The following is a 71,350-nucleotide window of genomic DNA, read 5'->3' on the forward strand; positions in this document are numbered from 1 at the left end:
CATCAGCCTGCTTGTCGCACTGATGGGGGATCCTGTCGAGCGCCCAGCACCCCCGCAGAACCCGTTCTCGGAACTCCAGGGTCCCTCTCCCCCCACCCTACAGACCCCCAGGAGCAGGGGGATGTCAGTGAGTGGGGGTCCCAGCTAGAGTCCCCACCTCCCCATCCTAGTGCCACCACCTTCACCAATGGCCTAGCCTCCCCGGAGAAGACCCCGAGCTCCAGTGGGCTCCGTGGGTCCTGCTCTGGCGTAAAGAAGAAGCTGCTGTCCTCCAGTGACACCGGGGAGTCTTGTTCGGAGGACGAGGGCCCCTCCACGTCCAAGAGGAGCCGCCTGGCACTGCTGGCCCCGGGGCTCGGGCTGGCCTCGTGCAGGGGCACCGATGCCAAGGCTGCCCCCTTCTGGAACCATCTCCTGCCTGGGGCGCGCCACCGCGACCTCCCCAAGGTGAGGAGAACGGGCACCTACGGAGGTGTACGGCGCACGTACGTGTGCAGGAACACGCATACACACACACACCTGAATGCACACACAGAGGCTATGGTGCTGGAAACAGCTGAGGCGCTCCAGAATTAGGTCTGTAGAGAGGCTCTCTATTGTTCCCCCATGTGGTCTGACTGCCTGCCTGTGTCATTGTCCCCCCCCCCCTCCCCACACACACAAAACCTCACACAGGTCTTTCTGGCTACCCCCACTCCGATCCAAACCCGCTGGCTTCCAGAATCACTTCAGAGGTGTCCTAAATGGCACCCTGTTTCCTGTTTAGCACACTGCCTCTGAGGAAGGCCATCGGCCTGCGTCATTGGGAGTGCACTACATGGGCGTCAGGGTGCTGTTTTAGACCCGACCTAGGTAGAGGATGGGGGGAGGGGGTTGCCGGTAGTGACAAAGGGGCTTGGATGCATTAGTTTTTCTGTAGATGCAATACAACACGTCCAGAGTAGAGATCATTACAACAGTGGATGTCCAGTGGTCAGGTAGAGGGACAGACAGGGAGAACCGAGAGAGGGAAAGGGAAGTTGGGAGGGAGATGATAGTTAGGAAGACTGGATGGGAGAAAGCGAGGAGAGACTAGAATCTTAGGAGGAGAGTTGGAAGAAGAGAAGATCAAAGAGACCGAAACCAGTAGGGACCATAACATGTCAGCAGTGGTTGAGAGTGAGACCGGGGGCAGGCCTGGCTGACAGCGCCCCAGCGGAGGGGCTAGCTACTAAGTTGCTAGGTACTTTGGGGTTAGCTCGCGAGCGGTTAGCCAGAGGGAGGCTAGTGGTTAGGTTTTGGTGGCGCTACCTACTGTCGCTATAGGATTGACCTGTGAGTAGTTAGGCGGTAAGAGGCAATTAACTGAAGGGCCTGGCTACTCGGTCGTTAGCTAGTGGGAGGCTAGCTATGGAGGGTTTAGCCGGTGAGGGGTCGGTGTCAGCCCACCTGGGGGGCCCGGAGTGGGTCACACCTGGCACGAGCTGTAGTCTGGACATGGGGAATGTGTTTGTATGTGAAGCAACGCCAGGGAATCTTTGCCCAGTAAGTAGTGGCTACACACACACGCACTCACGCACAGTTTTCAAGATCACTTGTCCACAAGTCATACCTTCAAAAGTTAACTGCATTTCCTTCATGCCATTATTTTGTTTGTGTACGTATGTACAGCATGCAGTAAGCTATTACATTTGTGTGAAAATTAAAAAATATTTTTATACACCTTAGATTTGTGTGCTGCTGCTGCCATTGTGGCCCTAGTTTTTGTGTGCCCTAAGCAAAATTTTATTTTGGGGCCCCCTTTACCCTAGTGGTCCAGGGCTCACTAGCAGTTTGAGGCCCCCTAGCGATCTGTGGCCTTAAGCGACCGCATATGTTGCTTATGCCTAGGGCCGGCCCAGGCTGCCGTACCAGTGCAATGAAATGTGCAAACAGTTATTATCTCTACTGTGTACTGGAGCATTAATAAAAATATCAACAATTCGATTTTTATTGAGATTTACGAAAAACATTCTTCACCTTTTTCCCTGTTTTCATTCTCTCCTTTGTCTCGTTCTGTCCATATGCCAACCCGTTGTTTTTTCTGTCGTTCTTCAGAGTGCGTTGGAATCCGCCAGAGCGAGCAGGAGGCTGAAGAGCGGGATGCGACTGAAAAGGTATTTTCACCTTTAGTTTACCTTTCACCTTTAGTTTACCTTTCACCTTTAGTTGACCCGTTTGATTTACTGCCACATAAAAAAAAACACATCACAATGGACTGTGTGACTTAAATCCGGGCGTGTGTGTGTGTGTTTCTCTCCAGTCGACAGCTGCGCAGTGGGAGGCGTACAGACATCTCTGGTCGCTCTGTCCGGTCAGGCTGGCCCCCTTCTTCAATCAGCCGGTCACTACTGGGGAACTTTGAGGTACAACACACACAAGCAAGAATGTAGATCTTTTCCGAAACCCAAGCAGCCTTGGTTCATGTAGAGAACATTCTGGTAACAAAGCAATGTTGACATTCTTAGAGTAGGCTGTCTGTCACACTGAAGTACACAGCTGCTAATACAATGTTTTAGAGGTCATTTGTTTTAACCGATAACGTAAGCAGGCGCTCCTTCTTCCCTGACTGCAGTGGCCCATGCTGTTTCCAATCGTTGTTTCCTGGGGGCCATGCTGGTCGCTGTCCCTTCGAAAGGAGCTGTGATTTTGGTTGGTGGTTTCAGGCGGAGCCTTGGCGGTCGCTGACCTAACTCCACCCTCTTGCGGGTTTTGTTTTGCTTCTCCAGGAGTCGATCCTGAAGGGTCGTTTCTCTCCGTCGGGTCGCATCGAGGGCTTCACGGCGGAGATTGGTGCCAGCGGCTCCTACTGCCCCCAACACGCCACCCTGCCTGTACACGTCACCTACTATGACATCTCTGAGCACAGCGCACCTTCACCTTTCCTGGTGAGCATGGGTGCCTGTCTGTTAGAGATCTGAGGGGGCCTTTGAGATTTTAAGATATGACTGTGTTATATTCTACCTCAGTTTATTGCAACTCCCATGAAGACACCCAATGTCTCTGTTGTAGGGAGTGGTCTCCTTGGAGCCTCTTGGAAAGAAAGGATACAATGTACCCAAGACTGGGACCATACAAGTGGTACACGTCTCTATGCCTCTGCCTCCCTATTTTTACCTTCTGTTTCTTTCTATTGTCCAGATCTTCATGTTTGTTTCAATCCCCTCCCTGTTTGATTCTTCTTCCTATTTTAATTAAATACATTCTTTCTATATATTGCTTATTTTATAATTAATAAACAATTTGCTTATGTTTGGAGTTTTTGTTGGTATTATCCCCAATGTTCTTAGGTGTTGTAATTGAAAAAGTCCCTTGACATAAATCATCTTCATTTAGGTCTATTAGAAATGTTTTAAAATACATTATATATAACAATATATGTTCTCTCCTTTAGACCTTATTTAATCCCAATAAAACTGTGGTGAAGATGTTCCTGGTCACCTATAACTTTGGGGACATGCCCGTCAATCACATGACCTTCTTACGTCACCGCATCTTCCTGGTTCCCGTTGAGGAAGTGGAACCAGGTGGGAAGGGGGAGGGGTCTCTGGAGCCCAGGGCCAAGCCCACAGAGAGGAGGAAGATTCTCTGCTACTTGATCCACCTCCGGTACTTGTGACTGCTGAGTGATTTGTTGTTTGTTTGTTTGAGTGTTTCCTGTGTTATTATCCACTGTGTGATATGTAGCTGCTAAACATTTAAAAACAGGGCTTTTTTTGTTGCAACAAATGTGATTTTAACTCAAAGCTCTTTTTTAAACCCTTATAATTACCGTGTTACGCAATCTAGCTCTAACTTGCCGATAATTCTCAGTTCCTATGTTCTTTGTTTCAATACCTGAGTATACCTGTTGTATTTATTTTATCATTTAATGTTTTATTTCACCAGGCAAGTCGGTTGACGACAAATTCTTATCTAGCCTTGTATGGCAAAAACCTGTGTGGCATTTACAATGTCTTTGTTCAGATTGTCCGTCTGATTGCTCATCTCTGCATGCATCCGTCCATCACGTTTGTGCGCAGTACTTCATAAGCAGAGGTTTTACATTCTTCAGTTGTTATCGCTGTGCCGAGACACCTCTTAGGGAGAACCTTAGAACACACAACGACACACACATGCAGTTTTTAATCTGAAGGTTATGTTTTATTTTGACTATAGATTCCAGAGCTCCAAATCTGGGAAGATCTACTTGCACAATGATATCCGGCTGCTATTCTCCCGAAAGTCTGTAGAAGTGGACACAGGGATCCCTTATGAGCTCAAGTCTTTCACCGAGGTGCCAAGAAACCCCAAATACTCCCCCCGTGTGTGACACTGCGATGAGCCCTGACCCCATCGACAGCACAGCCCCTTCCTGGAACCACAGATGAACAATAAGACTGCCTCGCACGTGGACGAGAAAAGCTTGGAAAGACCCAGAAGCGATACACGTTCTCCGCACAGACGACAAGCATATATATATATTTTGAACGATTCATGGTCCCGGGCTAAGCAAACTCGTATCCGTACACAATGGACAGGACATAAAGAACACTTGTGGTGGTGAAACTCTTCTATCTAGAGTTGAGTTGTTAACATGCATGCCTTGTGACTAACTTAAAACCAGTTGTTCTCCAGCGCTGTTCATTTTTCAAACACACTGTCCTTCACTCTGCCTAACACCGCCTGCCCCGCAGTGGACCAATGACAACCGATCCCGCCCAACCAGCCAGCCAATAGGAAGCCAGCATGCCTCTTATGGCGCACATGTGGGGGGACTGTAAAGCATTAAAGCGTTAAGCGAGTAAGTCCCATTGAAGGGTGGAGGGGCATAAAACAAATTATCAAACCCAAAAACAGATAAGAGACAGATCAACACTAGTGAAACACAAGGATTGCAATTAATCCATGGAAGAATACAGAGCTCACATGTTGGACTCACCCTGCAATCGCATGCAGAACCATTTGGCTACACTCAGGACTTCACTGTACTGTATTTTGACGGAAGCCTACAGATGAACCCATGAACCCTTCCCCCCCATTTCAAGCATTATGGTACAGGACACAGGATGGGAGTGTAATGAGGAGCACACCATGGTGGGGTTGGCAGGGGGTGGTTGTCCCCTTCTCAATGTGGACAGACTGAGGGACACTGTTTTTTGGTTTTTCAGTTTTGTTTCTGTTCAAATGTGTCCGAAATGGGAGCAGAAGAAGAAAAAAAACCACAACAAACTGTAGTATTTAATTTATGTTCGCAAATGTCTTAAAAAGCAATATGCTGCACAGGTAGAGAGTGTTTAGCTGGACATGTTTTGGCAGCGTCCAAAATGACACCATTATACTCCCAGCGTAGTTCAGTACTTCAGACCACAACTCAATGTTCCCCAGTAGAACCCAGTGCACTAGGTAGCTCAATGGGCCCTGGTAGAACCCAGTGCACTATGTAGCTCAGTGGGCCCTGGTAGAACGTAGTGCACTATGTAGCTCAGTGGGCCCCAGTAGAACCCAGTGCACTATGTAGCTCAGTGGGCCCCGGTAGAACCTAGTGCACTATGTAGCTCAGTGGGCCCCGGTAGAACCTAGTGCACTATGTAGCTCAGTGGGCCCTGGTAGAACCTAGTGCACTCAGTAGGTGATTGGGTGCTACTTGGGATGTGGCCTTTTCTGTGGAGGAGGTGTTGACAGCAGACATGACATGGATGTGTGGAGATGGGGGAGTGAGACAAGGGAGGGGAATGGGGGAGGGTTGGGAGGGAGGGGTATTTAATATGGTTAAAAAAAAAAGTATATGTATATTTAAATATTAAACTCAGCGACTGGCGAGTAAAACCTGCGTCTTGACTTTGTTGTTATGATGCCTATTGCAATGAACAGCTTCAGTGATTCTTCACGTCTCTGGAACTCCATTCATACAATAGATATTCCCTCATTTGGTATTTTGATGATGAGGATGATGATGATGGTGGTGGAGAACGCTGTCTAACACACTGGTCCCATAGCTGTTCAATTGGGTTGAGATCTGATGACTGCGAAGGCCATTGCATTTGATTCATGTCATTTTCATACTTATCAAACCATTCAGTGACATCTTGTGCCTTGTGGATGGGTGCATTGTCCACCAGGAACCCAATAATTAACTTTTTGCCATCTTGATCCAAAATCAATGACTGGGCCTGCTCAGCATGGTTGGACATACCACGGAGCATGTTAAAATGTTTATTGTATCAAAGAGTACACCTGTATGGAAACATCTTAATTTGTTCAGTTTCTCCACTCATATATTCAGGTATTTCTTTTAATTTGATGGGTGTGGGTGGATTTGCTACTCTAAAATGAATCTAGGTCAAACAATCTTAAATCTTAAATGCAGATGTTAAATGGGATTCAAGTCCAGGTTTGGGCTGGGCCACTCAAGGACATTCCCAGAATTGTCCCAAAACCAGTCCAGCTTTGTTTTAGTTGTGTGCTACGTTGACTTGCTGCTAAGGGTGAAGACTAATCTTCACCCTGGTGATCTGGATCGGATTTTCTGTAAGGACTTCTCTGAAACCTGACCAGTCTCTCAGGCCAAACTGCTGAGAAACATCCCCATAGCATGATGCTCCAACCACCACGCTTCCCAGTAGGGATGATATTAGCAGGTTGGTGAGCATTACCTCGTTTTCACCAGGCACAGTGCCTGGTAATCATGCTTGACAGAGATTTGGTGTCATCAGAGACATTTCAGTTTATGATTTTCAATAAACTGGCATGCATTTCTAAAAACGTGTCAGTACTGGGGATCGTATGTAGATTGGTTGCAAAGAAAACATTCAATCAATTATAAATACTACTGTACTACTAGGTAATACTAAGTACTACAAAATGTGGAGGAAGTGAAGAGATAATTCTCCCTGATGGCCACTTTGGACTGCTTTATATTTAAAAAGACATGTAACATGCTCTCGCTTTGTAAATATTTCTGGCACGCCTGATGACTTCGTGAACAATAGTTGATCCTGAGCGTCTTACAAAATACAATTATTCTCAAAATACATCACTGTAGTTACTGTTCTATTGTTAGTTTAGGCTTGATGACAGCGAGCAATACTTCATCAAATACAAAAAGTTGATTTTCAAATAAGGTAAGGTGACAATTTGGGCTGCGTGAAGGGAGGTAGGGAGGCTCCAAAACCCTCTGCCAAAATCCATACCCCATTAATTCAACACTGATTTATCCAAAAATTACTTATAACTTGTTCTGTTTAGTGTTTCTTCCTCAATAGAAATTTAAAAAGTTGTATTTCATTCGAGAGTTCACTTTAATATAAGAGGTACAATATTTATGTCAGCCACAATTTATTAAATAGGATTTTTCCAGAAGTAAGCAATTGTATTGTATTATAATCTTATTTTTTCTCCCTAACATCAACACATTCTATAGGTTTATTTCATTCTGGAGATGTTTTTTCAATAAACAAGGGTGCAGGGTTACTGTCAGCCATCAGCAAACTCTGTGTCCCTAGTTTTTAAATAATTGACAATTAGTCCCACATCAGAATCATACCCACTACCTCTGCATGGCAAAAGACACGCTCAACAAACTGAGCTATAAAGTCATGGGGAATCCTCTCGGGTTTATCGTTCATTAGCATGATTAGTGTTTCAGCAGTTCACCTTTGAAACACTACTGTCTTTGTTACCATTGGTTTTATTTTTAGGTTTTCAGAGTTCACTGGTAATATTATAACTTGTTTACCTCTTTTGATAGAATACGGAAGACCAAATGATATTTGAAAGTGAATTTAATGCTGATAAATGTTTAATATATATATATATATATATGTCCACTTAAGAGTCTTATCATTAAATATTCTGTAGAATTTTGAGAAATACCATCAATCATTAAAATCGATGTAACTTAACAGTAACAGGTGTTTCTATTCTGATTTTAGATGTTCACATCGTATAAAACAAGCAATACTTTAGGAAGCTGTATAAATGTCAGTTGTTTGGGGAAGATAACATTTGTTTGTCTAAAATACACATTTCCTGATTACAGTAACAGTTCGCTGACTTGGTTCCTATTGTATGTCATTATTTAAAAGGGCTGTTTCTCAGCGTAAGATGTATTATATTTTTAAATAAGGCCATACTGAAATTATACTCATTAACACAACAACAGGTCTTGATCCAATAAGAAATCAAACATTCCGCTTAGGCTGGAAAGGGTTAACATCATCATAGGCTTTTCTGTTGGAATTGTACTTATCTAAGGACTCATACCACACACTTGTTTGAATGTGTCCCTAACTGTCCAATCAATTGCATATAAATCATTGGTACACATCTCATTGGTACACATCTCAATCATTGGTACAAAACAATCTCAAGGCTCAACATAAGCGGGCTCTTGCAGCTCAGTCACACAGGGGCACAATAAAATACAAATGTTTATGACGGTTTATGTCTCTTGATCTGTTTGAATCAAAGTGATGAAATACCACAAACACGCTGAGGGACAAGAATCTAGCTGATCTGTAAAGTATGTCTCACTTTGGCCAAAGGGTGGCACTGATGGACTGGACAAAATATTCAAGCAAGTTCAATTGGCTCATTATGTCAAACAGAATTTTGTCAAGACTTGAGTTTAACAATATGGGTACCTCATGGACATATACCAAAGTTGATGGATGTCGCACAAGCTCAAGTGCAGAAATAGATGTGTGAAGTAGTCATCAAAAATGGTATAAAAGTACATGATCCGAAATGATCCGAAATATTTGATATGAATTGTACTTGTGTTCCATGCTGAGTTGTGATAATTGACAAGCATGGCAGGGAATACAGAAGTAGGTTTATGGTTAGGGTAAGCTAGGATTAGGTTAAGGTTTGTGTGTGATTTAGTGGCTCCATTCGAGTATCATGGCTCGCATCAAACTAGAAAGGCCTCCGTTTAACATCTCTTTTCCGTAGAAATAGAATCACTAGAATGACATGTCGAACGTCTCTCCCCTGGGCCGTCCTAAATGACCTCCTCCAGTGTGTGGGCGGCGCCCAGGATGGCCTGACTCAGGAGGGACAGCTGACGGTGGGCCTCCTCCCAGTCCTCGTCTAGTCCTGACAAAGCAGCACGTTCATACGCATCCGCCAGGCCAGGAAAGGTGGGCTCACTGGCCTTACTGGAGGCCCAGATCACATGTCTGGAGGAGAGAGGAGTAGATGAGGAGAGGAGGGAGCAAATGAAAAGGAGAGAGGGAGTGAGAAGGAAAAGGTAACAAAGTGTAAGAGAAGGAGAGGTAGAGCATAGGTGAGGAAGAGGAGGACTGTATGATGTTCGGTGGATGGTAGCAGGAAGAGAGGAAGCAGCCTTAAGTGTGATCATGTGGGACGGAACATAGTTCCCCAACCTGAATCCGTATTGATCAGGAAACGCTGTCGGGTCCAGGAAGGCCCTGTCCAGGAGCATCAGCTGGTCATTGATCCCACGCACCTTCAAGGGCCTGGGAATGAACAAAAACAGATGTTTAGTGTTAATTAATGTGTTTTACTTTTAAGTGTGTGTGTGTGTGTGTGTGTGTGTTAGCAAACTATCGCTCACGTCTCATTGGCCAGGTCCGAATCTCGTATCATCTGGTCCAGGCTGGCTGCTGCAGAGCGGAACGTCTTCACAGCACTCTTCAATGGTTCTGAAGTTAAAGGAGTACATTAATAAATGTTTCCTAGCACAGACCTTAGAAACCTGAGAAACAGAAATGCACTTCTGTCTCTGTCTGTATCCACCTATGGAGATGTTGTGGACTGCCAGTCCTTCTGTATACAGCTCCAGGGCTTTAGCAAGGTACGCCTCCAGAGACTCTGCATAGTCACTGCAGTTGAACGGCAACAGGAGGCTATCGGCCAATCGCATTAACACGTTCCCAGCCGTCCTGGCAACCGTCTGGTGACTGGTGAACCCTGAGAGGAAAAGAGGAGGAAGGAAAAGAGAGAGAGAGAGAGAAAGAGAGGGAAAGGGAGAGAAAGGAGAGAAAGAAGGGAGGGTGAAGAAATTGATAGACAGTCAGGGTAATCGGAGAAGAGGAGAGTTTTGGGGGAGGTGAAACAAAGACAAGGACGGTAACACAAGAGGAATAATAAATTGAGGTTAATTACGTTATGTCATCCTCTGCCCCCCAACCACCCCCTGCTCACCTGGATCTATGAACTTGGAGGAGTAGTCGAACGTGTCGTAGGCGGTGTGGTAAGCCGGGTATATTCTGGCACTGGTTTTGGTCTGGGTGAAATAGGTCGGCCAAGTGACCAGACTTAGAAGACGTCTAACTGAAGAAAACAAAAATGCAACGGCGGTTCTGTCTGGTGTGTGCGTCGTGTCTTACTCTGTCGTAGGTATAGGAGATGTCCATGGAGGTGATTCCTAAGAAGTGGATGAAGGCGGCGTAATCACTCCCGGCCCCTGTCAGGAAGCCTACACTGTTAACGAGAACAACAACAACAAGCAATGAAGCCTCTGCTGTGACTGCCAATGAAACAAACAGCCGACTGACAGATTTCGAAAAAAGACCCTGAAAGAAAATGATGATTTAGACCCCTGAAACCATACGATGGGAACATGACGGTAAGAGACAGATGCAGTGCTCCGTAGAACTACAGGCAGTCGGCTTGCGTAACCCACTTGGGAATGACTCCGTAGGTGGGACTGGTGCGGTTGAAGTAACGGATCCAGTTGTCATAAACCGATGTGGACTCCGATCCAGGTGTTTTCACCTGAAGAAGAACAAACACACTTATATTCCCTGATTTTCTCTCAGGCATTGTATGCTTTATTTTCTCAGGAAGGTGGTGAAAGATAGCGGACAGAGTCTCTGCTGAGAGAGCAGTTAGTCAGATTTGGACCCACACTCCAGCCGGACTTGGGCAACAGAGCCACCTGCTTACACCACTGGACTATCCCAAGCCTCGGCCAAGGTTTGCATAGGGTTCTGGTACACACCATCCTTACCATGTAAAACACTTTCGGGCGCATAGAAAAAGTGCTAAGTCCAATTAATTATCATTAGTGTTCCATGACTTTTAAACAGATTTCTGAAACGTTGCAGGAGACATGGAGAGTCTCAGGCCTCACCTGTTTGGAGGCCTTTAGGATGACGCTCTGAGCCGAGGGCGACCCTGACGCTCTCAGGGTGGCGTTGGCTAGAGCATAACCACAAACGAGTAAGAGTAAGTTGGCGTTTAAACATGGCAGGACCGATACTCCAAACTCCCACTATGCCGGGAAGTGGTTTATCTGCTGAGCTTCTGAACAATTAATTTACTGATCTGTATGGGCACTGTAAAGAGTGCTTTAATAGTTGTTGGGGTACAGTGAAGTAATGAGCTGTAATAACCTCCATCATGACTGTAACAAATATGAATATGTGTATGTTGATCCATCATAGCTGTCTCTTACCAAATACAGATATGTCCACGTTGATGTAGGCCACCGACCGTTCGCTCAGCTTGCTGTAATACTCCTGGAGAGGAAGTGGATGAGGATTGGCCGGATGGTTTATGGAGTGTGGTTAGAGAATTGTAACAATCCGACTTTTTTATTCTATTTCGTTTTTATATTTTTATTTTCATTGTGAAGCACATTGAATTGCTTCTATTTATGAATTCTGCTATATAAATAAACTTGCTTGCATGCTTCAGACTTGATTTTTCCCATTTTGCGTCTCATGTCCCCAAAATATGCTAGTTGTAATCCACAATATATAATTCACATTTCCTGTCCCTACAATCTCAATCAAAACACACCAGAACCTTGAGAATGTCAAGGTTAAATCAGTAACACTCAACACAGTTAGTTCACCTCAGTGTACTCTGCAGACCCGATCAACCCAAACTCCTCGGCTCCCCAGCTGCCAAAGATAACAGACCTCCGAGGCCTCCATTTCCCTAACACACACACACACACACACACGGAAGGACTGGTGATGAATACTATAGGGAGAACTCTCTCGCTGTTCCACTGCTGATGTCTTTGATTTCGCTCACCCTCCTTGACCATTCGTCCCAGCACCCTGGTGACCTCCAGCATGACAGAGGTTCCGCTGCTCGGGTCGACCGCTCCGTGAACCCAGCTGTCTCTATGGTTACCGTATATCACATACCTGTCTGTGGGACACAGCGCGTGACAGTTAGATTAGAACATGTTCATAAGAGACCATTTTTGGGGATGGCTTAACGATTAGTGGATGTCGGCTGACTTAATGTAAATTAACCTTGCCCCAACCAGAGTTTAGATCTGTTTGGTCTTAACACTGCACAGAACATTTTGTTGGTATTGTTTACTTGTGTGGTAACCAATCATGGCCAGAATGTAGTGGGTGGGTAGTTAATTGTAGATGCATGGTAGTGGGTGGGTAGTTAACTGTAGATGCATGGTAGTGGGTGGGTAGTTAAATGTAGATGCATGGTAGTGTGTGGGTAGTGGTGAATTCCTCTCACCTGGCTCAACACTGCCTCGTATCACCCCCATGACGTTGGAGGAGTTCTTAATCTCCCCACGGTTATAAATGTCCAGCTGTACTTGGCTGGAACAGAGACACAAAGGCCATTACAGTGTTTCCGTTAGTGACACAGCGTTTAACATACACTTTACACAGAACCTTGCTGTGGTTGCACTTCATAGAAATGTCCCGTTTCCCACCTCTCTTTAAAGGTGGATGTTGGTTTGAATCCTGGTCCCCCAAGGTTATAGGTGCAGTTGAATGCTCCCTGCCATTCAGAGGGGGCAGGTCGTCCCCCCAACTCACTGCAAACTCACAGATGTTAAATCAAATCCGACAAGCTGGATTCAGAACTTGAAACCTAAATCACATTTGGGTGACCCAAGGTTTGGCTCCCCCCTGAGCCATTAGCGAAACTAATCATCTCCCTGCACACATTGATTACATCACAGTGGACCAACTGTCAACCGGGCCCACCATATCAGGGCGTAGGCATCCTCAAATCCGATTGGTTGAGTTGGAATGGGTGGGATCCCGGTGATTTTCGCCATTGATATTCTGTACGTGTCATCTGGCGGCAGAAGAATCAGAAGTGGGAACTGTTCAATCTAACAGGAAAGAGATAAAGTACTTACTTAATCAACTAGAAGGTGTGGTTACAAAATAGCTGTTCGTTTTATTTTTGGGGTCAAGGACATTTTTCAGACAACGTTTGCAGATTCTGAGGTCAGCGCTTCTTTTAACGAGTCTACAATGCACTGTTTATTACCAGATGGCATTACAATGTGACACCAGACAGTGTTACCTTTAGCGGCCAAATACGGTGTCAGCAAATCTCCATACTGGGTGTTGAAGGATCCCCGCTCCACCCCCGAGGGGGGCATGTACCAGGAGTGGGGGTACGTCTCGTTGGTGTCAGACATCCGGCCGTCATTGATGTCCCGCGGGTCGGTGTACACCAGCACTCCGATCACACCATACGGAGCTGCGTTGATGGCCTGAAAACAAAAGAACACCGGGGGCGCCACGGTCAGCACCAGAACTCCACTCCAACTAGCCTCCATTTCACATGGCGTGTCGCTCTGACCGACCAAAGACCATTGCAAAACAGATGGAATGGCATTCGCAACCCGTTCGGCGGGCTCACTTTCTGAGCTCTACCCTCTCCTCCGTATCGGGTGATGGCGATGGTCCCGTTGAGGTCCAGGGTCTGGTTGAGATGCAGGTAGTCACTGGGTTTCCCTTGGTTGGCGTAGACGAGTTTCCCCTTAACACAGAGATCCCGTTAAAAGGGTCAGACTTCACATTGTATTATAGTAGCTTATTACTTTATTATGTCACAAACAAGCGTTATCTGACCAGGCTAACAGTGAAACACATTGCCATCTGGCCTTGAAGGGAAGGATTGTTTATGACCTGAGGAAAATATGACTGGATACATAACTGATATCCTCAGTACAAACAGAGATAATGAAAGACACCTTTCCCTCCGTTTGTCCTGTCCTCCCCCCTGCCTGTCTGTGTATTATCTCAACATGGTGGACATGGTGTCTTTCCAATCAGCTCATCTACACATGATGCCTTCCCAGGGAGCCATACAACCCAAAGTTGATTAATACTGGATTAAAGATGTGGTGAGCTCAGGACGGGTGTGGTGAGTTCATGACAGATGTGGTGAGTCAGGATAGATGTGGTGAGTCAGGATAGATGTGGTGAGTCAGGAAGGATGTGGTGAGTTCAGGGCGGATGTGGTGAGTTCAGGGCGGATGTGGTGAGTTCAGGGCGGATGTAGTGAGTTCAGGGCGGATGTGGTGAGTTCAGGACGGATGTGGTGAGTTCAGGACGGATGTAGTGAGTTCAGGGCGGATGTGGTGAGTTCAGGACGGATGTGGTGTCTCCCAGACTTACCTTGGGGTGTCCAGCGGGGGCATAGGCGGCGTAGGGCTGGACCACGTCAGGATCCTTCTGGTCTGGGCCGTATTCCTTCTCCTTTTCTCTGGCAGTGTACAGGACCGTGTCCGATGGGTTAACTGCAAATCACACACAGAAGTAAGAATTTATCAGCCAAATCGTATCAACAGAAACAACATCATCAATTACCAAAGCCATATTAACAAGAAATAAGACCATAAGACAGAACATTACATAACATTAACCATTGTGATGGCAATTTCTAAAATTCCAAAGTTCTATGAAAATGGTAGGTAAGACAGGAGAAATCAATTGCGCAATAAACGGTTTTAATCTTGCTTGCAAGGAGAAAGTATACAGGTTACAAAGTAACGGTGGATAGTTTCTAAATAAAAACATCATTTCGACAGTATTTATTACATAGGAAGAAGGGGTGTGGTAAGATGCTGCCATCTGTTTCATGTCAATCAAACACCTTTCCCTTTGTTCTATCACACACGTCAAATGCTATCTTCCCCCACCTTATCCTTCCTGCAATAATGTTTACCCAAAGGGGCAAACTGGCCTTACTCCCCCTGTTGTATATCTTCTCCTATCCTGTCCTAAAACCCATTGATCTGCATCTGGACAGACAATAGATGTCCCCTATGCAAATACCAGGTCCCACACATTCCTGTACCTATCTTAACAGTGCGACTCTATCCTTTATACAATGTATTCTCACTGAGTAAAGAAATTTCCACAACAATCCATCCTCTTGATACCATGTCAAACCTTGGTATCAAACCTTAAACAGTACACTCATTAGGATGTAGACTGCAACAAAACAGTACTCTTTAACAACATGACCCAGTCAATATTATTATCCTTAGTGATTAGAGAACTTAGCAAATCTGAAATGTCTGAATCCTCCTTTACATTCTTCTAGATGATTACCTTCCGTACAAAATCCAAGATCACACATTGTCATCATACAGAATCATAACATAGTACAGCAAAACTTTTATGTTAAAATCATCATAAACACCTATCACTGAATGCATCCTTCAATTTATCACTGCTACAAAGTCCTCTCATGCCAACTGCTCGATTCACTGAAAAGTCCTCTCCATGGTTCCATTTGGATGTTCTTCCAAAGTCATCACAAATGTTCTGCTCTTCCAAACGTCAGACAGTCAGTTATGAACCATTTCTTTGACAGGCCAATGTATATTCCAAGGTGTTGTCCTTCATAGCTCAAATGCAGACACAGCTCTTGTTGTCTCCATTCTAGCTGCTTTATCAGCCAGGCCAGGAGAATCTGTGTGTTCTCCTTTGTGAACTCCAAGATGACCAGTTTTAGCTAAAGGTTCTAGAGCTAAAGGCCATGTAGAAAGTGACTGGTTACTAGCACCCGAAAATTCACTTTTCCCTCAGTGACTTCAATTCACTGCGTCTAACCTTTCACCACTGAAATCCTTGTGTAGCGTGTCGTCGATCCCAGGTTCCTCTCTCAGCTACCTGGACAGCAGATGAGATGTACCTGGTATGGACCCAATCAGCGTTGCATGATGTTGTGCAGTAGATCTTTCCTACGCCTCCATCCTCTCGGTCGGAGGTTGCCTTCTCCATCACATTGCAGAACCAGCAGGACTCAAGTCAGTCCAGCTCACAGGAACTCAGCATCCTGTAGACGTGCAGCACCTAGACATGCAGCGCTCCAGAGTCGACTCCTCTCTCAGCTGTAGGACAGTTTGTCTGTGTGTCTGTGAGATCCATCTCACCTCAGCCACCCCACAGTTGTCCTTTTAAGCCAAGCTCAGTCTCTCTCTGGGCTCCAGCAAGTCCTCTGTTGCCGAATCGCTTTCAAGTGTTCTGTATCTGAATGTGTGAATTATCCTTGAGAAGATTAGTTCCAACTGCACAGTACATCATCACATATGTCCATCACGTTAGCTTGTTGCATCTCGCTGATACATTAGAACCACACACTATCAAACACTCAAACCCTATATTTCCCTACTTCTTTTCTCCAAATAGATTAGAACGGTTGAAATCAATAACAGTATCGTTAAAACATTAACATCTCTGGTGCTTCTGTTCTGCTAGTGTAGCAAAATAACAATTCCACTCTCTTATATAGTTGGTGTAACAACCAACACAAAGAACAGAAGAACACAATTTCACATTTCTCATTACTGTTCCAAAAACTCATCAGTTAAGATAGTTTACTTACATTGAAGTACCATTCTCTAATAGTAGTTCATGAACAATTCTCAGTCCACCTATATGATTTACATCTGATTGTGTTGTATCGGAACTACAATCAAATTCACCCATTGTTTCACATAAAGGACCAAATACCTTATTTCAAATCAAACATTTCACACCAACTTGAAGGTCAGCTAACATAACTGTTATTTAGCCTAATTTCTCTACAAGATGAAACTCAGTGTGAATTCTCCAAGTTTCTTCTTATTATCCTAGCACATCAAACACACTGAAATCCTGTCATAAATCATGACCCCCCCTTTTTACTCCTTTATCACCACAGGGCTCTCCCTGGAGTGGGGGGTGGTTTACTAACCTAAGGATAACAGACCCTGGTCTTGGAGGATTGTCACCTTATCACTAAGGGACACTGTTGTTATCTTGAAACACCCCAGGCATTGACAATAGTAAAACAACCTTTTTTCTCTTCATTCACCTCAAAGAAACCTCTGTTCACCATTAACTTTCCAATGATTGCTTACTAGGACAGAACTTAAATTAGAATTAGAATACCCAATTTTGATAATGTCTGTTTCTCTTCTAAAGAGTCCAAACAAGTTAAAATCCATCTCAAACTGTCATAGAGTGGAGTGCTACAGTGGGTCTGTACCTCTCTTTATGCAATTTAGACTATGTAAGACTTCTCAACTTGTTTACCAGAAATATAACTTGATGCAGAATTATTTTCTCAATATCAATTAAACCATGGCAAAATTTTGTAAACATGTAAGGAATAACAAAATGTGCTCCCTGCACGTTTCTACCCACTTATTCCATAGTGCATAAGATTAATATGATTACTTCTAATCAAATATTAAACTAACTGAAAAGTAACACACCCATCAAATTAGTCATTGCTTAGCCAAACCATTTCAAAAATGGCAAGATGTATTCCACTCAACCATAACCATGTTAGATTTTGCATAAAACATACATTTCAAAAACCCAATTTGACAAACTAGATTATTCACGTAACTTCTTTAAGTACCTATTTAATTTGCTTTGAACTCTAAGTTCATCTCTTTTTCATTTGAACTCTAAGTTCAACTCTTTTCCACTATAGATAATCATTTCATACAATCCCCCCATGCTTTCAAGACAGAAAATGACTTCAAGCTTGAAAGCAGAACCATTATAGGACCGAAAATGAAAAGAAAATTCTAACATGTTTTCAGTAAATGTCGCAAACTGAATATCCAACCAAAACAACCGAAAATAAGAAAAACATCCTTAAAGGAAATTAAAAAACTGTACCACACACACGGTCGCTCGTGTGAAGGAACTTCCAAAGTAGCATATAAAAATTTGCATTTCCCCAAGCAACGGCCAAACTAAGTTGAGACCAACAACATCATGACTCAATTTACCTCCTAAACTCTAGGGAATTTTCTCAATTTTAGATGTAAGTCTACGTCATTCAAAATAGTGGCGGTCACCCAAAATCGCTACTTCCATGCATATCTCATGCAAAGACATCGAATTTGTTCTAGCAATTAACAATGTTGGATGACTCAAGGTCTCCCCCCTTACTACAATTTGATTCGAAATCATAAATGTAAACATTAAAGCAACCAAAAGGAAAACTTATTCTGCTTTCACTTAATGTTTTATCATCCCAAAACTGAACATGCTTGTGTTGGTAAAATTACCACGTGTGAGAACAGGCTGAACACTCGAATTTAACCCTTAGTAATATGCTACCTTGATATAATGTTAAGGGTGGCGGAAGCCATCCCAGTGGACCTGCCCACCCTTCCTGAAGCTCTGAGCTCAACACATATATGGTAAGCCATTAGCAAGGCCAAATGTTCCTTTATGGTCCCCAGACCATCCTCTCAATTTAGCCTACATCGTTCGTTAACTGAAGATTTTAGATTTAGAGTCCAACCTATCTAATATTTTCACAGTTTGTAAAAATGTGCTTATCATTATCTATACAAAAACTCAACATTATGGTGGAAATTAAGAAACTCTTAAGAATGGCACTCCAGGCAGAAAACAGATTTATGACGTCACTATAATCAAGGTACAATAAGAAATCCAAAGGAAACTCAATGTAGCCTTAAACACCTTTACATCAATACCCTATTTGTTCACAAACGTACCATTCCAGAATTTAAATTCCATGAACGAGTATCATGCGTTGGTTTTAAAAACACAAGTATTATCCCAGTTATCGTTGGTAAATACATAGAAGAGAAACTATATTATTTAACCAAACTCAATTTAGCATTTAAAATAGGACGTCTAATTTTACGGGTTTATTTAAACGGGGAATAAACTGGCTTTGGCTATTTGGGGAATAAACAGACCGTAGTCATTTTACACTCTTTTGCAGGCTATGACTATATTGGCTGAATCCAGTCTTCATGGAAAACAGCATGTTATCTTAATACTAAAACTTTCGTTATGGTCTGCATCCCACTCCATACAAGGAGAGAGAAAACACTATTTTAACCCCTCATTACGAAACCATATTTTACCAAATCACAGAATCATCATTATACCAATTTCTAAGCTCTCCCTCTAATTATATTTCGGACAATATTCTCTTAAACACCTAAGTTAGCAGGCTAACACTCCCACGTGTGCCAGCCATCGGGCAAATTCAATTTCAACACAAAGGCAAAGGCCAAAAGAGTAGGCCTCGCATAATAACCATGTTAACAACGCAATGTAAGCGTTCGCCCAAACGCACTCCAAACAAGACGAAACATTGCTATTACAAAACTTCCAAGTTAACACCAACCTCGGTAAACGAGATCCAATATTCTATCAAGGAATACTCAATGCAGCCAATCGGATCCCTCGTGCACAGGGAATACCAAAATGGACAAATGCATTTACTAGACCGACCACAACCAGACAATGACAAATGCCCTTGACTCGGGCCATAACCACATTCAGAACAAACACAAGTGGCGCGTGCATATACAACTTCTGTAGCATACTGACCCAAACCATAAGCTGACCAACAATTGCGGCAATTTACAGGAGCCTTCTACAGGCACTGAAAGTATGAGATCCAATCTCAATTGCATATTTAAGTCCAACCTAAATTGCAGATGTTCAAGCAGTCCAACCGCTTATAATCCAGCACTAATCGCAACGCAATAGGTTAGCAGCATAGGAATGGTTGTCAGGCCTAACTACAGTCGCTATTAACCAAAACACCACACTTCACAAACACACATACAGGAGCACGCTATACTCCATCACGCAGTCCAACTGCTGCACGGGAATTGGTGTCAGGACATGGAACAAAAACGACATGTTTCTAACTACAGCCGCCCTGACTGCAATACTCACACAAAGCCATCAAATCATCAACCACATTGTTTACTAAAGCATATGAAAACTGTATTAAGGAACAATCTCACCGGTTGATGCTCCCTCTGGTCCCCTGTCTGACCGTCCGCACCCCTCCCTCAGGCGGTTCAGCGTTCCTGCGTGTTCCCGTTGAATCACTCGCGGCAAGGCCAAAGAGATTACGGGTGTGTACACCTGGTGTGTACAACTCCCCACTTTTGGAACTTTTCTTGAAACTCGTAGACATGCTCAACACTTCCAAAGCGGAGCAGAAAACGGCCTCCAGCGGCCCACAGCATTTCCACGTTCACAACGAAAAAGTCCACAGAGCTTATGACTCCAACGATGCAGTGTCCCGATCGGGCCTCCAAGGAGACCCACCTATCGGTCCAACTGAACTCCGCGGGGTGGGGTGACGGGCGATCAGAGGAGAACGAGCCATCTAACCTGAGCAAAAAAAAAACTACAACACAGATCAATATACTCCACACTGTCTACACACCGTAGCCTACGCTTTCCAAACAACTTTTCATACGTTACCACGTCCATCTACCTCCAATCAGCCCGACAGGCCGCGCATCCATCACCGAATGAAAAAGCCAGTCGCCGGAAAACCTAATAACGCTCAAAGAAACATTGTTCACATGTCCAAACACCATATACGTCAGTGATAATTTTTGCCGGTCCAGCGTAAACACGAGAGACCGCCAAAGATTTACTGTCGCACGTCCCCATGTTTCAGATTTACCCAGTAAATCTAATTTATACTCAACCAACCAGAAAGCGAAGTCAAGCTCGTCAGCCCACAAATGAGATTTTAAAAAGGTCCAACCTTTTACTGCAGATTTTAAACTATAAAGTCCAACTTTAAGTTTTTAGACCGAATTGCGTTCTTGCCTCCAAATTCAATTTCCGCAGGAAACCTGTACTGATCAAGCACGAGTCACAGCTCCCGTCAGGCACTCTTTCTCAGCCCGTCAAAGGATAAGCCTTTTCTGGACGATACTAGAATTCCAGAGCTTTCTCTGGCCGTGCACGGTTAACCTGTTAGGAAAGGACTCGAAACCGATCAGGATTAGGATCCCGGACGTGCCCCCAAATTGTGATGGCAATTTCTAAAATTCCAAAGTTCTATGAAAATGGTAGGTAAGACAGGAGAAATCAATTGCGCAATAAACGGTTTTAATCTTGCTTGCAAGGAGAAAGTATACAGGTTACAAAGTAACGGTGGATAGTTTCTAAATAAAAACATCATTTCGACAGTATTTATTACATAGGAAGAAGGGGTGTGGTAAGATGCTGCCATCTGTTTCATGTCAATCAAACACCTTTCCCTTTGTTCTATCACACACGTCAAATGCTATCTTCCCCCACCTTATCCTTCCTGCAATAATGTTTACCCAAAGGGGCAAACTGGCCTTACTCCCCCTGTTGTATATCTTCTCCTATCCTGTCCTAAAACCCATTGATCTGCATCTGGACAGACAATAGATGTCCCCTATGCAAATACCAGGTCCCACACATTCCTGTACCTATCTTAACAGTGGGACTCTATCCTTTATACAATGTATTCTCACTGAGTAAAGAAATTTCCACAACACCATACAACATTAACCACACCACATAGCAGACAGATAATAGGATAAACCACAATCAATGAATATACCTCAGCACACAGTGTCTTACGAAGATCAACTGGATGTATCCAATTCAACCTGTACCCCCCTGAGATCCCCTGAGGCCCCAACTCACCCACTGTGACCTTGTTGGGGGTTTTGGGGTCGGGGAAGGACAGATAGACCAGGTACTCCTCCCTCCAGGCCCGGTCCAAACCCGTGTCTGGGTCCTGCCATCTCTTCAGCATGTACTGAACAGTCCTCTCATCTCCGGCCGTAGTCGCCATGTGGGGCACTTTGGTCAGCTCCCTGGAGACGGAGGAACGCAGTGGGCCGACATGAGAGACCAACATGAGACGCGCTGCTAGGGGATCTGTGACTGCGTTGTTGCGTTTGTCATTTATTTACATGCCATTTATAAATTACACATACAGTAGAAGTCTGAGGTTTACATACACCTTGGCCAAATACATTTAAATGTCAGGAATTGTTCACAAGTAATAATTCCTTTTCTTAGGTTAGTTAGGATCACCACTTTATTTTAAGAATGTGAAACGTCAGAATAATAGTAGAGAGAATTATTGATTTCAGCTTTTATTACTTTGGAAGTGTGGTTAAGGTCATTGTTCCTTTGGAAGAACCATGACCTTCCTGTCTGATGTCTTGACCAGAGGACATTTCTTCAAATTGTACAATCTTTGTCCCCATGAGCAATGGCTTCTTCCTTGCTGAGCGGCCTTTCAGATGATGTCGATATAGGACATAAGGGTCAATATAAGACACCTTTTACTGTAGATATAGATAATCTTTTAACTGTTTTCTCCAGCAACTTCAGAAAGTCCTTTGCTATTGTTCTGGCATTGATTTGCACCAAATTTTTTTGCACCAAAGTATGTTTATTTCTAGGAGACAGAACGGGTCTCCTTTCTGAGTGGTCCCATGGTGTTTATACTTGCATCCTATTGTTTGTACAGATGAATGTGATACCTTCAGGTGCTTGGAAATTGTTCCCAAGGACGAACCAGACTTCTGAGGTCTTGGCTGATTTCTTTTGATTTTCCATGATGTTAAGCAAAGAGGCACTGAGTTTGAAGGTAGGTCGTGAAATACATCCACAAGTACACCTCTAATTGACTCCATGATGTCAATTGGAGGTGTCAATTGGAGGTGTACTTGAATCTTCTAAAGCCATGATATAATTTTCTGGACTTTTCCAAGCTTTTAAACAGCACAATCAACATAGCACCAAGAATTTGATGTTCATTTTATTGTATATGTTGAATTGTACCAATTTGTTGCTGGTTTATGGGACGGGATGGGACGGTAAATCCCTGTGTCTCAGTCCCAAGGTCTTATGCTGCTTTATTATTGTGCTGGGGGAGTAGGGTCAGTTCTCCTTCTCTACTATAAATCCTTGTAGATAAAAGGAATGCATTTTCTAAATTTTTCCCTGTCTCCTGCCGTTTTATACTTAGGAGGACATGAGGTCCTGGCACACACATGAGGAGTACCTGGCTTAAAAGACCTGTTTTTATCCCTGTCCAAAGTCCTCCTGGTTGTGTTGCAGATCAAGATGATACCTGACGAATTCAGCTGCCACTGTGCTGACACCTCCCCCTCCCCCGTGTTGTCCCTGTCCCTGTCCCCCGTGTTGTCCCTGTCCTCCCACATGCATTTATTAGTTATTACAATTTGTACTCTTAATATGTTCACCTGGCACAGCCAGAAGAGGACTGGTTACCCCTCAGAGCCTGGGTACTCTCAAAGTATCTTCCTAAATTTCGGCCTTCTTAGTGAGTTTTTCCTAGCCACTGAAATTCAACACTACTGTTGTTTGCTCCTTGGGGTTTAAGGCCGGGTGTTTTGTAAAAGCACTTTGTGACAACTGCTGATGTAAAAAGGGCTTTATAAATACATTTGATTGATTTATTAAATGTTTCCTCCAGTTAGTGCCAATCAAAATCTAATCTATGTTAACTTCTGACCCACTGGAATTGTGATATAGTGAATTATAAGCAGTGCTTAATTTTTGCCGGATCCGGAGCTCCCGTTTGGATCCGGCAAAAATTAAGCTTGATATCTGCGGAGTGGTTGAACCTAAGTGTATGTAAACTTCTGACTTCAGCTGTACATGCCTGTACATGCCCCATGACCCTAACCTGCTTCTTCCAATTAGAAATAAATATTGTAATATAGGTCAACAGAAGAGATCACAGACAAGACTGCCAGCAAACCTGTCATAGGGTCACCCAGCCACATCATTAGATGTTTTTCAGAGCTGGCACACCCGAATCAACTTGTCAGCCAATCATCTAACCCTTAAGTGCTTAAATCAGGTGAGCTAGTTCAGGGCTACAACCAAATTCCTGGATGGCTAGGCATCGCCAGAGGATGTTTGAGAACCACCACATTGCAATGCCCAGCGGCTTTGGGGTCAATTCAAAGTAGCCTTTGAATGTGCTGGAATTGAATTGGAATCAGAACCCAAACTTGTTTACCATCACCTGACCTGAGGTTCTCCTGTATCTCCACGTTGTCCACCTCAGAAATGAACCTCTGGATGAGGTCCTCGTCTACATCCTGGGTCACATCCTGTATCCAGCCGGGTATGGTCGAGCCCCTCTGGATGCCAAAGTGCCCCAGCAGGATGCCTGCAGTCAGGACCAGGGCTGCCCCCAGTCCACCCAGCAGCAGCTTCTTCAGCATGGTCCCCCTGGTCCAGTGAGTGAGCGTGTCAATATCCTATTCCAGCCCTGGTTTGGTGGCTTTATTCCTTTTCATTGACTTTTGAAGTCAAGTTAGCATTTTTTGCCTCAGGATCAAAGAATAGTTATTTTCCCTTCTTCACATCTGTAAATTCTGTTCTTGTTCTGATCCCTGAGAGATGATGTCTGCAGTGATCTGTGGTTCCCTTTCTGCTTAACCCATACCGCTTTTAAATCCATGCCAGTGTATCACTGTCAGGTTTACTGATTTATGGTTTGCTGAGAGGATGGACTTTGAAACGCAAACAAGTGATTCTCATGTAGGGAATTCAGTTGCAAAACCATGAAGCCACTTGTAAAATCCACTGTCACTCTAAACACTAATATGTCTTGTTATTGAAAAACATTGTTTAACACAAGCCTTCATCTTAAAGGAGCAATGTTACAAAATATGTGGTAACTTGAAGCTCAGTAAATTTTTATCAAAGTTTCTTCCCAAAGCAAGATACAGTGGCACTTGAAACACTGATATTTGACTGTACTAACTGTCAGCATTGGCAACGGGTGCACCCTAGTGGACAGCTGTACACATTACATGTCAAAATTCACTGGGTAAATCTGTGTCCAAATGTCAAATCATCATAACATAAATGGTCACGTTTTGTGGACACAGATTAAGCCCAGGACTGGGCTGGACTTTATCTTTGTCTGTGAAACTGGCCAAAGCAGTGAAAGGACAAATTCCAACAATGTGTGATTAAAAAAAGACCTGTAGAAATGTGTGAAGTGGTGGATTCAATCTATTATCTGACTTAAGGAAGCCTTGGAAAATACATCTTCACTTGGGCTAATAACTCTTAACACTTTCCCATATAGATCATTTAAACAGCCACTTGATCTTCACAAACATCTTAGGCTTTCCTGGTGTATGCCTTTAGGCTGTTAGTTCAAAATATTTGCTAAACCTTCAATAAGAATAATGGACTATGATGTCATCAGGATCTACTGTCACAATCTTCTTTTGCTTTTTTGCTCTGAAAAAGCTAAACGTATTTTATTTAAATCTCAGTTGCTAGATTATTTTCCATAACCTAGCATAATCTAGCAACTAGAAACATTTCACAAGTAACGATTAACATCAAGTTAAATCAAAACTTTATTTAAATGGCATTCAACATTTATTTGCAGATTATTTTATTATCTCAAGAATTGAAGACTTGTAAATGAGCCCACTGATATATATTATATATATCTCAGTGGGCTCATATATATATATATATATATATATATATATATATAGTTAGACTTTCTGTAGAACTTGTTTAAAAGAGTATGTTGTACCTGTATGCATAAAAGTAAATAATTACTTGTAGTCCCAATAGAACAAATATTCCAACTATCCTCTTGCCTCCTAACATTTATAACACAGCTCAAGTAATGTAGCACCAATATGTCACATGGAAGCATTGTTTAGAACTGTGCACAGTTGCACACTGTGGCGTATTGTGGCTTGGCAGTCTGGCTGCTTCCGCTGATGTACATATTATGCCGCAGTGAGTGTTCAAGTCCTGCTGCTTTTTCTGCCAGAAAATCATCTTCCTGCACAGAACCACCGTTTTCCTGTCCACAAACTGGTTGAAAATATATCTTTGAAAAAATAATTGTAATTTCAAAATGGCAACATTTTGAAATACATTACATGAAATACATTATACCATACACCTAATTCAGTGTCAATGTTGCACCTGAACAGAAACATAATGCATAATGTTTACAAAAAAATCTAATAATTCAAGACTAATGTCAAGACTTCCAACCAAAATATGCTTCAAAGATAAATTAATGTATTCATTTTCCTCTATGGCCTTTGATGAATTCATGTATTCATTCTCGTCTATGACCTTTGATAAATTAATGTATTCATTCTCGTTAATGACCTTTGTTTCTCCATCAACTACTTACATTGTCTCTAAAAACAGTGAAAACCATAATGCTATTACATTTCTACACTAACCCTATTGTTTAAATCAAGAATGTCCCTAAAGATATAAGATGAAAACAAAAGACAAAAATAAGAACCATTTAGTAGGACATTGTTGCTTCATCTCCGTCCATCTCACTCCATTAATCCCCTTACAGCTTCTTCGGTGGCTTTGACTATTTCCTTAGTACCTGGAAAGACAAGGGAGAAACATCATACCAGTAATCATTTGTAGTGTTATCAAGGTGTCAAAACTACATTCCTCCCATCCTCTCTTATTGGTTCTGTGGTGGAACCTCGGATCTTCCGCTCCGGTGAGCTTTGGAAAGGAAACGATAAGGGGGAACACAGGGAATAAAGGACACAGGTTGCCCTTCCAGGTTAACCCTCGGCGTACGTGAGTTCGGCGACATCTTTGCCGACAGGCGAGAGAGGAGCGTGAACTCACGAGGTGACTGTGCAGCCCGACACCTGGACGGAGGTACCGCTGTACTGAGCACTGCAGCGGACGATGTTGTTGTTGAAGTTGGACTCCGGAACCTGGTGGCCCGGGTTCACGGTGACCTGCACACACACAGGAAGTGTTAGACCAGGCGGCGTCCTGCGGCATCCGGACATGACCACGCCACTGGGACAATAAGTGCGGTTTGCCTCAACGAAGACGTTACCGGCAGTCACTTCAAATGGAACAGAACAAGCATGATATCCGGAGTACACAAAACATAATCCTTAAGAAGGAAGAAGAAGAAGAAATGTGTCCACAGACCTTAAGGATATACTTCCCGGGCGGCACATCTGTAATGTCGATCCACTGACAGTCGATGTCAGCATTGTAGGTGTCGTAGCAACCGGGACTCAACCCCTGAAACAACATAGACTGGTTAAATATAACCTGATGCCCAGATTGCATGTTGTGCAATTGACCGCCATTAAAGACGATCGTTGGGTAATGACCCGGGGCACATCCCAAACTACCCTGTCCCTTACATAGTGCTCTTCATTAGGACCAGTGCTGCATCCCAAACGGACCTGTTCCCTACACAGGCCCTATGGGCCATGACTGAAAGAAAGGGCGCTGACCACGTTTGGACCCAGTAGAAACAGACCTGAGTGTGGGAGGTGCAGGCAAAGCGTCGGTAGTATCCCGGGTCACATGACGTGTCCTCCAGACAGAAGCTGGCCTTGTGTCCTTCTGCCACGCGTCGCTCTGTGCCAGGATCCAGCAGTTCATAAAGGCTGAACTCGTCCATGCTGTGGAAATGACTGGAATACATGGAATGTGTTCACGGCCATTAACCGACCGTAAACACTCTCAACATACCCTTTTCAATATTGGCCTGCTATTGGTACATAAGTAATTTCACACTGGCGCCCTGTGGCAATCAAACCCACTGCCCTCGTGTTGCAAATTCAGTGGTCTTGCCAATAGACTGTTCATCACACCGCTTGTCCAACCTGGTAGCGTATGTCAGCGCACACATGCTGGAGGTGAATGCATTAACCTGACAGACCACCACCGCTGAGCTACCACAAGAAGGAGCTAAAGGGCGACCAGAAAGGGCAGCTCAGTCCGACATTCCACCGGTCCGTCACGGACACTCTCTGCTGGGACCGCGCACACTGTCACTACGCTGCGACAAAGATTCGATCACCTGGACACAGTGGCGTGAACGTACTGCGAGGCAGCCACTTAGAACACCACGCTGCTCAGAGGCCCGGACTTGGAAAGCCAGTTGGATAAGAGCACCACGTGCGTGGACCAATTGGAAGAGAGCAGCATGTGTACAGACCAGGTTCAGAATTCATCCCCGGTGAATTCTCGTTCAGTTCCCGGCGTCAGCGGCAGAGCGTGACCATGGCCTGAAACTTTTAAGTCTGAGGGTGAATTCCTCTGCCCATGAGATGCTAATGCATGCCAGATCTTACAACACCTGGATATGTTTTTTTACGTATCCGCCTACCACATGTTTAATTCAAGCCAGCGGGTTCCCACTGGTACAGTCCGTGACGTGGAACTTAACCATTTGCATGCAACGTCCGGACAGAGAAATGCAACCTCAAAGGTTGTTGTCAGCGCCAAAGGTCTTCTAAAATGGTGGATCTGTATCTTAACATACTGACAAAACACTTAAATATATATGTGTGTATGGATGCCTATGAGTCGTGGAACATTACTCACTGATGGCAGCTGTGCCATTCCCAAGCGTAGCGAGGTTTGCTGGGCAAGAAGTCAGCAGTGCCCTGGTTCTTGACACGCTGGGGGAATCTGAGCAGCACCCGCGTGTCATAGTCCGCCATTCCCCGGGCAGAACTGGAAAGTAACAAGAAAAACACAATGCCAAATGCCAGCCTATCGCCTCTATAGCAAACTACTTTTGATTAGGGCTCTTTGGGAAACTGTCATATGAAAAAGTAAAATTTCCACATATGGATATGTGGGCTAAATTCCAACCATGTTTCTTGGTTACAGTTACCCAATTTAACAAATCACACACATAAAAATGTGTTAGAAATCATGTATGCAAACTGAAATATTAACTGAAATGCCATTTCTTGATGCAGAAAAAGTTAGTACACCCTCATTTGAAATAGCTAAAATTAGAATCAGTTGCACCAAAACAGGTGGAAATAATAAACAAATAATTAGAGAGGAACTTGGGAGAGTCCCGCCTTCCATAACGATCAGAAACTAGGTCAGGTTTGGTTTCTGTGTGATAACTGGGAGGGCTTACAAAGCCATTTGCAAGTGATTTGAAGGACACCAGCCAAATCAACTAAATCTATAAGAATAATGTGCTCTGTACAAATTAGTTAAATGTGGAGTTGTTTGGCCACAATACCAGAAGCCTAATATGAAAAGAAACACTGCCTTTGAACAGAATAACCTTATACCAGCCGTAAAGATTGGAGGCGGTAGCATTATGGTTTGGGGCTGTTTTGCTGCCTCAGGGCCTGGATAACTTGCCATAATTGAGTTAACCATGCATTCCATATTGTACCAGAGAAATACTGAAGAAGATGTGAGGACATGCCAAACAGCAGAACCTGAACCTAGCATGGATATGGCAACAGGACAATGATCCTAAACATACAAGCGTAGCTACAAAAGAAAGGCTCAAAAAGAAGAAATAGAGTTTAGGGAATATCCAGATCTCAATCCTGTTGAAAGGTTGTGGGGGTAGTAGAAGCTGTGCATGCAAGATAGCCATTGAACATGAAACAGTTGAAGCAGTACTGCAAAGAGTGGGCAAAAGGTCCTCCCAATTGATGTAAGTTATTTCAGCCAAAGGGGGCAATACCAGCCATTGAAGATAGGGGTGTATGTTATTTTTTTCTGCATAATGAAATTGAATTTCTCATGATTTTAATTGCATAAAATATTATAATTGTTTTGCTTAATTTGTAAAATAATGTTACCGTTATCAGTGAATGTGGTTGGAATATAGGGTTACATCCCTGGTCTTTGAATGAATATAGATTCTGCACTTCTTGGCCACTGGTTGAAAAAGTGTCAATGTCAAGCCAAAACGTGTCATACAATTTGCCAATATGAGCCTCATGCCATCAGAACTTTTTAACAGTGATTGAAGTAAGAGGTGTCACTGTAATATGAGAATACCTTGCAAGGCAATTTTCCTCAGCTGCACATCTTAGATTGTACATGGGTGACCTCTGTATGTAGGAGGAAACTTGGATGTAGTATGGATCTGGAACCAAGTCAGGGAGACCTGCAAATAGTGTAACAAATAAAAATATTTATAAAAACTATGTGCAAAGCTGTTACAAATGATGTGGCATCAAAATATGTGTGTAAAGAAAGGGAATTTAGTATTGAGGAAAAATTGCTCTTACCTCCTTGTTGATGATAACTTGTGCTATAACCGTTTCCATTGTCATATCTCGGTCTGCTTCTGACTCTAGGTCTGTAGTATGCGTCATAATAATTATAATAAGGATTATAACCAATGTATTTATAGGGGTTGTTAGGATCATCTCCAACCATAATATCCTCCCGTCTCGAATTGATCACAACAGGAGAGTTAGTGTCTGTCGGTTTGTCGTCGCTGTGATTTAACACATTATCCCGGCTCTCTTGTGGTCTTTGCCTAATTGCATCATTAGGATTTCGGCGCGCTGTGCGTAATTGCGCAGCCGGCGCTGGACGCCGCGGAGAGCTCCTTGACGTGGGTTGCCTATTCACGTTAGACGGCTCAGATGTCTCAGTATTGTTACTAATGAAAACTATGGGATTTCGATGAGCTGATCCTGTCCGTTGGCCCGACCGCTGATATTCGGAACCGTGGCTAAGTATACTAAACACCTGCCCATTGTTTTTCCAAGTCATTCTCTGCCTTACGGCACCTGAAGGCGAAGCATCTTGCGTAAGAACTTTTTGTAAAATACATCCGAGGAAGCATAACTGTGTCAATGACAATAAACATGCATTCAAGCCAAGTCCCTTCATTGTGCTAATCAAATAACCGAAAACGAATTATCTAAAGAAGATACCCTCACGTGACAATTTATTAACACGCAAAATCCCGAGACTGAGTTCTTATTAACCGCGCAGAACTATAATGAGAGGAACTATCGTTCAGACTATCTCGCATCTTAAACGCGCGAGCCAGTGCGGAGTGTGTAGGAGGCGTTTGAGTTTTTAAGTTTCTCGAACAGTTACAAAGTTACACAAGTGACACCGGCATGCGCTCTCCAGAAAAAGGGGAAGTGGGTGGCATGGGCAAGTCAGTAACGTCCCAATTTTTCAGTCAGTGTTGAGAGATTCTTATTTTATATTTTATCTAAAGAAGACCAATAGCTTCGCAATATATTTTGTAACAGTCTATTCTTTTTTGTTAATTGTGAACACTTAATTTAGCTATTTAATTATTTAATAGTTAATATATTCAATGATTGACCGGATTGATCAAAATCAACTCTAGGACACATAACTTTTGTGACTTGTGTAAGATTTTTTTATTCATTTTTTATCTCCCAATTCCTCACCATACACGTACGGTGAGGTGGCCTGTCATTTGCGGTGTTCCCTGCACAGACCATGAGTTCTTGGCCGCCTTTCATGAGTTGGTTTCCAAAACTTGGTGTTTATGCGTGGCTTGTCTTTCATGTATAGATATTATGTGTGTGTGTGTATATATATATATATACACACACTTATACACACACATTTATATTATGTACATAAATATATATATAATATATATTTTATTGCTTTGCATTCATACAAAATCTGAGCTTCTCTTTGTAAACATGGAATTATTTGGGATGCTTTAAAATGTTGAAATACAGGCCTAGCTTATCACCCTTTAAGATGGTTGTCCCAGATATAAAGACAAACTGATCAAATTAAATTGGTGCGTGTGAACACACATTGTACAAGTGCTGGATAAGTGTGCTGGTGTGGTATGGATCCCAGGGAGTGGGTCATAGCTGTGGATCAGCCTGAAACTGACCACAGAGCAATGGGATTCAGAAGAACGTCTCAAGTCTATATCAACATGTTTGGTTGAAAGACCAAATACTGGGAAAAAAAATATCAAAACTGTGCTGCCTGTGTAAACTTAGCCTTAGAGGTGGCTTCTGTATTTGTGCATGCAGGTCATTCATTCTTTGGTAATCGGTTGTTTAATGACCAGTCTGTATTTGTGCATGCAGGTCATTCATTCTTTGGTAATCGGTTGTTTAATGACCAGTCTGTATTTGTGCATGCAGGTCATTCATTCTTTGGTAATCGGTTGTTTAATAACCAGTCTGTATTTGTGCATGCAGGTCATTCATTCTTTGGTAATCGGTTGTTTAATGACCAGTCTGTATTTGTGCATGCAGGTCATTCATTCTTTGGTAATCGGTTGTTTAATGACCAGTCTGATCAATACAAAAAAAATGTATATGTGTCACTGGGAAAAGACTGAGCGTAAAAAATATTAAAATGACTTCCTTTGTAATTAATGTTGTTTATTAAGTCAAATGAGAGACAGACCTTATGGATACAACAGCACGCTGTTTCCAACGCCACACAAGCAACCAAGGCAGCTTTCCAAACGACATAGAATCTGCCATCCTGTTCAAGCAGACCTACTGACCCTCCACCCCCTCCCAGAAGCCCCTCCCAGAAGCCCCTCCCAGAAGCCCCTCCCAGAACCTTCGGTAGCCCTTTTTAAGAGTTCTATCATGCTACTCTTAGGAAAAAGTGAGGCTACTGAACAAGGCTTGTTTTATTAAACCTGGGTAAAGATCAAAGTGAGCCCAACTTAATCGCACAATAGGCATTTCCTAGTGAATATACAAGGTGGCAGGGTCTCATTTAAATGAGTTGCAGGTGTGTCCCCCTTTAAATTTAATGACCTACTATAATGACGCAGAAACAGCGCCCCCCCCCCCCCACCACCACCACTGGGTCCACAGGTTGTCTGCACCTAAACGGAAATATAAACTATATGGAAAGATATGATTTAATAGGACTGCTTAAGCCGTTATTGGTGCCTGGAAAATGTTTTGTGAGGAGCTTAGGTCTCCCAGATCTACCCATGATCTGAAAGCTCATCAAGGGAAAATGTAGGTTGTACATATGATTACATGATCATAGTTATTTGGAAGGGCCATGGTGCCTGATGACATGTATGATGATTACAAACAGATTGGCCTGAATACGTTTTGATAGCATTACCTTGCTAAAACTCCAATGAAACCACAGTTAAAAACCAAGAAAAATTAAAATTCCAGTGAAATTCTAGAAAAAAGTGTCCCATGCTAAAACTACTTTGGACTTAAACCCCAGTTAAAATCCTAGTGAAAACCAAGAGCAACCCCAGTTAAAACCCCAATGAAACCCCAGTGAAAGATCAGAGAAATCCCAGTGAAAGACCAACAAACTCCAGAAAACACCAAGTGAAAACCCCAGAGAAAATCCCATTGAAACCCCAACAAACCCTAGAGAAACTCCAGTGAAACCCCAGAAAAACATAAAACAAAACCCAGAGAAACCTCAATTAAACCCCAGTGAAACCCTAGATAAACCCCAGAGAAACCTCTTGAAACTGCAGAGAAATCCAGTTGATCAAACCCACGTGTACTGGGAACTTGTCTTATGTAATAAAACGTAGATGAGAGAAACTTCAGTACCAGTCAAACGTTTGGACACACCTACTCGATCGAGGGTACTTCTTTAGTTTCACTATATTCCACATTGTAGAATAATAGTGAAGACATCAAGACTACAAAAATACCTGAATGGAATTGTGATCAGAACACATCAGAATTCATTTCGTGTTCATTTAACTGGTGTGCCTTGTAAAACAAAAGATGTTAGGAAAATAAAGAAGATGGAGGGAAACAAAACAGAGTCAAAACTCAGAAACAACACAACCAAATAAACCACAAACATTGAACAAAATGCTAAAAGAAAAGAGTACAGTGTACAATTGTCTCTTTTATTTTATACTTTGTTCGTTCAAGATACAGGCCAGTTTTTACTATCCCGGAGAGACACACAGATTAGACTCTTATACTACCTTGGGTACCCAGGCCACAAGTATTTCTGCCAAATCCCAAATCCAACAAGTGTAGGTCTTCGCCTGGCTACCCATGTCAATGAGTGTTACTGCTTACAGCTCCAGCAGTTCATGTTAGCTTACGTGGCTCCCGACACGTGCAAGGCTTCTGTCATCAAAGGGCCTTACTGTCAGATAAAAAAGGAACGGTTTCCCCGTCCCGTGGAGCAATACAAACAGCCCCCTAATGTTATACAAGACACAGTAATGTTACGTACGGCAGCCTACAGCAGTGTGTCTGATTAAATATTTTGTTGGGCTAGTTTGCTAATGGAAGAAACTGTGAAGATTTGTGTTTCAGTGGGCTTTTTCCTATATTCCGTGACATTGTGAAAACTGCAGGTACTTGTATGAGAGGTTATTGATGCTAGCAAAAGTAGGCTTTCATTTTCAGGCTGAAATTCGTTTAAACCCGCCATAGCGACGTATTCAAACCCGCCATAGCAACGTTTAAAGTGCCGTTATGTACAATATTCATCCAATGGCCATAAAATTCCAATTCTGAAATGGAAAGACTACCGGTCAGAGGGCTTGAATTTACAGTATTTGTGCTGCTGTCCGTTTTTTTTAAATATAATATCCAAGACCAGTATGTGAGCAAATTTGCATTGACTCTAAGTTGATCTGGATATGAGCTCCTGCTAAACGACTAAAGCATGAAATGTACATATTGACATTGGAAAAAGACCTACTTATACCAGTAATACGGTGATGAAAATTGAACTGAGTGCATAGTCAGGTCACCGAGGGAGACCCTTAGATAACAGTGTTGTCTGCTGCTGTATGTGGACGTGCAATGCAGATCATCCACGTTATGAAGAACTTTAAACACCCGTCATTTCAACCAGAATTGTGGTGGTTTCAACGGCAATTACCGGTTTGGGATGGACGAGTGAAAATGAAATTGGTCTGAAAACTTGGCAGAGAGTCACCCTGCGTAGTGTTGTGGATTCCACTGAGGAAATTATAGTGGACGTTGTTTTGTTTTATCGCGCAACCACAGATGACAATTTGGCCCTGTGAACATTCAGATACTGTCATTTATTTACAGTGCATTTCACACATTGTGTTCTGACTCGGAATGACACTTTTCTGAAGCAACGGTTTGTCTGCAGAAAATGAGTAGACTAAATGTGTAACGACGACAATAAGTCAACTAATAAGAAATGTACTTAAAAACATACATTCTTCCCTCTGTTATCAATACAGGGGGTCAAACAAATCTTGCCTAGGGCCCCCAAAAAAACTAGGGCCACAAAGACTGTGTAAGAATTTGTGTGCAAACTAACTATTTTCAACAATAGCGTTGTAAGCCTTCAAAACAGAGCATGCATGATTTTTATATTTGGAGACATTGGGATGAACAACAACAAAACATCTTACATGTTACTTGCTATGTAACATTTCTGAAGTGGCAATGACCATCAGATGTAAACAATCTAAATCTAGCATGAGTAACAGTACATTTTGAAATATATTGGTTAACAATGGTGACTGAGTGTTTTAAGGGACCTGAGTGTTGCAAAGTCATTTGACTTGTGTAAAACATATTTTTCTATCCAAGTCTTCCTATTATGTCAGATGGTTAAGCCCATCCTCAGACAACTAGGCAGAACACACGTGACAATTTGGTCAGACACATGTACTATCTTCAATTGAACGCTGTTCTTGCAAATAGAGCAGGGAACGAAAACGTAGAAGCCACATTCCAATCTGCATTTCTTGTTGCTTCGGGACAATATTCCCGTGTTGTGGACCTGGCTCACATGAAAGTCACCTTTGTCAGTGCGATATACTACACTTCTCCTTTATTAACTCAGTACAACACTGCCCCCTATTGGTATCCCCTCTCATCAACATCAGGGCCAGTTTTAAAAGTCACAAACTCTTATTTTGCTTGTCAAATTGGCTAAATAGCATAGAAATATAATGTAAATATGAATCTAATGGACGAACAACTGACTTCATAGGTTACCAGAATATTGCAGCCCTGGTTTGTATTGATCATAAATGGCTTGTCCAGTCTGACAGTAATTTGTGTTAACTTTGGAACAATGTTTTTATATATATATAATTAACCTTTGCAGCACCGGACTGGTTCTATGTTCGTAATTGATGCTATTATTGCTTTCTGATGGATTTTTTACATCTTGAGCTTAGCAATGGGTGGCTAATGTAAATATGTTAACATGTTTAGCCAGTACATACTGTATGTGAATTCCTTCAGAAAAAAAAACATGATACATTTTGTCAAGTTGGATTTTAATATGAGAAACGAAACAAGTAAAAGATAGAAAAGAAAACTGTCATGGGACCAGAGTGCACTTCTCAGTTCCCAATATATTACTATACAAATCTACTCTGACTACACTATGTACAAGTCAGCCACAGAGTTTATAAACTGAAGTGATGAATAGAAAAGAGAAGATCAAGGAGTTTCCCCTACCACCTGACACTAGATCAATCACCAATCACCATCCGCCACGCCTTCACATACTTACACCCGGGGTTTCATACTCACACACACACTTACACAAACGTTTCGTATAGCGACACAAACTCTTAACCACTGTGCACACAAAGTACTCCTCAACCAGTTTACCACAGTTGTGCTTCCATGTCTTCCGAAAAAGCAAGAGAAAGACAGTCCAAAGAGGAACTGCTACAAAGCTCAGGTCAACAATCCGCTTTCAGCTATCCTAAGCCAACCGATGGTGGCCAGGACATTGACCAGCACTAAGGGATAAATCACTACCAACAATAACAATAGCTAACATAGGCTCACTTAAGCAAAGGCCTCTGGGAGACTGAGTTTAGTGGTTTCCTTACGCTCCGACCCGCCCCACCCCTCCCCTCTCCATGTGTTGCAGATTGCACAACTGGGCATCTGAAGATCTCCCGGTTGAACCACTTCCACTCGGAAATTCGATCCCCCCAGTGCATCATGGGAACGTATCCGTGGAGCGCCACCCCACCAGCCAAAAGGCACATGCCTTAAACAAAAACAACCGAGAGATACAGTACAGATGAACAACACAGGGATTCTTGAAAGTCAAGTCGACACTTGTCCAGCTTTTACAGGTGAATTTTGTAGAGTCAGACTATATTATCAATTTTTTAGAGAAAAATTCAAATTGTCCCTAATTTCAAGAATCCCTGTATTGTATGACAATGTTAATTACATAAAAAATGTCAACAGGTGAAACGTCAAAAGCTTAATTCAATTATGAGATCTTTTGTCCCAGTCTCTGACATGATAATGCTCCTAATTGATGATATAACAACACAAAAGATGACTTTAAAATACTGGGCCATATCACTTGGGGAATGGGGTTTTTGTGACAACATTGATCTCTCAAAGGACACTCCAGGAAAGATGTTCTATATCCCTAAATGTAATACCTGGCCGCTGATCAAGCTGCAACATGAGTTCTATACAAGCCAGCTACAATGACAATGTGACCATTAGAATGAGCATCCCCATTAAACTGAATGAGGCCTTGATGGTTGGAGCGGTGGCCAGAAAGCACTAACGCCCGGGATGCCCAGAGTTATGGTCTCCAGCCACTCAACCAGACGACTCCATCTCTGTAAGTGGAAATCACTTATGCTAGCTAATAACTTTATTTCCAACTAACCATATTTCTGCCTAATAACGCTAATGCTAACAAACCATATTTCTGCCTAATAACGCTAATGCTAACTAACCATATTTCTGCCTAATATAACGCTAATGCTATCTAAGCATATTTCTAGCTAATAATGCTGCACAGCTTGGGGTGGTATTTCCAGGGGGACAGTGCTATCCAACGCTCATCATCAGTCCATTGTGGCTCCACAACCCCCTCTGATGCCAGGGTTCTGTTCCAGCTATGATCGTACAGTAGTTCTGCTTCAGCCAAAGGCCTCCTAGTGACCTGGGCACATCCAAACAGACTTGTATAACATTCATATTAAAGAAGGACAATAAAATCTGAGTAAAACAAATAAATCACATCCTAAGTCCAGTGTGGGGTTAATAGATGAAAATATCTGGGATAAATGAAAAACATCAAGGCAGCAGTGCTTCACAAGACAAAAAACACAAAACCAAGACAAAAGCATCTGTCCAGTTGGTTACTTACTAGGCCTAGTTTTAGGTAAAACACAAAACACCGGAAGAAAATGTACATTTACACAAACCGCAACAGAGACAGAAGGGTGAGAGCTTTTCATGGATTTATAAAAGAAAATTTAAAAAATGACGGAAGTCCTTATTTTCCAAAAGTAAAAACGGGAGATCTCGATCCACTTTTTGCGCTCTCAATATAAAAATGCCGCTGCATCCATTATCAGTCCGCGTTGAAGCCGTCTGTCCGCCAGTTCAGCTGCATCCTTGCCTTTCCATCAGCTAGTCAGAGGAGGAGTAGGAGGAGAATTCAGGCTGAATGGACCTCTCGTTCGTGACAACCCGGCGGTTTTACCGGGGTTCAAAGGTCACAGGGCCACATGCGGTCGCAAGGCTTGGTACAGCCCTTCGAAGGTGGGTCGATCGGCGATGTCGCGGTCCCAGCAGCGCATCATCAACTCAAACAGGGACGAGGGGCAGAGGGGAGGAGGGAAGAGGAAGATCTAGGATGGGGAGACAGAGGGGACGCAGAAACATCCCTGTTAGGTCCACATCTAATAACAGCTCTTCTGTGGCATGAAGGGTCACAGAATGTCAGCGCTAGACTTAAATCCACCTGTATTCAGAGTGAAATGTAGCAGCAAACTGGGATTATCCCGTAGCTCAGAAAGTCAGCACTAGACTTAAATCTACCTGTATTCAGAGTGAAATGTAGCAGCAAACTGGGATTATCCCGTAGCTCAGAATGTCAGCACTAGACTTAAATCAACCTGTATTCAGAGTGAAATGTAGCAGCAAACTGGGATTATCCCGTAGCTCAGAATGTCAGCACTAGATTTAAATCTACCTGTATTCCGAGGTAAATGTAGAAGCAAACTGGGATTATCCCGTAGCTCAGAAAGTCAGCACTAGACTTAAATCTACCTGTATTCAGAGTGAAATGTAGCAGCAAACTGGGATTATCCCGTAGCTCAGAATGTCAGCACTAGACTTAAATCAACCTGTATTCAGAGTGAAATGTAGCAGCAAACTGGGATTATCCCGTAGCTCAGAATGTCAGCACTAGATTTAAATCTACCTGTATTCCGAGGTAAATGTAGCAGCAAACTGGGATTATCCCGTAGCTCAGAAAGTCAGCACTAGACTTAAATCTACCTGTATTCAGAGGTAAATGTAGCAGCAAACTGGGATTATCCCGTAACTCAGAATGTCAGCACTAGACTTAAATCTACCTGTATTCAGAGTGAAATGTAGAAGCAAACTGGGATTATCCCGTCGCTCAGAATGTCAGCGCTAGACTTAAATCAACCTGTATTCAGAGTGAAATGTAGCAGCAAACTGGGATTATTGTGTAGCTCAGAATGTCAGCACTAGATTTAAATCTACCTGTATTCAGAGTGAAATGTAGCAGCAAACTGGGATTATCCCGTAACTCAGAATGTCAGCACTAGACTTAAATCTACTTGTATTCAGAGTGAAATGTAGCAGCAAACTGGGATTATTCTGTAGCTCAGAAAGTCAGCACTAGACTTAAATCTACCTGTATTCAGAGTGAAATGTAGCAGCAAACTTTTTAGGAAAGGCTTAAGTATTTTTTCATTTACAACATATTGTGCGCGCTGTTCTCATTATTTATTTATTATTATTAATTATACACAAAAAAAAAATCATTAAATATATAAATCAAACCACCCACCTGCCTGCCCTGGTTTCGGAAGAACTCGCCAGTGTTTTCGATGACCTGCTCGTCGGACAGCAGGCTGTAGGGCTGCTCCTTGCACAGGGTGAATATCTCCCACAGGGTGACGCCAAAGGCCCACACGTCGCTGGCCGTGGTGAACTTTCCCTGCAGAGGAAACACATAATGACGTTTCCCCTGGCTTCAGATCACAGGAGACTGGTTAGGAAAGGAGTGCCCACTACAATGGCGTAAACGGAATGGATGGAATGGAATTCAACATATGGAAGCCATGTGTGTATGAGCCGCCTGATACCATTCCATTCATTCCCTTTCAGTCCTTACCGTGAACGCATCCTCCCTAATTAAGGCGCCACCAGCCGTCTGTGGTACAGACCTAGGACCAGCTATCCGTCCCCCACAATCCTGATCTATCTGTTGCTGGGGAAAACGCTGAACTGACCCATGATCAGTGTCTAGGAGAAACGTCATCTAATCATTAAACCAACCCCCACAGGATATTTTAGAATTTGCAGCCAAAGAGAAAAATTATTCAGGGAGGGGTTACCTGAACTCCCAAGAAAAATTGTGGTCCTTCTTTATTTCTGTGGCCTGTGTTTTGCCATGTTATATTATTGTGCGCACTAATGAATGTGACCTGTCTTTTCCCGATGACCTGTCTGTGGCCCGGCGGTACATAAAGGACCACAGTATGATCCTGGCTTACCAGTAGGATGCTCTCCCAGGCCATCCAACGGATCGGCAGCACGGCCCGGCCCTGGATGCGGTAATAGTCACTGCTGTACAGGTTCCGGCTCATGCCGAAGTCCGCTATCTTAATGGTCAGCCGGCGGTCCAGCAGGCAGTTGCGTGTGGCCAAGTCCCGATGCACAAAGTTCAGGGAGGCCAGGTAGCGCATGCCCGAGGAAATCTGCACCGACATGTGAAGGAGGTCGGACAGACTACGCCGACAGAGAGACAGAGAGAGAGAGAGTTAGAGAGACTGAGTTAGAGAGAAAGATAGGGAGAGATAGAAAGAGTGAAAAAGAACTGGCATTTTATGCTGTGAAAGGACAATGTCAAGTTCACTGGTCATCTGGACAAGATTAACATGGTTCTTCAACGGGCCGTTGGAGGAAGTCAGCGTTCGGGTGGACGGTGCTGTAAATACTGAGTCACTGATCTGAATGGGAAATTCCCATTCCCGGAAGTTACATGTTTATGAATTACTGGAGCTGTTCTAGTTCATTCAGATCTAGACCTCCAAGCCACTTCCACTGAAGAATTTCATTACTCTCTCTAGTCATCGACTGACTTTGATCTTGGGGCAGTTTGTAGAAAGTCAGCTCAAATCTTTTCGCTAACTGGTGTTTTGACCAATCAAAGCAGCTTGAAAGCAGCTAGACTTAGGAGATGGGTGGAGACTGGGCGTGTCTAATAGGCTGAGGAGATGGGTGGAGACTGGGCGTGTCTAATAGGCTGAGGAGATGGGTGGAGACTGGGCGTGTCTAATAGGCTGAGGAGATGGGTGGAGACTGGGCGTGTCTAATAGGCTGAGGAGATGGGTGGAGACTGGGCATGTCTAACGGGAGGACTCACCTCACTGAGGGGATGTTATTGGCATGGGTTAAGGTGCTCTCCATCTCCCTCTGGGACAGAAACATGTTGAGGTCCCCGTTCTCCATGTACTCTGTGACCATGCACAGAGGGTCCGAGCTCACACATACACACAGCAACTGGATGATGTTGGGGTCGTTGAGTCGGGACATGATCTTGATTTCCTTCAGGAAGTCGTTCCTGTGTGTGTGTGTGACAGGAGATGTTAAGATATCAAATGGTCAGGACTTAGCTCAGCAGACACACGTAATGAAGGTGGGAATATTCTCGTTTTCGTGACACTTCTGCAGCCATCATCGCACACACCTGGCATTGTTTGTGGCGTCCGCCCTCAGCTGCTTCACCGCCACGAGTACGGAGCGCCCGTCACGGTCGGGAAGCGGCGCGCCCTCCCCCAGAAACTCGGGCAGACCCTCCGCCTCACACAGGTGGACCTACACGGAGAACAGGCTCGTCAAACTGACCGGAACGGGGGAAGCACCGCTTGGACCTTGGCGGATGACCGCGAGTGCGTCAAGCCGATCTAGCGGGCGGAGCCTCACCTCTCCGAACTGGCCCTCGCCCAGTTTCTCCCTGAAGAACAGCCGGTGGCGGGGGAACTCGGCCACGGAGATGTCCTTGCGGGTGAGCGAGTCGACGGTGAGTGCGGGCACGGCGTACATGTTGCTGCCCGTGACGCCCTGCAGGCTCACGATGTCCGTCTCCGCGTAATGGGGCACGCTGTTATGGAAGCACTGGTGGGGGGTGCACTGGGTGACGTCGGGCTCCGCGTAGCCCCCGCCACATGCTGACGGAGACAAAGATTGACAGTTACGGGGCTTCGATGCTTTGGAAAGCAGCAGAAGGGCTGTCTAGGATCAGGTCTCCCTTCTACGATGACAACGTAATTTAACTCATTGAGACCAAAAAGGCCAAAATAATCCTAGATCAGAACTTAGAGTACGAATTGTATAAATGTCCCTAACACAAAGTCGGGTGACGATGACTGACAGGGAGGAGATTTTTATTAGCGCTCCCTTGATACGCTATAGTTCCATCTGTGACTGATTGACCTAGTAGCTCTACTCTTTCTTGCCCTCTCTCTCATCATTCCCTTACAAGACAATGTTACAAGGTAAATGCAAACATCTCCGAAGGGACGCTGCCATGACACAGAGAACACAGTCAACATTTCCACTGATCATCGGCAGCCATTACGGCTCTTCACAATGGCACACCTTTCATCTCTTACCACAAGAGGGGCAGCCTTAGGTCATGTGATGAGAGGTCAGGAAGAGGTCATAGACAGGATTACTTAGGCAAAGGACTAGAAGACAGAGGGACAGGGAAGAGGACTGGAAGGTAAAGGAGAGAGAACACTCAGCAACAGGTCGGCATGCATAGAATGGAACATTCCCGAAAACACTGTCAGAGAAGTTTATGTATTGAGTGCAAGTGAAGACTGGTAAAGGGTGGATGGACGGACGTGTCGGGCAAGAGTAACGGGCAGCAGTTACCATGCTAACTTTAAGGACCAAGGAGTCAGGTTTCCTTGGATAAGAGAGCAGCAAAGAGGGAGAGGAATGAGAGAAATGCCCGGCATTCACCTGAGGCCTCGGCACTCTGGGACAGTTCGGGCAGTTTGTTCCGGAGAGCCGCCGGGTCCTGATACTGGGGGTCCAGGAGGAAGATGCGCTCATATGGAGGGTCCATCTGAGAAACCCGGGGGGGTACCGGAGGGGTCTGCAGAATGACAGTGTCACTGCTGGACGACAGGCGCACAGTGACCTCCTCCAGGATACGGCGGGGAGCCTGGGAAAGGGGCAGGGAGGAGGAGGGAGGGTGGGTCACTACCGCCTTCTCTAAGGGGAATTACGGCCAATACTGTATCAGCTGTCAGAGGCCAATGGGAGAAAGAGAAGCTCCGTGACAGATGAAAGGAAAAGCCAGATCAGATGCATCAAGGCAGGATTTTCAAACGTTCCTGGACAACTGTTAAACACCCTCTTCATTTCATACAAACACAGTCCATCAAAAGCATCTGCATCCCATTCAGTTCAAACTGCCAAACAAAGGAAGTGATGACGTGAGCGTGTGCGTTCATAACACGGTAATCCTACCTTCTCCAGCACCTTACACACATACTGGCACCGCAGGATCAGGAAGATGATCACCACCAGTAACAGGATGATCGTCACCAGACAGCCAATCAGAACAGGCGTGTTCCCGTTGTCCGGTTGGCCTTCCACTGATGGGTTGGTTGCTGAGGGGGAGGAGTTAAATACTTTTTTGTTATTATTACAACAACAAAAAAACTGCAAAGACAGTATAATTTATATATTTTATATATTTATAAAACTGTGGTGTATCAGACCGTGCACAACAGTTATGACAGAATATAATATTTAGAGTGGCAACCAGTTTATAATGGTAATAAGAATCATCAGAGATTTGTGGTATATTGCCATGTATATTGGCCACATACCAGATCCCCAGAGCCTTTGCTTTGTAAATAAAACTCTTTACAGTGGAAGGGAACCGTTAGATACAGTAAATGGATGCATTCCACATCTGATATTGCCCAAGTCAGATTTGAACAACTAATTGACTGAAAGTAAATTAAGTGTTGAAACATTCAGAGTTGCTGCAAATGGAAAGAGAGGTTGGATTGTAATGTAGGGCTCAGTTTAGCATTTCCCCACATTTGATTACAGTTAGGGTATGCAGGAGCTGATCCCAGATCTGTACCTAGGAGAATCTTTGTCCCGGAGAAAAAGGGACAGGAGAGCGATGGAAGGTTACCAGTCTTTTGGGTGGTGGGCATAGAGCTCTCCTCATTGGGCCAGGCAGAGGTCACCACTGGGGTCATCTGAGTAGGAATTACTGTGTTTACTGCAGGAAAGAAAAGTAAAGTAAAAACATCAAATGAAAACCGGAAAGTAAAATGTAATGTTCATAACTAGGAAATGGGTGATTATTTCCACATATTGCAACTTCAAATGGAAGGGGCAGAGAGCAAATGTCCTAACTGGGAGTAGCTTTATGGCCCATAGGGATGAAAAGAAGTACTGGAACTAAACAGAACATCTGTTTTACGTGAGATATTTCTCTGCTTCTCCTCCATGCCCAGTAAAAGTCCAAATCGTCAGTTGTGTTCACATATATATTACACACACATACACACACACACACAATATATATATATATATAAATAAATAAATGAATGATCACAGTTTCTACAAAAAAAATGTCAGGCCTTTTAAGGTACAGACGGCCACTGTAAGAGGTCTGAAGACCCATGCAGCGGTTTACACATGATGGCTACCGTGGCTGAGATTGGGTTGATTGCCATAGTAACAACAATGCTCTGGTGAAGCTAGGTTTGGCATGAAGTCTAAAAATTACCTTACAGATGTAAAGACAATGACATTAAATAAATAAAGTTGGTTAGGTAAGCCGATTATTTGTGTTCATCCTGTTATAATTATTAGGCAATATTGTTATAATTGTATGAATTATTGTTAGTTGAACAAATATAGTAATATAGTACAAGGCTGAACCAGAGATCACAAGCCCTTTTGGGATCTAGATAACTACACCATTATGTTCATGATGGGTCACACACTGGAGGGAAAACACTGGAGGGAAAACACTGCAGTGCTACAGTCATGTTCCCTCGTCGTCGCATGCAGATACGGAAGAACCTTAAACAGCTGCTTGTTTCGGTGCTCATCAGCAACTAAATTGAAAACAGCAATAATTAATTTCAAAATTTTTGTGCTTTATTTGATTGGTTGACCAGATGAACACAGTTCACTGGTTGACATTGGCGGCGCCCACTCAAGAGCAGGAAAGCAGTGAATGAGAGAAGAACACTCATGCTGACAGGGCAGTGGGCCGGGTTCGAACCCACACCGCAGCAGCATGTATGCACTGGAGGCAGCGGCCCAGCCAGCTGGACCACCTTTGACCCCACCGCCCCTTCTCACCTGACTGGAAAGAGATCTCACTGAACATCATCCACATGTCGGCGAAGGTGAAGCGGCAGCGCAGGGCCTTGGCGGTCCGCCGGCCCAGGGGCACCGTGACGTAGCGAGCGCTAGGGTTGCGGTCGTCCAGCACCGTGTGGAACTCCGCCGGCTCCGCCTCCCAGTTGGCCAGGAGGCGGGGCTTGAAAGAGCACGACACGGAGGAAAATATCTTCACCCCACTTTGGAACATGTTGTTGCAGTGCACCTGCAAACAGGGACCGTCACACAGGAGCTGCATGAGGGCATCCGAAAAAGGCGGACGTTTATTTATGACTTATTGTTTTATTTCTACACTGGCAGCTGAACGGTCAGCAAAGATGAACGTGAGTGTCAGACTTTGTGAATGTTTGTTCAGCAGGTCAGTTGGGGCATCCCGGACCACTCTCAACTCAGAACCTCTGATATTCGAGACACGTAAACGTGTTCATTTCTCTTTTTGTATAATGAAGCCCAAGTTTCCCACTTGGAAAGTATCAGAATCGACCAACAGGAAACGCAAACAACATACGTTCATGAACTCGGAGGTTCTGATTCTCTGGGTCCTTGTGAATGCGCCTCGTCTCTTTCTCTGCCCGTTCAATTCACCCTGCCCTCCCCCGACTCCCAATGCCAGCTGCTCTGTGGTACCTTCATGGAGGTGAAGTTCCTTTGTTTGTCAAAGACAAACTCCATCTCCACGTGGCCAGAGCCGAGACTCCCGTTCTTCCACCCCACGTAGTCGTACCCCTGCCACACATGGTACTGCCGCGTCACCAGGAAGTCATCCTGACCAATCACACCGTCCGTCAGCTGGCCCAACCCGCCTGACAGTTTCCTTGGAGAAGGCACAGTCGTTAAGGGGATGCGCATAGGAATTCTTCCAGCGCCCAAAGCACATCATGTTTCAGTTGGCTGCCACCCACAATGGGTCCAGCCCTAACTGTCTGCGCTGCTGCAGCATGATGAAGTGGAACGGGGCCCGGAGGCCAGTCCCAGAGGGCTGCTCAGGCCTACCTCCGCTCGTGGACACCGTCATATGTGGAGTCGTTGAGGCTGACTATGGGGTACCCAGGAGAGCTGTACATCTGCTGACCTTCGGGAGAGCTGTATGATATCAGGCCATCTAGAGTAGGAGGAGAGGAGCGTGGGAGAAAGGGGAGACAGAGGAGGGGGGGTGGGAGACAGACAGACAGAGAGGGAGACAGGGGAGAAGAGAGGAGAGAAAGAGGGAGGCATAGGAGAGGGAGACTTTGTGTTGAGCCTTGAGTACACATTCCTCATTATAACTGATAGGACAGTATCACACAAACAAAAACACACACACACAAACAGCTCAATGCTTTCTCAGCAAACCCAAATCCCCCCTGTGGTCAGAGGTCCAATTCCACCCAGCTGCCTCATGTCACAACAAGACATGGAAACAGATCACTCCCTTTAACTTGAACACAGAGATTACCACAGAAGGAATTATGCTACACATTTAAAAAAAAAAACATTCATAGTGTGTGTGTGTGTGTATGTGGTAGAGCTTGGTGAGTACAACATCAGGGTTGTGGGTTCAATTCCCAACAGTACAAGAAAATAAGCATTTACTACCGCACTGTAGGTGGTTCTCGATACAGTTAAGTTTTGTTATTTTGGCTGTTCATCAAAATATATTCAAGTTACAGTTAAATAATGATTATGGGCTTAAAGTGTCTCTCAGTCTCTCAGCTTTAATTTGAAGGTATAGGGGGTTTAGGAATTACAGCTCTTTAATATGTAGCCCCCTCTTTTTCAAGAGACCAAAAGTCATTGGACAATTGACTCAAAAGCTGTTTCATGGACAGGTGTGGGCTATTCCTCTGTTATTTCTTCATCAATTAAGCAGGTAAAAGGTCTGGAGTTGATTCCAGATGTGGCATTCACATTTGGTAGCTGTTGCTGTGAACCCACAGCATGTGGTCAAAGGAGCTCTCAATGCAAGTGAAATTGGCCATCCTTAGGCTGCAAAAAAATTCATCAGAGAGACAGCAGGACAATTAGGAGTGGCCAAATAAACAGTTTGTACATTCAGAGAAATAAAGAACACACTGGTGAGCTCTGCAACACAAAAAGCCCTGGATGTCCATGGATGATAACAGTGGTGGGTGATTGTAGGATCCTTTCCATGGTAAAGAAAAACCCCTACACAACATCCATCCTGAGTGAAGAACACTCTCCAGGAGGTAGGCATATCATTATCGAAGTCTACCATGAACAGAAGACATCACGACAGCAAATACAGAGGGTTCAACACAAGGTTCAAACCATTCATAAGCCTCAAGAATATAAAGGCCAGATTTTGCCAAAAAACATCTAAAAAAGCCAGCCCAGTTCTGGAACAGCATTCTTTGCACAGATGAAACTAAGATCAACCTGTACCAGAATGATGGGAAGAAAAAGTAAGGAGAATGCTTGAAACATCATGCAAAGCATACCACATCATCTGTAAAACACAGTGGAAGCAGTGTGATGGCATGGGCATGCATGGCTTCTACTGGCACTGGGTCACTGTTGTTTTAATGATATGACAGAAGACAGAAGCAGCCAGATGAATTCTGAAGTGTATAGGGATATATTGTCGGCTCAGATTCAGCCAAATTCAGCGAAGTTGATTGGACGGTGCTTCACTTTACAGATGGACAATGACCCAAAACATACTGCAAAAGCAACCCAGGAGTTTTTAAGGCAAAGAAGTGGAATATTCTGCAATGGCTGAGTCAATCACCTGGTTTCAACCCAATCAAGCATGCATTTCACTTGCTGAAGACAAGATTTAAGGCAGAAAGACCCACAAACAAACAACTGCCGGTATTTGGCCATGCATTCCAGACATCAAGCAGTCATTCGACAAAGTTTTGAAAATGTACATTTTATTTGTGATTGTGTTTATCTGCCCAATTACATTTGAGCCTTTAAAATATGGGGACTGTGTAGGAAAATGGTTGCAATTCCTAAACGTTTCATACAATATTTTTGTTCAACCCCTTGAATAAAAGCTGAACTGCATCTTGGTTGTTTCATTTCAAATCCATTGTGGTGGGGTACAGGGACAAAATAATGACCATAGTGTCAGTGTCCAAATATCTCCGGGCCTAACTGTAAGTGTAAAACGAGTTAGTAGCATGTTTGCCTGTCATAGTGAAGCACGGAATATTTCACAGATTCCCATGCAGAGACAACATTTTCTTTAGGATTTATTTTGGCTAAGATCAGGATCAGGACGTGTTAGGGTTAACATTAGATGACTTATGTTGAGGTTAGGGATTTTTGGGAAACCACATCTTAATCGTAAACGTGTGTGTCAGCGTATGTTTAGGTTGGGGTGTGTGTTTGTGAGTGTGTGTGCGCGTGGATCTCTCACCATGCCAGGGACAGCCATAGAGCTCCACCCTCATACACACAGTGTTCGGGACCTGGGTGACAGGGATCAGGCGAATGAAGCGGCTGATGACCGGGGGGTGGAGGTCTTTGATCACAGAGGCGTAGGAGTTGTCATTGGCCTTCATTATCTGGCAGAAAAGCATAATCACCGCTGTCAAATTACACACGGCACTGCCACTTGCCGAAACCAAGCAGCCTTCACACCTCATTCTGGTATTTTGAACGGTCAAAATTAATGGAGCAGTAATGGGCAACCTGTCTTTAAATGTATAGCCTTTTGGGGGGGGGGGGGGGGATTAACACAAAAAATACTGCCCATTGTCTAGTTCCTTGGCCAAAGAGGAGGAAGTATCTTCTCCCCAATGAAGAAGATAACATCTACTGTATGAATTATCTACAGCCTATGAGCTTGCACCAAAAGCTTTCTCCTAAAAATTGTTTTTATGACAATAAGACATTTGTTATCAGATTGTAGCCAGGTTGTCCTGAGGCTGTTCTCAGTGTTTCAGGTAGGAAGTGATAATGCCCATTACACATAACCCTTATTAATTTATCAGCCTGGTCCAGTGACATGGAGGTGACGGCTACATCTGTATTTTTTTATATTCCAGCTCAATTCACGTCTCCGCGAACACTGCATATCTGTTCACTGGCTTAATTTTCATAACCAAAAGTCCCAATACAAGACAAATCCATGCATACACCCACATCTACAAAGTGCCTTATTGCTATTCCAGACTGGTAACAGATGTAATTAAAACAGCAAAAATCTAATCCTGTGTCGAACCCATGGTATAAAGTCTCATATATCACAGCAACAGCCAGTCGGCCTTCAGGACTCAATCCACCCAGATTGTATTTGCATTCTAGTATCACAATAATAAAAAAATTGGCACATCTCATTAGAGCTCTTGTTTCTGAGTCCATGACATTATTATTAATTATTAACTGAACCAACTCTACATATCTGTCATAAACCAAAAGACAAACATTATTATTTTTTCTTAAAAATCCCCTACAATGACTCACATTTGGAAAGGCCAGAAAGCCCCACAGTCAGCTTCCTCTCCTCTCCCTCCATCCATTCATTCTTCATGCAACTTCCCTTTCCTGCAACCACCCCCCACCCCCCTTCACCTTGTCGCCTAGGCGATTCTTCCAGGACTTCCAGAGCAGGCCATCACGACTGTAGTTCAGGCGGTACATGCGGGCAAATTCGTTGCCCGAGTTCCGTGCGTAGCGGCCCTGTGTGCCCACCACTGTCAGGAAGGTGAGCTGGCCCAGGTCCACCTGCAGGTACTGGGTGTCAGAGGGCTGGAGGAGCCCCGCCGGGCACCAGGCCCCATCCCCCTCCTCCCGGTTCAACCTGCACCGAGACGGGGTCAGGGGGTCAACATCCCAGTGACATGCGCAGGGACTTATTTATAAAATGTCATGTTTCTTTTCAACTGTTCACAGAATACTGTTCCTTGTCATAGAAAACTGTTCACTGTCACTAAATCAACAATTATTTTTTTTAAATCACTTCTTAGCAATTAAAACTACCATATGGAGAAGCAAAACTAACAATTTGTGTTCTGAGATCTCTCCTAAAAGCACAGAGGGACTTCATAACCCAAGTCCCAATGAGTGCCTAATGTCCCAAAATGACCGCTCAGTGTGCTGTGGACAGACAAACCTACCTGGCATATTGCGGTCCCGTAGTCTCGTACCATTGGCTGGAAGCGGTGATGTCATGGTCTTTGATCCGGCCATCCTCCATGCCCAGAGGATAGCGACAGTGTGCTGCCACGCAGAGGGAATCAAAGTCAGCAGAGAGGGCAAATGAGGTCAAACTGTGCAAGGGGTTGATGGGATATGTACTCACCACGACTGAGATACACACGAGGAGAACAAGTATTTGATACACTGCCGATTTTGCAGGTTTTCCTACTTTCAAAGTATGTAGAGGTCTGTAATTTTTATCATAGGTACACTTCGACTGTGAGAGACGGAATCTAAAACAAAAATCCAGAAAATCACATTTTATGATTTAATTAATTAGCATTTTATTGCATGACATAAGTATTTGATCACCTACCAACCAGTAAGAATTCCGGCTCTCACAGACCTGTTAGTTTTTCTTTAAGAAGCCCTCCTGTTCTCCACTCATTACCTGTATTAACGGCACCTGTTTGAACTCGTTACCTGTATAAAATACACCTGTCCACACAATCAAACAGACTCCAACCTCTCCACAATGGCCAAGACCAAAGAGCTGTGTAAGTACATCAGGGATAAAGTTGTAGACCTGCACAAGGCTGGGATGGGCTACAGGACAATAGGCAAGCAGCTTGGTGAGAAGGCAACAACTGTTGGCGCAATTATTAGAAAATGGAAGAAGTTAAAGATGACGGTCAATCTCGATCTCGGCCCTCGGTCTGGGGCTCCATGCAAGATCTCACCTTGTGGGCCATCAATGATCATGAGGAAGGTACAGCATCCATATTAGGAACATTATCATTCCTCCACCAGAAACTCTGTTCTTCCTCCTACTCGGTCATCACCCCTCCCCCGGTCAAACGTCACCCCTCCCTTGGTCAAGTATCCGCTCTCGCCTTGTCAAACATCACCCCGTTTAAGCTTTAGTCCTCCCCTGGTCAATCGTCAGCCCTCCCCTGGTCAATCGTCAGCCCTCCCCTGGTCAATGACCTGAAGAGAGCTGGGACCACAGTCTCAAAGAAAACCATTAGTAACACACTACGCCGTCATGGATTCAAATCCTGCAGCGCACGCAATGTCCCCCTGCTCAAGCCAGCGCATGTCCAGGCCCATCTGAAGTTTCCCAATGACCATCTGGATGATCCAGAGGAGGAATGCTTTTTGGTCTAAACTCCACTTGCCGTGTTTGGAGGAAGAAGGATGAGTACAACCCCAAGAACACCATCCCAACCGTGAAGCATGGAGGTGGAAACATCATTCTTTGGGAATGCTTTTCTGCAAAGGGGACAGGACGACTGCACCGTATGGACGGGGCTATGTATCACGAGACCTTGGCCAACAACCTCCTTCCCTCAGTAAGAGCATTGAAGATGGGTCGTGGCTGGGTCTTCCAGCATGACAACAACCCGAAACACACAGCCAGGGCAACTAAGGAGTGGCTCCGTAAGAAGCATCTCAAGGTCCTGGAGTGGCCTAGCCAGTCTCCAGACCTGAACCCAATAGAAAATCTTTGGAGGGAGCTGAAAGTCTGTATTGCCCAGCGAAAGCCCCCGAAACCTGAAGGATCTGGAGAAGGTCTGTATGGAGGAGTGGGCCAAAATCCCTGCTGCAGTGTGTGCAAACCTGGTCAAGAACTACAGGAAACGTATGAGCTCTGTAATTGCAAACAAAGGTTTCGGTACCAAATATTAAGTTCTGCTTTTCTGATGTATCAAATACTTATGTCATGCAATAAAATGCAAATTAATTACTTAAAAATCATACAATGGGATTTTCTAGATTTTTTTTTATTCCGTCACTCACAGTTGAAGAGTACCAATGATAAAAAGTACAGACTTCTACATGCTTTGTAATTGGGAAAACCTGCAAAATCGACAGTGTATCAAATACTTGTTCTCCCCACTGTATGTGGCTGCCTCATCCTGAAACGTACAGTTATTCAGCAGACAATGCAGTGAGTTGTTGCGTTTTCACAATGCCCCCCAGCAAGGGAATCGAACCAAGAACCTCTGGAACTGAAAGAGCATTTCCTTGCCAAGCGAGCTACGTGCGAACCAACTTAAGATGAACAAACCGAAGAAGACCACCTGCTTCATTAATAAAATGTAAAATGCAGAATCAGCTTTTCTTTTCCTAACAATAACAACCATTGGGGGTCCGCAAAACAACTCAGCGTCCAGAGGGCATCTTCAGCCCACATTGAGATTGTGGAGGACCCCGTGAAATTCAGCATCTAACTGAATGCAACGGGCCAGATGGCCCATGTTTATATATGGAGGTATGAGTGCCAGAGAATTGGAGGCAGTGGCATAGGCAGGGCAAATAACAAAACAAACAAAAAATACAGTTGCAAATTCTATGACGGGAAATGACAGTTGTGTTTTAAAGAAAACACTCAGACTCAGTGTGGTACGTTCCAAATGTAGCTCCCCTTGAAGTGCGCCCTAGTTCTTTACTGCCCATAAATCTAAAAGCATTGCCTTGTCGGTGGCATATTCTAGTGGGAACTTCCCCTATTATTCCTAAGGCAGTCATTTCCTTTAAATCAGTGAAGGTAAGTGAGAATGTGTACACTGACTGGAAGGAGGAATGTGTTTCTGGGAGGTGCAACATGCTGACGAATCCTGACTGGATCCGGGCCAACTTCAGTAAAAAAACAAAATCACCACAAAAATAACCAACACGGCTCCTAACACGGGTTCGTTTTTTTGGCAGATTGCCTTTTCTGAACATAGCTGTGTCTGGTTGTCAGGGTGAATGCAGGGGTGTCAATGCAGGATGACAGGGTCCTACTCACCTGGGTCTATCTGGGCATTGGTCTCGAGTTGAAAGACCAGCAGCAGAACAAACAGCATGGTTGGCCTGAGATGACTGAGGGCAGGTGAGGACAGAGGCTACATCTCTGAGAGGGAGACAGAGAGAGACACGGAGACAGACCAAGATTAAATCAAATGGCCCATATTCACTGTTTGAAAGTCTCTTGTTTAAGTTTTAGGGCAAAAACAAGTTTCCGTCAGGCGAATTCAGTCAGTCCTCTTGGTCCCACTTGCTTCCAAATGAACACACTTCCTGTAAATCGCCTGCTGAGGAACTTCAGCCACTCCAGTAAGCCAAGTCACTGAACTTCACAATGAGAAAGATACCATCCACTGTTCCGTTCACTGTAAACTTGTTTTTGGTTATAATGTCATCAGACTGTACTCCTTCAAAAAAACCTTTTCTTACATTGTTTAGGTTTACATTTTAGTCAACTAGACACTCTGATCCAGAGAAAATTACACTAGAGAACACAGAAACCCACCAGTGGTATTTACATGCTGTATATAGGCCTGCACAATACTTAATGATAAATATTTGGTTAAACTGGAAACTTGGTGGAATCCTCCCCTCTAAGTTCCCCATTACCCTGACCCATGCTCTATCACTCCTCCACAATCCCTGGCCTCTCTAGATCCTCTGCTTTCTGTAATCACTAACAACATGCTGACCCCTTCACACGCACACACACATACACACACACACACACACACACACATCTCACTCTCTCCATTTAATTCTCTGTCCTCTGTCTCTCGTTTTCAAAGCTATTGTTCCTTACTGTTCCTCTGAGGCCGGGTCTCTGGATGTAGGCCCATGAAGAGCCGGGAGAATTTCCAGAGTGCTGGCCTTCTGAAACACCACAGTTCCCTGGGCTGAGTCACATTGCTCATTTTAATTGACGGAAAAAGGTGCGCGGAATGGAGGGAAAACATGATTTCCGCTGTAAAATGAGATCCGTCATGAAATGACTGAATAGGGGGACAAAATCAGAGTGAACACTGGGCTACTTGAAACCATAACGGCCCATCATGGGCTACTTGAAACGGACGAAAAAACATGCCAAACACAGCATTGACAATAGATACAGCAAAACAATTATTGTCTTAAAAGTGTCATCTTGTGAATGCGAGTGTATTTACAAGTATTACTGTGTGGCTATAGATCAATGTGTGTATCATTTGAAGTGGATTTGTATTTTAATTTTTCAGAATGTCTTCAAGGCACTGTCAGTTTGTGTGTGTGTGTTTGTGCGTGCAAGTGAGCATCCTTGTGTATGCGTGTGTTTAATCCATCCGTGTTGTTGACAGGTTTATAAACCCTGGGCTGGACATAAACCCCAGGCGCATATGTTACACAATCCTTCAAAATTAATTCAGATTGTTGGGGGGGGCACAAAAATGGCAAGGGATGGAAAGTCGGGAAAGTGATGGGAAGAAAGAGACAGAGATACAGAGAAAATAAAGAGGAGGGGATCGGGTGAAGTAGGGGAGGCACAGCTGGTTTATGTAATCCTTGGCTCAAGCCGAGGCCTGTTCAGCAAAGGGATTCCTGTGTTGTTGCTCATCTTTCTAAGGGTGCCACGTGACCCGGTCCTGAGAGGAGCGGAGCCCCGCAGCTGAGGTACAGACCCAGGGCCCGGCCGTACCTGTCCCGTGGGGAGACTCCAACAAAAATAAGAGATTAAAAGAAAGATATGGACAGGGAGAGAGAGACAGACGAACTGACAGAGAGGGAGACAAAGGCACAGAGAAAGAGCGGGAGAGACGCAGACAGAGGGAGAGAGAAGGGCAGACAGGCAGAAACAGAGAGTGCACGGGCTTAACAACCACCAGACAGCAAACGTGCCCTGCAGGCCTCCCATCTCATCTCAGCAAACCCCAAAAGACCAGTCCAAAACAGCCACACAACACAGAATTCAAGGCACACAAAGCAATCCAGAGATGACAGTCACTCGCACAGGACCCAGCATGCCCTCCGTCAGCCAGAGAGGAATGAGGACGGTGATGGCTGGGAGAAAAGCACGGACCATATACCATGGGTATTTCCACGCTGGCCAAACAAAAACAAACGAGCGCTAGGCTAACGTTAGCTTAAGGCTAACTTACTGCTCAGTTGGCTAGCTCGCGGGCTGACTGGCCTCAGAAGCAGTGAAGGCCTTCAGATTACGCAACGCACTACCAATATAAACAGTGCAACAGTAAGTGCTTTGGGGGGGGTGGGGGGGGGGGGGGTCACACGCAAGTACACACAAGGTCTAAACAAAATAATTGATATGACGTATTTTGCTTCTTTTTTTTTTTTTTTGTCAATACACTTAAATCAAACACCATCGCACTCGGTTACTTTCAAAACCCAGTTTTACGGCCCAAGGCTAAATCCATCCATCAAGTGTGGAATGCGCCGCTGCAAGATACATAAAATCTTTTATTTATTTACTTCAAACTTGCCTTTCTGGAAAACAGGGCTGTGATTAGGCATTTCATATTTAGTCTACACGTGTGGTATGCAAAGCACGGGTCAAAATGTGATTTGACCCATGTTGTCGCCGCAAAGCGACAACATATGAGAAGAATGTCTAACGTGTTTATGGAGGGGAGTCGGAGCTCGACAGTAGCAGCACTGACACAGATACAGAACACAGTTTAGCCTCTTCACCTACAATGTCACTTGCCAGTAGTAACACTGAATGAACCATCCCAACCTTGACGTGAGGCCAACACGCCACCGGTCGAGGCAGTGCATCACATTCATGCTCCTGAAGTAGGGACTGAACAAGTCATGTGCACGTTTGACTTAACGGGACACCAGTTGCTGTAGCTGCACTGACCAACTGCAGAAGCTCTTAAAAGTACTTGACTGTTGACCTCTCTGACCCAACACACCTGTTAGGGATTAGAGTCTGTATAGTAAGTGTCTCTGGCTTAGGCGCCAACTTGGCATTTGACCTCCATGTCCTGTAGCAGGTTGGTATGGTCCAAATACACAGGAACCTACTTCATCCCTGATCCACCATCAGGGTGGTAGATGCCTGGCGGAGAAGCCTCGGATCTCATTTGGTGGGTTTTTGGTTTAATCCCAGAGAGGACACTAACCCAACACTGGGTCACTGTATGGGCTGCAGTGGTTCTGCAGAGACTTAGTTGCATGCTGCAGCCCGGTCATCTTACTTACATACAGTGGCTCTCAGAAGTATTCACTCCCTCTGACTTTTCAATCTAAAAGGAATTTCTTTATAATCTGAAAGGAATTAGTCAAGGGGTCTGCCATTGATTAGCACTAAAACATCCATAATGTCAGAATTAAAATTCTAAAATAATAGTAATGCCTTTAGTCAAGATTTGGTGGAGGCACATTTGGCATTAATTACTGTTATGAGTCTGTTTACATAAGTTTCTACCAGCATTGCACATGTGGACACAGAAAATCTTTTGGTCCATCAAGCTGAATGGTCAACAGTCATTTTGGTGAAAAGTAATTTTCAACTCTTTCCACACATAAATAGGATTGATGTCATTAACCTTTTTTGTTTTTAAGACATTTCTCTGTACTTTGCTGCATCCATTTTGCCATCTTTTTCTCACAAGCTTTCCAGGCTCTGACGCAGAAGAGCTTCCCCAAAGCATGACACTGCCACCACCATGCTTCAATGGTTGGAATGGTGTTCTCAGGATGATGCGTGTTGTTAGGCTTGCGCCAAACATACCACTTAGCATTGGGGCCCAAATCAAATATGTTCTGTTTCATATGAGTAAATAATTTAGAATTACTAAGAATTACAATCTTATTTTTCATTTCGACATCATGGACTCTGATTAAAACCATTTAGATTTTCTATTGTGACTAAATTAAATGTGAAAAGTTCCAAGGGTGTTAGAGACTTTTGAGAGCCACTGTAAATCCGTAACACTTTTGTTTAGTCTGTCCCTGTGCATAGTGTCCCTGTATCTCCTCTAAAAAGAGAAGCACCTTTACACCAAGTAAACTCGTTAGCATGTGTAAATGTACCTGTAGAAGGAAGGTGATTCTGAGGACTTCCCTATGATGCTTGCTCACAAAGATAATTGAAAGGCAGCAGATACCCTACGGCGTATTACTGGGTAATAATGCCACGTGCAGAAACAACTTTTTAACAGTGTTACCATTTCTGATAATCCCTCCCCAATGTTAATGTGGTTAAAGCATTTAAATGTGGATTCATCTTATTTTGCAGCCTTCTGGCTTAAGCCTTTTAATGTGGATTAAGCTTGTTTTGCAGCCTACTGGCATTTGTTGAGCAGGTTGTGGCATACCAACAAGGCCCGAAGACCCAGCAGAAAGTGGCCCAACTTGGCTCATCGTGAAATGTATGGTACAAACATAAATAATACCGTCCCGCCGTGGTACTGACCAAAACCTATGAGACGGTACCTTTGAACTGTTCTACATTAACATTTAACTGGATTGACCTACAGAAGCAGAACAGCAGACTTCTAACCTAAACCCATACAACATGACCTAATTCAGATCTAATACATACCACGCTGCAACCATAAGGATGCAATACACTGGTAATGTTTAGGTCCAGTGAAACCTCCCTAGATTTCCGATGTCCACAAAAGGTGAGTACGCGTTCTCATTAGCGAAAATGTCAACCGCCACTCCTCGGCCTGACCGCACCACCAGACACGTTTCAATTAAAACATGCCTACATTATTTCCTTGATTCAGACCACAGCTTGGGATACGTGAGGGCGTTACAGTATCATTGTCTATTTTTGTAAGGGTATGTCCAAACAAGTCCAACCAATGAGAGACGAAAGCAATTACTAACAAAAAAGACAATGCTCTGAAGAAACCTCATGAATGCTTTGCCTTCATCAGTTGCAACGTTGTCGGCCACTATAACGGACTCAATATAATGTAAATTTCAAAGTTCGTAAACTATGATATCGTGCTTTAAATTGTCAATAAAAATGCATTTCTTTTGCAGACATGTATAACCATGAATGACCATGTATAACGCGCGCTGCGGTTAGAGGAATATAATAGGGACGTGTTTTCAGGTATTTAATTGTCTGTGGCCTTGTCGCTCCGGTCCGGTAATTGCATGCTTGTGAACTCTTCACAGGCAGTCAGTGAAACGATGAAATAACCTAAAAAGCAGAATATAACCAACATACCCAACTTCATAGAATTTTAAAACGCAAACAATTTAAAACTTGGCCAATGTGTTTATTGTTTACAAAGAGAGATGCTATTTGAATCCAGATAAAAACCCAATGTTAAACATTGAAATATACAATAGCTGGAATAGTGTCTCTTTCCTTCACACAAAAAAAGACAAAAAGCATTACAGTATGTCCAAACTAATAGATAGTTTCGAAATATGTAACTCCGTTGTCATAAACAATACCCGAATCAACATTTAGCCCGATGTCCCTAACCGTTACACCGTTTGGAACGTCCCATGAAGAGCGTAAATATTTTTCTGTCCGAATTCGTTTCTTAATCGCAACAAAGACGCCAACATGAAGCCATGGGATAACTTTTGTCTCTCTCAAGAAACTTGAGCTTGTTTCTTAGCACCGACAACATTATCGATTTACCTGATTTAAGTTCTTGACGGGAATCACGACAAATGTCAGTTGGAGTGGCCTTCGGACAGACTTGGTAATAAAAACAAATCCGGATTATTATCGCAAAAGGACGTTACTCGGTGTATAACAATGCATCGGAGGATCTGTACACTCTTGAAAAAAAGTTTCAATGTAATTTTTACATCACATCCCGCTTCCGGCCCATAGAGGAGGGGAGAAGGGGGCATATTGTGCAACTACAAGCGAAGAATGGGTTCATGGTCACTGTCAGGCCACGCAGGGACTCACATTTGGTTCAAAATGTGTGCAACTCCCATTTCTATGGGCACTCGAGCAAGCGTGCGATATGGTGAGGTTTGGCCTAACCTAATAAGCCAATGCTAATCAGGGTGGAGGCCAGTTTTCCTACTCATTGTTAAATTCAGTGCCGTCTCAGTATTTCCCAAAAATGTTATAACTAGAATATCCATAAATGTATTAACATCATGGAGTGCCTTTTCAAATGACCCTCAAGGCAATCTATTGTCCTAATCGGAATTTCCAGCGACACCACTAGAATAGGCCGGTTATAGGCTAATCGCCTATACATACTTAAATAGCTATGCTGAATGAATAGACCAAATAACCATGCATACACATTTACATTATGAGAGACGATGTTTCATCACAGAGTCAAGAATGTCTGTGGCGGGTTCGACTTGACATGTAAGGGAGATTTTATGTCCTTAGTTTTTAAATGGGCCACTCTAAACAGCACCCTAACTGAATATAAATACAAGGTAGATCTGTCGAAATGATCTGCAGTTCCATACAAAAAAAGAATACATATATATATATATATATATATATATATATATATATATATATATATATATATATAAAAAATTCTATATATTATTAAAAAGAAATAAGGAAACTGTATTAAAATTGGCAATTTTGTATAAATGCCTGTAAATATGTAAATATATATTGCCCCGGTAAAGGCCCTGTGATTGCTGCCAAAGGCGCTTCTACAAATGATCAAATGAAGGTTCTGAATACTTGTATTGTGTTGTAGGTGATACAGCCTGAATATTATTCCAAAGGCACTATATATACAATAAACTTAAAATGAAGTGTTACACCCTGTTTGAACAGCAGAGGACAGCATAACCTTACACTGAAGGAGCGTCAAACATTCCTTCAACCATTAGATGTTTTTCCAATTCCTAAATCTCACCCTCTGCATGTTGAGTTATGAGGAGAACCTCTTGTACGCTTTTGTGATAACTTTTTACTCTGTGAAAAACACAGAGGACCTGGCATTTTGGCTGGCAAAACATACAAGCACCTGACACTACACATAGAATGTAGAATATGGAAACACTGTACACAACATCAGTGTAAATGTCAAGGGCATTACAAGGTCAACCCTCCAGAACTGATACTTTTGTTCAGATAGAAGTTTTTGTGGTTTGCTTGTTGTCAGGTGTTGTCACTCACACCTAGTGTCCATGCAGTTCAAGCACATCCAACAGATGTCAGTGGAGACTGGAGAGTCATTTTAACCCCACCTATCAGCAGTGAGTTATATTGGTTCTATAACTCCATTAGGATCTGAACTGTCATTACTAACTTAGAGCATACTGACCGGTTTGAAGCAGTGTCTCTTCGAACCGTCGATACAGTGAACACACTTTTATTTCAGACGGTGTTAAAGTTGATGGGCCATTTCAATTATTACAGATCACAGAATAAACAAAGCAAACATCTAAACAAATCAAAACGTCATCTGGGCTATCTATTGCATTAGATGCACTGTCATATTTCAGAGACTCGTTGATGGCTTTCTTGCGAACATGAAACCATAATCGTGCTAGCTTGCGCTAGCTGGAAAAATATTATATACACTTCAACCAGTTTGCACAAGGCAAAATCTAGCTAAAAGGCAACATACTTGCTTCTTCCAAGCAAAATGTGCTTATGCATAAGGTTTAGTCAAACAATCCACAATGCATGTTAGTTTTTCTTAACATTTTGCAGAGAACACCACGTAAAACTATTTTCCAGCAAGAAAGGGAATCAATGAGTGTCTGCTCGGAATAGCTCTTAGCTTATTGTCTCGACCAAATACTTGGGAGAAACCTTCCTATAACGTATCTGCGCTCATACAAATAGACTAAACTTGAACATCAAATTATTTTCTACGTAATATAATTGCGTCTACGTCATCATCAACCTACTAACTTACGCATTTTTTTTGTCTATCTAGCCAATTAGCTAAATGATGTGATGTAACCTACCAACGCTGTATCACTGTTCACACAAACTTCAGCTCTCACAATCAAATACAAAATGTACCTTTGTTTATCTTTGGCTCGCATTGCTGCCATATATATTAGTTTCTGGAGCGTTCAGTGTAGGCTACATGAACCCAAACAATTGTCATTGGCCTTCACCTCACACACCTTTAAGGACCTACACAATACGAACTTCCCGGCCTTTTACGCTTTATTTGTAACTGCCAAGCTTGTCAGAAGTTGCTGTAATGAGGCATGGCTATTTAGTGCAACTTGGACTTGGGAGGAGGAAAAGAAACGGTTCATAATGAATAGGGATCTATGTGCTTGTTTACGTTACACTACATTTCCAGAGACGTATCGAAGAAGACTCGAGACGCTACATTATTTTGCTGTGTAAACCTGAAGATATTGTTAACTGGAGACGCCATCTCCTGAGGTAGCGTGCGCCACATTTTAGATAGAGCTCCCCTGGAGGTTTGCAAGTGTAAAGACAATTGTGTGGGAACTGTATGAAGTTTCTTGTGCAGTGTACGCAATACTAGTGATGATAAAACTGTTGAATGAATCACTTCCATTAAAGGGTTTCTGTGTAGAATCATGCCTCTAAACAATGACTCCTCCTCGTCTTCCCTTACTGACCGAGATTGGCATAGTACTGGTGAGTCCAGGGAGGTTTAGGGTGGGGAGGATAGTACTGTGAGTGTCTAAAGCGATTTTAAGGAGATTACAAATCAATACAAACTGATAGACGGAATAGTTTAAATGGGATATGTCAGTCACTCATGTATATTTTTTTGAAAAATATTATTTGAAACATTAACTTAAAACATTAACTGCAGATGTCTACTGGTCATATTTGCTTGATTTTATGATAATAGGACAGTAACAATCTTACATATTGCCCCTTTAAATAAAAATGATGTCACAAAAAAAGGGTGTACTTGTTTACATTTCCACAGAACAAAAGTAATCTTTATGCCTTATCGTGAGTTTGTATGATACTTGTATGATGGAACCTGAAAAAATAACATTACTCATCATCATTGCAATCATTGATGTGATCATCCCTCGGATGGCAATGATGTCACTTTCTTTTAATTCTTTTTTTATTTTACCATTGTCACCGGCTATAATCAGTTGTATGTAATTCAGTACACGGTTAAAACAAAATGCTTTGAAACAACAAAACTAGAAGAAGACAAAACCTCCATGTTTCTGCAATATTAATACCCACACTCCTGAGATTTTTTTGAATCTGGTTTGGTTTGTTGTACAACCATGTTTCCAGAAAACGTGGGACACGGTGTAAAATGTAAAGAAAAACTGTCCGTCCGATCCGTCCCTCAGGAGTGTCTGTACACATCTAACACAGATGACGGCGCACCCCTTACGCTGATGGTGATGTTGCGAATTGATTCAGCGCCATCCGAGATTGATTGGCTCGGTGTCAGAACTTGGTTGCCCTGCCTAGTCTAGCAATCGCCATAAGCAGATCCAGTTCCAGGCATAAGCAACATTATCGGTCACCAGGGGCGTGGAAGTGAGGAGAAAAGTGGGACTGACTACCCAGGGCCCCAGTCCAGGGAGGGCCCATGAAAAGCTTGGAATGAACATTTGTTTTGGTTTGCAATTGTTTGGCACAAATTGGTTTGGTCAACCCCTGCACTAGGATTTGTCTCTAAACGCGAGCTGAGTGACTTGCTACTATGATAGTATCATGTCTTTCCCCAAGAAAGGGAAATCAGCGTACCAAAAAAGAAAAGAATGTAAAGAAAGAGAAAAAAAGCAAACTGAGGGAAAAGAAAGGTGAGCACAACTGAGAATGGTTGAAACTAAAATCAGCAGATGTTTAGATTGAAGGCAGTCAGCCAGGAAAAATGACATCCACTAACCAGCTACCATGTTCTTCCATTATTCCAAAAGGAGGTGTCATAAAGAAGCAAAATTGCCTTGTCGACAGCTTCTGCACCCGAGGATAAGATGGTTCTAAGGCCCTGCGCCTCCTGTATGGTCCCTATCTTCTCCTAGGAGCCGTGTTTTTCTCCCTTTCTGTTAACAAATCATGGTCTAATGCTAATCTAGCCTGTTCTCACTACATTCTCCTTACTATTGTTTTCCGAAAGTTAGTTTTTGCAGTTTTCTAATCACTGACCAGAGTACATTTCTTACAGAGGCTTATTCTTGTTTATAAAACAATTAATATACAAATCATGACGTACGTTGTAGGACTACTAAGTTTCTTTAAAAACGCTGTCCTTTACAATAGACTCAAGGTCACAAGCATGTACTGGAGGAAGGAAAAATGGGGCGTACAGCTCTGGAAAAAATGAAGAGACCACTGTAATTATCCTCACTCAGAAATGTCCTTTCTAACTTTTTTGGAAAGGAAAGAAAAAGGTGCAGTGGTAACTTAATTTTTTCCAGGGCTGTATAACTATTAGAATGTGAAATCTGAAAAACAAAAACTAACAGGAAATAAATAATAAAAATGACAGGTAAGCACAACCTGTGAAATAAATAGTTATATTTCATTTAGTTTTTTAAGTAAGTTTTGAATACTTAGTAAGCAGTAAGTGCTGAATAAACTATGTGCCAGTACCACTGAATTAAAATGATGCAATGAGTAACGTATAAGAGTAACGTTTTACATTTCCAGAGTATAACACTCATTGTCATTCCAGATCTGTAGTTCTACAGAACCACAATGCTGTCAGGTAAAACAATATTAATCAATTACATTTTTTTCATTCTTTTAAATTTTTAAGGAAGTGAAATAGACCTTACACGTAATAGGGTTGTGTCCTGCCACATACATGCTGTTAGAGGATGGCTCATACTTACTGTGATGGAAATTGATTTGCGTAATCGACTGATACCATGGCATGGCTTTAGATGTAACAGCTTTAATACTGAGTCATCACTGAAAGTTTTTTTTACTGGTGAAAGCCTTCACTTCACCTTGGGGCAAATGTGTAGCACCACTAACAACTATTTTTAATGGGAGTATTTCTTCTCCAAAATTAGAGTGTGAACAGCTGCCAGATTCGATATGAGGGCCCATGTAAAAATAATACATTTAAATAAACATGCCAGAAATAGGGCATGCACTCACAGCAGATGACAAAAACACCAAAAACCTGCAGCGAGTCTTCCACCTGAACAAGATTACATTTGGACGCTCATCGATATCAAAATCAAGAGAAAATCAAAGTCAGCAGCTCACTGGGGAGTTAACAGAAATGTAATGCCTTTATGTTTATATTGAAGAAAGTCTGCCTAAATCCTTTCTAGTTTACCACTGGAACCACATAGTGTATTTTTGACCTTTTATAATTTATGAAAATGTGAAACTAATCCAAATGACATGACGAGGGGAGTTTGTTTTCCACAGAAGTAGAATCCATCTTGCTAACCATGTCAAAGAGGCTGCAAAGTCAGGGGCCGTATTCACAAGACATCTTAAAGCTAAAAGTAGCTCCTAACTTGCTGTGTGTGTCAGTCATAACTTTCGGACTCCTAAAACGTTTGTCTAAGAGTATTTCACAAAGTGTTTTAGTGCTAAAACCAGCTCCTAAATCTGTGAAAAGTTAGGAGTAGTCAAGAAGACTCCTAAGTCTCCTAAAACCAAATCACAAACAGTCCTAAAAGGGCTGCTGCCAGCAATCTACCTTGTAATCAGGTCGACGTTTTAGAAACATTTAATGATACTGAGCTTTTAAAAAGGTATCACCTCAATCACGAGGGTCTTATGATCATATTAGAGCTAGTCAGGGATGCGGTCATTTCACCAACAAACAGAAACAACCCAATAACACTGGACATCTAGTTTGTGACAACTCTACACTACTTGGCCATAGCGAAAATGCAGCCATGCAGTGCAGATGAGCTATGTATTTCTCAGTCATCTGTCAGTAGAATATTACATCAAACAATAAATGCTCCCCAGACCCCATATTGACTGATTAGACAAATTATTCAGTTTCCTCATGATGTCCGCCAACTACAAAGAAACAAAGTTGAGTTCATGGCCATAGCTCGACCACCCGGTGTAGTTGGTGCTATAAATGGGACACACAATCGCACAAATTATTGCACCATCAAAAGATGAACCCATATTTCTTTACAAGCTGCCATGTAAGAGGCTGAAAATTAGCTGAACATATCTTGACTAGTCAGTATATCCTTCTTGGTTTCATGTTTAATCAGTGACAATTTACTTGACACTTTACGTGACACTTTATTTTAATATCTTTATTTCAAAATGGCAGCATGACACATCATTCTACAGAATTGTTATGATGAATTCAGTGACAGAGACCCCTCCCCTATTAGCCAATCACTGTGGGCATAGTCAGTAATCTTGTTTGTAGAACGCAACATCATCCATAGAAATGGGATCAACCCCGCCCTTTCTCTTAGCTTAAGACTTCTCCTCGTTCCTTAGTAAAAGTTGGTCTTAGCAGCTTTGTGAACAGGTTTTAAGAGGAAACTCTTAGCTAGGAACTTTGTGTTGTAAAATAAAATGTTTATTGAATACGGCTCCAGATTATAGCAGCATGTGCCCATCAGGTGTCACCCCAGATAAAGATGCTGTGGCAGCTGGATTCACTGGAACCTGTAGAACCATATAGACGTGTAAAGAAGGAGAGGACCCAAACATATGAAGGACAGAGACAGGTCACAGACGTAACCTCTCCAAAAATGGGGCGAACATCAGGATCTGTCTCAGAAAGTCTACATTTAGTTGAATGATTATGATCTAAGATTTTACACTGGATTAAGCCATGTTTGGCACAAAAAAAATTAGCACAGTACAAACTAATATTCCCATAAGTTGTCAGTAAACTTTTAATATTTTCCCCAAAGTTTTGATAGATAATCATTAAGGTTTGTAAAGCTTTAATAGATGGAAAGGAAGTATTATGAAGTAATTTATAGACAATAAAAAATAGTTATAAGAAATAATACCCTAACAGTTGGCAATTATGTTAAAAATGAACAAGGAGATGGCCTCATGGCACAAGTGGGGAATTAAAGGGGATATTTCAGGGGCTACAAGCCCTTACATATATGTAACTTGTGTGTGTGTACTTTCTGCTGTTGTAACACTGAAATTTCCCCTTGGGGATCAATTCAAATGTATCTATCTATCAAAACGATCATTTTGGAAACCTTAACTTAGCTGCCGTTTGTTGAAATTATGCAAATTTGATATCAACATTCCACAGAATGATTTAATAACAAGTCTAAACCAGATGTAGAATGCTTCATCAACTGAAGATTGCCAAACAACATGATTCCTAAGTAGAGATGCTCTTAGGGGAATAGGCACTATCAAAGTGTTGCCTGAACTGGTCCCAGAACCTGAGAATTGTTTTTCCTATGATGTTTCTGGTGAAACCTAAAGTAGCAGAGGGGAGTGTACCAAAGCAGCCAAAGAGGAAGATTCCATTGGTCAACCGCTCTGGAAAGATATGAGGGGTATCTGCACACCCACATTGGCAGTCGAATAATAGAAATGAACATCCGTCTGGACCACGTCCCCCTAAAGGTTTTGGCCTTATATCAATAAAAGATTATTCTTATATTTAATACACCTTGAGATAATCCCACCACATCCCATGGAAAAACAGGTTGGGAATGAAAACTGGTATGGATTGAACATTGTCCACATTCTATGTTATCTGTTTTTTCCTCTGCATAATTGGCTGATCAGTCGCGATGCATTGGTTGACACTGACACCAGCTGGATCATTAGAATGGTTCAGGAAATGAATTAGCACCCAGCTGAACACTTTAATTTATGAAAGCCATAAAAGGCAGTGTCACTGTAATGCCTGGCCTTTGGAGGTCTCTGCTCACCTTGTCTAACCACAGGTCCTTTGGAGGCCTCTGCTCACCTTGTCTAACCACAGGTCCTTTGGAGGCCTCTGCTCACCTTGTCTAGCCCTGGGTCCTTTGGAGGCCTCAGCTCACCTAGTCTAGCCATGGGATTCGATAAGCCCCCAATGTCTTTAAACCCTAGAAACTCTCCTGGTCAGTTCCAATGTCTGTGTCCATGCTAATCTGTGTCATGTTCCATATATGAATTATTTCCATAGTTACGGTTGTACACTGCAGTTAGTGGTGTGGTGTAGAGTCAATGACCCCAGTTTACAACCCCCACCTGTATATTAAATGTTCAGAATTCAAAGGGCGCTTCCAGCCCACGCATAAACAGACGCTGACAGATATTCACCGGAGACATCTGTTTATTTGGTATTATGATTGTGGTTTGTAGAAAGCCCAGCACGCATTTGGTTTTTAAATGGGTACCCATCTCCTGTATAAATACTTGTTTGACCAAGAAAGATATCTTGAAAATGAAGTAAACAAACAAGTTAAGGGGCTGGTCAGGGTGCAGCGTTCCTACCACCATAGTTTTGTGGGCCCAATATGTTCCTGTCCCAAATGAGAATAGAATAGGTTATTTATGTACGTAATACCTGTGTCGTGGTGTACCGGTATTGGCGATAACCGTGATATTAAAGAAATTAAATATTCATATGTTAACAATAAACATGATAATATCGTATTCACTAGACAAAAATAATGTTTTATTTTTCCAAAAACTCATCTTGGTTTTTCAACAGCTTTTTCATGTCACCTATAGCCAAAACATGATTGAGCTTAAACAACCAGTGTGGACCTGAAGACTGGCATTTCAATTAACCACAGTTAACCCCATGCTGTTTTTGTAGCCTATTCACTTGGAGAAAATGACTTCATATTTGTCCAAAAACTCCTCTTAGTGTTAGGCCTTGTGGATCTTTTGTTCATCAGTTCATCTGGCTGCCGTTTCACTATGCATTAAGTGTAATTATTCTTTGTACAGTTATGGTTACATACTCTCCACCTCCCTACACTCGTATTCTGAGAGTAATTAATTTGCCAAAAAAAGAGACAAAACACACATTAAAAACAGTTCAAGATACATTTGTCTTCAAATTTTCTATAGATATCGCAATAATATTGTTATTGTGAAAAACTTTGGCCACTATAATCATGTAGTGATAATTTGATATTGTGACAGCCCTAGTACATATTGCTACAATTTCACTGAAATTGAAATGTCACCCTGATTAATGTAAATAGGCCCCTAGTCAGACCCTCTGGATGTAATCTTTGCCTCCACCCAATATGTCTACCATTAAGATCTGTTGTAGTTACATCTGTGTGCATTACTGGCAGTGGCATCAAGCAAACAAAATGCTTGGCTTGTTATTGCTATAGGTGCAGGACACAAGGGCCACGATCACCCTTGGTTTTTGAGATATAACTATTGCTTAAAAACTGCATTTTTTGTCTTCTCAAACTATTGTTTCTTCAATTGCCATTTTATTAGGGAGGTGACATCTACATTCACTATGAATTCTGGAAATGTGTTCTTTTACGGGCTTACCAGTATAGAGGATTTGCTTGTTCAATATTGTGTTGAAGATATCTGGTGTTTTCATGACACAAATATATTGTTGCTAGCAGTAGTAATTTGTAAATTAGGTAGCTATAGTGAAATGCCCCTTTAATAAACATGAGTAGCACTCACGCTTTAAATGTGTGTCTGTGGGTGATGCTTTGATGCTTTTTTCAAGTAGCCTATAAGGTAAACATTTAAGTCTGTTTGGTTTCCAAATGATATATACCAAAGTAGGATGGTGACTCATTTATTTGTAGTTGGGGTACAAATCTTTATTGCAATAAAGCCACAGTTTTGGTGTATGGTTACTCTTCACATACATGTTTGTAAATTTTAATAAAAGGACTACTATAATTTATTTTAATAGTTACACTCAAAGTAAAAAATAAATTAGGCCCCCATGGACAAGTTAATACTATCCCCCTACCCTGGACTATCCCCCCACACTGGACTAGTTAATACTGTCCCCCACCCTGGACTAGCTAATACTATCCCCCACACTGGACTAGCTAATACTATTCCCCCACACTGGACTAGCTAATACTATTCCCCCACACTGGACTAGGTAATACTATTCCCCCACACTGGACTAGCTAATACTATCCCCCACCCTGGACTAGCTAATACTATCCCCCCACCCTGGATTAGCTAATACTATTCCCCCACCCTGGACTAGCTAATACTATCCCCCCACACTGGACTAGCTAATACTATCCCCCCACACTGGACTAGCTAATACTATCCCCCCACACTGGACTAGCTAATACTATCCCCCCACACTGGACTAGCTAATACTATCCCCCCACACTGGACTAGCTAATACTATTCCCCCACACTGGACTGGCTAATATTATTCCCCCACACTGGAGTAGGCGTAGACATGTCTTGACATTGTTCAAATTCAGTATTCTATTTGTTTGAGTCGGGTTTCTACAAAGTGCCCCTTTAAATCAATTCTTTAATATAAAGCGACTTGCAGTCTGGTCCATACTAGCATATTTATCTCAGCTCGCCTTCAGCCGCACTGAATACATTGTGGGTTTGGAGTCTAAACGTCATCAGTTACATCTCCCTGATGGAAGACAGGCTGGTGAGCACACCGCTCTCAGTGCAAACTCTCATGGCATAGCGATGTTAACTATTTAAGAAGCATTCCAAATGCGGTATGGCCTGACGGGGCAGTTTGACAGTGTATGGTAAAAATAGTATTTGGGCTGGTTTTTCGTGGAGTCCGCTGGTCATTGGTATTCTGTTAATGAAATCTGGCAATCCTGTCCAGAAAACGACTGTAGTTTTCTGAATGTGGGCCATTTTACTACATTGTAAATTCAGCGTTTCCGTATCCTGTGCCATTGTAAGTTTCCATGACATTTACTTTTATTGAAATCTATCATTTAGCATTTTACTAGAGTGACTTATACAAAACATTTTTGGTAAACTCTTTTGATTCAGGGCGGAATGACAGCTCAGTGATTTCATTTAGCAACCTTTCAGGGACTATGGAGGAGTACACTAAAGGCTAGGTGGCGCCACAGTGCTTAAACTAAGTAAAATCCCATAACTTTAGGAATATTTTTACAGTGAAGATTTTGAGGTTTGAATAAAGCACCCACGTCATGTGTAGCAGGCACGTCAATCCCCGTTGAACACTTCCCAAAATAATTTGTCATTGGTAGAATGTTTCCAGATGTTTTACTTAATTTGAGCTATGTTGCTTTATCAGAAAAATAACCTGCAACTAAAAGAAATGTTAATTGTTAGGTAAATTATATTTAGTACTTTTTATGCATTGCAGCAAATCAATTTGGACACTTTGAACAATCGAACACTTGCTAAACATTGGCTTAAACAATTTTTGCAATACCAGGAGGATGAAGTGTAGATATGTCCTCTGTAGAAAAGTGAAGACACCTGAAATACAGATGCTGTTTGTCACAGGAAGACTTTTGTTGCTCACAGGTCTTTCTCAACAGACTAAATATGATTGGTATCAGGGTGTGTTCACAAAGAATGAAGATACAAAAAATGAGGGAGTGATGTGAAAGTCTTAACATTAGAGCTCCTGTGGTAAGAAAAATGTCAACAATCAAGGTCATTTTTTTTCAGTGTCTCAGTGTTAACCAAATCCTTAAGTCACATCTCAAACAAATTATTAGAATGAATGCCAGAATTGTCAAGAATCCAGAGTAACGTTGTTCCTGCTTTTACTACGGGCTGCAGTCTCAGATTTCCCCTAAAACTATTTCCTGTTACTAAAGATAATATGCTGACATTTCTGCTCGTGCAGAATCTGAAACTGCACATCACCTGTTTTCAAAGTGATGAAACGATAATAACCTGCTTTAAAAACACTGTGTTTGAGCTTTCAAGATGTTCCCACACCCGCTGATACCAACCATTTATGTTAAACAAATATTTTAAAGGCGGCTGAGCTCTGGCACAATTCATGAGAGAAGAGCAGTCCCAACATATTTTCTTTTGATGAACATTGAATGTCTGACTGACTAATGAGATTTATTCCCAGGGGGGAATCAGCAAAATTTCTAATTTGTGAGCTATTTAAAAAATGTTTTCAGTTTAACTGGGCGACCCTACAAAATGTTAATTTTTTTCTCTCCTCAATGTTAGCAAGCAAATCATTGTAAACGTTGTTTTCAAGTTGTGAACGTTTACAGTGCTTTTACACTTCAGGATCCAAACTGACCTCTGCTAGTTCTTTCAGGGTTAATGTGGAAATTGAGAAATATTTGACAAAAATCCCCCTGCAACAATAGGATGATCAAATGTAGAAATGCCATCTGAAAAAAGAGGAAGAGCCCTGAAATATGTTTGGTTTTTTTCACAATAATATTGTGAAATTGTCCCTTGCCCACTTTCCCCGGTTGGCTGGGTATGGCATGTAAACTCTGTAGGTA

At 42.9% G+C, this 71,350-nt stretch overlaps 4 protein-coding genes across 10 annotated transcripts in view; 1 reads left to right on the forward strand and 3 right to left on the reverse strand.

Moving 5' to 3' along the window:
* The window catches only part of LOC105021666 (protein FAM214B), a 30,027-nt gene extending 24,298 nt beyond the window's left edge, over positions 1-5,729 (forward strand). For all 3 annotated transcript variants that reach the window (XM_010889472.5, XM_010889471.5, XM_020052794.3), the window contains exons 4-10: positions 1-447; positions 2,077-2,135; positions 2,282-2,384; positions 2,748-2,906; positions 3,031-3,099; positions 3,413-3,627; positions 4,177-5,729. The exon at positions 1-447 is cut by the window's left edge. In XM_010889472.5, coding sequence (XP_010887774.2) covers positions 1-447; positions 2,077-2,135; positions 2,282-2,384; positions 2,748-2,906; positions 3,031-3,099; positions 3,413-3,627; positions 4,177-4,330 — 1,206 coding nt within the window. In that variant the 3' untranslated portion in view covers positions 4,331-5,729. The remainder of the gene's footprint in view (positions 448-2,076; positions 2,136-2,281; positions 2,385-2,747; positions 2,907-3,030; positions 3,100-3,412; positions 3,628-4,176) is intronic.
* A 1,375-nt stretch (positions 5,730-7,104) lies between these two features.
* Positions 7,105-24,500, reverse strand: naaladl1 (N-acetylated alpha-linked acidic dipeptidase like 1). The gene is made up of 19 exons (XM_010889470.5): positions 24,060-24,500; positions 21,687-21,859; positions 14,373-14,494; positions 13,612-13,731; positions 13,270-13,462; positions 12,942-13,035; positions 12,665-12,769; positions 12,463-12,548; positions 12,010-12,129; positions 11,825-11,910; positions 11,423-11,486; positions 11,099-11,166; positions 10,649-10,740; positions 10,353-10,446; positions 10,168-10,249; positions 9,760-9,933; positions 9,578-9,665; positions 9,387-9,479; positions 7,105-9,179 (listed from the first exon to the last, which is right to left on the reverse strand). The coding sequence occupies exons 1-19, from the start codon at positions 24,254-24,256 to the stop codon at positions 9,002-9,004; spliced, it is 2,229 nt and encodes a 742-aa protein (XP_010887772.2). The 5' UTR covers positions 24,257-24,500; the 3' UTR covers positions 7,105-9,001.
* Positions 24,501-25,569: 1,069 nt separating this feature from the next.
* LOC105021664 (protein-lysine 6-oxidase) lies at positions 25,570-31,035 on the reverse strand. Of its 2 annotated transcripts, XM_010889467.3 has the most exons (7): positions 30,089-31,035; positions 29,856-29,964; positions 28,416-28,547; positions 27,343-27,499; positions 27,003-27,098; positions 26,685-26,800; positions 25,570-26,427 (listed from the first exon to the last, which is right to left on the reverse strand). In XM_010889467.3, exons 1-7 carry the CDS (start codon positions 30,699-30,701, stop codon positions 26,421-26,423), a joined length of 1,230 nt encoding a protein of 409 aa, XP_010887769.1. In that variant the 5' UTR covers positions 30,702-31,035; the 3' UTR covers positions 25,570-26,420. The 2 variants fall into 2 exon arrangements, with proteins under 2 accessions (XP_010887769.1, XP_010887771.1); XM_010889469.3 differs by lacking the exon at positions 30,089-31,035 and having other exon boundaries at positions 29,856-30,072.
* A 5,010-nt stretch (positions 31,036-36,045) lies between these two features.
* On the reverse strand, positions 36,046-58,887 carry ddr2l (discoidin domain receptor family, member 2, like). 4 transcript variants are annotated; one of them, XM_034296544.1, is made up of 17 exons: positions 58,707-58,887; positions 53,100-53,204; positions 50,284-50,386; positions 49,739-49,967; positions 48,582-48,729; positions 46,211-46,319; positions 45,845-46,031; positions 45,176-45,422; positions 43,989-44,078; positions 43,307-43,449; positions 42,794-42,998; positions 41,750-41,994; positions 41,514-41,641; positions 41,190-41,387; positions 40,318-40,552; positions 39,609-39,758; positions 36,046-38,415 (listed from the first exon to the last, which is right to left on the reverse strand). In XM_034296544.1, exons 2-17 carry the CDS (start codon positions 53,155-53,157, stop codon positions 38,281-38,283), a joined length of 2,610 nt encoding a protein of 869 aa, XP_034152435.1. In that variant the 5' UTR covers positions 53,158-53,204; positions 58,707-58,887; the 3' UTR covers positions 36,046-38,280. The 4 variants fall into 4 exon arrangements, 3 of the variants coding, with proteins under 3 accessions (XP_034152435.1, XP_012992373.1, XP_034152434.1); XM_013136919.4 differs by having other exon boundaries at positions 43,935-44,078; XM_034296543.1 differs by lacking the exon at positions 58,707-58,887 and adding an exon at positions 53,901-55,271 and having other exon boundaries at positions 43,935-44,078.
* Between the last annotated feature and the right edge of the window lie 12,463 nt (positions 58,888-71,350).

Source organism: Esox lucius, chromosome 13, assembly GCF_011004845.1.
Source record: "Esox lucius isolate fEsoLuc1 chromosome 13, fEsoLuc1.pri, whole genome shotgun sequence".
Taxonomy (NCBI): Eukaryota; Metazoa; Chordata; class Actinopteri; order Esociformes; family Esocidae; genus Esox; species Esox lucius.

What these genes read in the sequence shown, in the direction of transcription:
- naaladl1 (XM_010889470.5), bottom strand. Translation starts at nt 24,256, where the DNA reads ATGCTGAAGAAGCTGCTGCTGGGTGGACTGGGGGCAGCCCTGGTCCTG. An exon ending in ACCGTATTTGGCCGCTAAAG is followed by an intron (nt 13,036 to 13,269) that starts GTAACACTGTCT and finishes TTCTGCCGCCAG; the next exon opens with ATGACACGTACAGAATATCA. An exon ending in CCTGATCAATACGGATTCAG is followed by an intron (nt 9,180 to 9,386) that starts GTTGGGGAACTA and finishes TCTCTCCTCCAG; the next exon opens with ACATGTGATCTGGGCCTCCA.
- LOC105021664 (XM_010889467.3), bottom strand. Translation starts at nt 30,701, where the DNA reads ATGAAGGGACTTGGCTTGAATGCATGTTTATTGTCATTGACACAGTTA. An exon ending in GAGGAAAATTGCCTTGCAAG is followed by an intron (nt 28,548 to 29,855) that starts GTATTCTCATAT and finishes GTTACTTTCCAG; the next exon opens with TTCTGCCCGGGGAATGGCGG. An exon ending in GAATGGCACAGCTGCCATCA is followed by an intron (nt 27,500 to 28,415) that starts GTGAGTAATGTT and finishes CATGTATTCCAG; the next exon opens with TCATTTCCACAGCATGGACG.
- ddr2l (XM_013136919.4), bottom strand. Translation starts at nt 53,157, where the DNA reads ATGCTGTTTGTTCTGCTGCTGGTCTTTCAACTCGAGACCAATGCCCAG. An exon ending in CAATGCCCAGATAGACCCAG is followed by an intron (nt 50,387 to 53,099) that starts GTGAGTAGGACC and finishes TCTGCGTGGCAG; the next exon opens with CACACTGTCGCTATCCTCTG. An exon ending in AATAACATCCCCTCAGTGAG is followed by an intron (nt 40,553 to 41,189) that starts GTGAGTCCTCCC and finishes CTGTCGGCGTAG; the next exon opens with TCTGTCCGACCTCCTTCACA.